This window comes from Lagenorhynchus albirostris, chromosome 17 (genome assembly GCF_949774975.1).
Source record: "Lagenorhynchus albirostris chromosome 17, mLagAlb1.1, whole genome shotgun sequence".
NCBI classification, from domain to species: Eukaryota; Metazoa; Chordata; class Mammalia; order Artiodactyla; family Delphinidae; genus Lagenorhynchus; species Lagenorhynchus albirostris.
Window position 1 is genome coordinate 24,260,944 of NC_083111.1, and position 72,089 is coordinate 24,333,032.

Here is a 72,089-nt window from a genome sequence, read left to right on the forward strand (position 1 = left end):
TTCACTTACAAGGTGAGAGTTAAGAGATGGCGAGGGGCTGATCAAAAGTAATGGCAATGAGATAGTGGAAAAACAGTGGAAGAAATTGAGAAATGATATAAGAGGGGTATAGGAAGCTCCTTCCTTCTGGAAGAGCCTGGTTCCCATAGACAAAGCACGTGGGAGAAAATTTGCCTTTGTTTAGGAAAGGAACTCCCACAGACAGGACTATGCTTTTCTTCATGAATATTCAAATACAGCATTAAAATGCACATACGAAGCCAAACTCTTTCCCCTGAGCTGTGGGAAGGGGTCTTCAAGCAACAGAGTCTCACTTTGCTTTGGAAATGTGGACATGGGGACTGTGGCCCCAGACCCTCAGTGCTGACTTGGGGGGCCAGACTCTAGTTCAGACCAGCTGCTTTGCACTTTGCTCTATGATGGACAACTTCCATGGAATGTATCCCTATGACCTTTGCCTGTGTTTATTTCTTTTGGAGGAAATGAGGGTATTTTTTCTGACAATTTTTAAGTTGAAGAGGAAACATACACAATCACTGGATAATAAGGAGTAGAGACAAAGCCACAATGAGAGGGAGTGTTTTCACGGCATGTGTGTGGTAGGTTAAGGAAGAGTTCATGGCAAGGCTCTCCTTTTATTGAAGCAAATTTCCTATATTAATGCATTGCCATTACCAATGTTTTAAGGTTTGTCAGAGTTTTAAGATGAAATTCTAGCAAAAAAATTCAGCATATTTCACTTGATTCTCTCTCCCCACAGACTGATGGGAACGCTTAATATGAGAATCATTCTACATTTCCTAGATTTAAGAGGCAATATAAAGGTCACCCTGTATTAGTTTGTGTACCATTCATTGAACATATGTTCACAGTGACTAATCATTGACTTTTTGACTTCAAAACAGTGATGGTTTTGAAAAGAGTGAGTAAGCCAGTAGGCTACGAGTCAGTTAAGAAGGTAGTGGCTAATTATAGAGTTGTACTGTGGCTTCAAGTGTGTTGCATAACTTCTTCAATTGCCCTTTTTCTCATAAAAGGGATGCTTCCTCCAAAGTGTAGTAGGTACAAGTAGGAACCAACTAAAGAGCTGGCAAAGCACTTTCTGAATGTAGAGTGTGCCCTACTTTTTCTTTATGTAATAAAGCAAGCATCATTATGAAGAATTGACTGTAGGCAAAAGTGAAAATATTCACTAGGAAAACCAGAAAGGAATGTACAAATGAACCAGAAGACATCACCAAGAAAATATCCAGAGAGAGACAGAAACACACATACACATACCTAAGTTTGTTCTCCTCTGGCTGTGAGCTCTTTGGAGGTAGGGATTGTATCTTATTCATCCTTGGATACCCAGGCTTAGCACTCTGTATGACTTGGTAGTTCTATAGAGTTCAGTGTTGAATTAGGAGGAAATCAATCAGATTGCTTTTGATCATGTTAAGGTATAAAAGACCGATAATATCTTTTTTTTTTTTAACATCTTTATTGGAGTATAATTGCTTTACAATGGTATGTTAGTTTCAGCTTCACAACAAAATGAATCAGTTATATATATACATATATTCCCATATCTCTTCCCGCTTGCGTCTCCCTCCCTCCCACCCTCCCTATCCCACCCCTCCAGGCGGTCACAAAGCACCGAGCTGATCTCCCTGTGCTATGCGGCCCGATAATATCTTAACATTACTAAAAGTGTTCACATCTTTTAAAATGATCCTGATTAACTCCCCAAAATTGTTTGCGACAGAGTCAAGGGGAAATTTTCAGGTGTAGGGGATAAACCATGGAGCAAAAGAACTGGTTTGGCTCCCTGAAGTTATAGTATCATGTAAACTAACTTGTGCTTGTAGGAACTCTTTTCAATCCACAAGTAAAGAGCACACCTTGTCTCTTCCAAACTTCTGTTCATATCCTCGCTTTTACCAATCGCTCAGCCCAGTTACATTCTACATGCTTTTTAAATTGTACACATATTGTGTTTTAAATTACATAAATAGAGCTAAAGGCAAAGAAGACATTCAGCTATGTATTCACTAAATGTCTAATAAGTACCAGTCTCTGTGCTTGATGCTGTGGCACAAGAATGAATAAAACAAGCAGAGAAGGCACGTGAGGATTGTGAGCTTCCTGAAGAGGAGGGATGTGCATCCAGAGTGTTTCTGGCTGACAGTAGGCATAGTTTTTGGTTCATAATAGGCACTAGGGAAATAATGTTTAGGAGAGAGAAGAAGGAAAAAGAGGTCAGGGAGGAGGAATAGAAAAAGAAGAAAAGAATAAAGAAATGAAGGAGAAGAGAGGAAGGGAAAGTGAGAGAGCATGCTTGAGATGAATACGTGGGTACCCTGAGGTTGTAGACAAAATGAGGATCACGTACTAGAATGAAAATATCACATAGTGGCAGATGCCACAATAGGTGCTAACTGTGACTTGATGCCGATACAGAGACAAAACAGGAGCAATCCATCCAAGAACGATTTTCATTACAAGGAAACACTGAGTATTCTTTCTGGGAGGCACTTTTCCTCTGGGACTTCATTCCAGTGAACTCTGATCGAGTAAAAGAACACAAATGTCAGGAATCTGTGAACTATATTTGCCATCTGGGTGTTAACTTCCTTCTTGACAAAAATCCTCTCTCACTGGGTGAAATGTGCGTTCCTGCACTTATTCAGTGGTTTGCCAAGATTTTCCAAATCTAGATATTATTATCCCTGCTACAAGACTCTTGATAATGATTTTTATGTTATAAAGGTATGATCATTCTTTAAAATGTTGTCATTATGTTACATTTTTTATTCACTTTTGAACACTAACATACTTGTGACATTTTTTTCTGGTTGCCTTATAAACAGTGCTATATAAAAGAAAGATTCATGAGCTCTGGAGTTAAGACATGTTGAAATTCTGTTTCTACTATTCACTAGCTTGTGACCTTTGGTAAGCTAGCTAATTTCTCTGACACTTAGCTTTCTCATCTGTAAAACTGGGAAGCTATATTTGATGGTATTGTTTAAGTTAACAATCTTAAATTTCAGATATTTTATATGTTGCCTAGCTAACTCGACATGAGTCAGTTAGTACTGAAAGTAGTAGTAATAATAATAAAGTACCAGAAGACAAACCACGTACTTGGGATATGAGTTCTGGGGTGGGAAGAATTAGGAAATTTTCTCTAATGAAGAATAGTCTTATTTTCAGTCATCTTTGGTTTAGAAGTCTCAAAAGTTTGAGCTTTCTCCAAGCAATGATTCTGGAGTGAAAGTTCAGTCGTGAGAGCACAGAAATTCATGGAATTCAAAAGGAGTTTTCTTGAGGATTGACTGAATCAATCAATCAATTGACTGAGGATTGACTGATTGAGTTTTGAATCTATGGTTCAGAACAAGACATTTTTTTTCTCAAGAACATGATACCATTAGCATGATACCATGTTAATCCTCCTTTCCTCTCACTGGGATAAATTTTCCTCCCCAAATGGAAATATTTTAATGTTTCTTAAAAAAATTAATATATGCTTGATATAAAAATTCAAACAATATAGATATAGAGGAGAAAGGAATTGTTCCACTCTCCAGATAATTTCTTTTAGTGATTCAGTGAATATTCTTTTAATCTAGGCACATGCAAACAAACACATGGAACCTGAGTATGAATTTTTACTAAAGACACTGGATGATACGTCAAGACTTTGTACATACATGCTTTCCCATAACTGTCATCTTCACTTAGTAATGTACCATGGTCATCTCTTCATGTCAATGAATATAAATCCATCTCATTTTTAAAAATTTGCTGCCAAGTATGCCATTTACATATGTGCCATGTTTTAACCAATAATTCCACTTTTCATAGTTAAAAAAACTTTAGTAAACATTTTTGTACATATGTATCTTTGTCTATTTGTGTTACTATTTCTGTAGAATAAATGTCTAGAGATAGAGTTGAAGGGTCAATGGGTATACACATTTTAAATGATGATACATATTATTGAATTGCCCCCAAAAGAGGTTATGCCCTTTAACCTCCCACCAATAGTGAATGATATTACCTATTTCTTCTCAATGGAATTGGCTCAAAATGGGGCTTGTTTTCAATGGGACTTATCATTTGAAATAGTCAACATGGGCACAAGGTGAGTAGACAACAGAACACAAACTTGAGTATGAGGCTGTCTACCCATGATCATCAAGGGCCTGGCTTAGGAAAGGTAAATGAATTGGATGGAGAAATAAGTAATATTATGTACAGAGTTCATGGTCTTCTGCTTTAAAAAAAAAAAGTGTAAAGGACATTAAAGCAACTTCTCTTGAGAAGGCTTAGGGGAGATGGTGAGACCTTTTCAAGTTCCAGTCAGAGAGAAATGGAGTATCCAAACTTTAGTCATGTATTTTCACCTGCTTTCCAAATATTGAGACAGGAAAATTACAGTGATTATTCTTTGGTCATAACTATTCTCTCAGTACCAATCAAGAGCTCACAAAGTGTGGTTTTTCCATTTGTGCCTTCTGGGGAGTTGAAAATTTGCTCTTATAGCTCCCAATGGAGATAATTTATTAGTTAGTATAGGAAGCAAGTTTGAAATATTGTATTTTTCTGGGATTAAAAAACTTACTATGATTCTAATCCTCTTGGAATGCTTATTCCCTTTAGTGTATAAATATTAGAGATTGCCTTACACAGATTAAGAGACTGGGTTGCATGAGTGCGTTTATCAGTCAGGGAACTAAGTACCTTAATCAAATTAAGTGTAAATCTGCAATGAATATATAATAATCAAAAGTGCATTTTGATTATTGCGTTGGAGTTCCTTTAACATAGAAGCAGAGAGAAAAATCTAGCATAAAATCTGATTTCAAATTCAGGAAACTGTGGATTGTGTTTCCTAACATTATGATCTCCATGCCCAAGAGTGACCATTGGGACCATGTGCCCTTTCGTTACCCTCCCATGGTTGTGTACACCACGAAGCTGCAAGGATTCTACCAAGAATAATTGTTTCGCTTACATAAAGGCATCAGTCATTCTTCAAAGACGTATCAATGAATACAAATGCTGAAAACTTCCTTCGAACAACTCTATTAAAAACTGCTACTAGGGTTCGATATTGGTAAATGAAAAACTCCAGGTAGCAACAGTTTCATCTAATACAAATAAAATCAACCCCTTGATTACTTCTGAGTGGATTAACCATTAGTATGTGTGTAAAGAACCATGAATTACTTTGACATGAGTTGATTTTTTTTTCAATGATTTCTTTTGTCTCCCTTTTTCCCCTGGAGAAATCTTTTAATCTTATAATCTTTTCGTTATAAGTTTTGGAGGTTGTAAATTTATTTATGCACTGAAGCCTGTCCTTTTTCAAATGATCATTGAAGCTTATATTTTTAATATGTGTTATTTTCCCAAGATATTCCCTGGAACATATTTACTTCTGCTCCTTAGAATGTTCCTAATTATTTATTTCTTAAATCATCAAAGAAAGGAGTTCTGGCTTAGGGAAAATATCTAATATGAAGTACTCCTTTAAAAAAAAATTTTACTTTGCCATAATGTGTCTGAGTTTTACTATAAAATGTGTTTCTTTTCCCTTTCCTGCTTTAGCCAAAGAAAGAGATTTTTCAATAATATTAACAGGCAAGACTATACACTTAAGCATTCCCAGGGATGCCAAAGTGGAATTTCCCTTCATCCAAATTTCTTCAGGGTTTTGATTGCCAACTGCCCTAAAACTTGGAAACAGCTATTCCAGTTCTTGCTCTTTACCCTAGTTATCTTGCCAAATTCTGCAAATGTCATTCTTGCTTCTTTCCAAATCACACTCAGGGACATTGTCCTCACTTTTTTCTAGATGGCTTTTTTCCTTGTCCTTTGACATACTTCTCAGTTCCTCAGGGCTACAGAGCATAGACTATTTTAAATCGAGTCAATGACACATTCTCAGTCCCTAATATTCATGAATTTTAAAAATTCTGATATATGTATTGTCTTTATTCAAAAATAGCATTCTATTAAAAAGAATCACTGAAGAGTAGTCCAAAGTTCAACCCACTATTTCATAGCTGCAAAGATATTTGGAACATAAAACCTTAATGAACAGATCTTCTTAAAAGTACATTATTCCTTCTAATTGATGGATATTTGCCTAATATCATGATTTGGAACTGCAAACAAAAAAAAAATCTAACTACATAAAAGAAGGCATATGATAATTTTACGTCTTATGTAGACTCAACTTTTTGATGTTTTTAAGTTAATTTTTACAAAAATGTGCTTTTATCCTTTATGGACTATAAAATATACTATTCTTAAAATGTTTACTGTTCTTAATTTTCCTCCTAGGTTCCTTTAATTCCTGCAATTTTTAATAACACCAAGAAAATAATAAGAAAAATCATAGAATTATGCTGCTGTCCCAGTTCTAGTACATTTTCTTTGTTTTACAGATGAGAAAATAGATCCCCAATATGTTGTATGGCTTGTCCTAATTCACACAGATACTAACTCAACCAGCATCAAAACACAATTCTTTTCATTTTCTCTGTATGCTGTCTGCCATATTGAAATTTTATTTTCCCAGTGTTATTCTATTTTCCATAAATTATTGTCCAATGTATATCATGCTAGAAGTTACAATACTCACCATATATATTGAACACATTGAAATATCTCCTTAAATTTTCTTGATGATGTTGTCTCTTGGGTCCTCTGCCCCAGCTTCCACAGCAACCAAGACAGTAAAACATAAATAACACTGCATTCCTAGAAGGATTGTGGATGTTAACATCAGCATCAGTGCAGGGATTGGGGTCCCCATCATATCTCTATTCAGTTTACCTACCTGTCTAGCCCCTGTGAAAACTAGATGGATCATGGAAGTCGATGATGGACTAACCATCAACTTAACAAGAAGGTATCTCCAAACAAAGCTGATGTGTCAGCTCTGGTATTTTTACTGCATCAGACTAGCACATTCAGAGATCTAAACAAGCAGGCATGGTCAGGTGGGGCTCCCACACAGGTAGCAGGATCACAGGGCACTACTTGGGTCTCCACCAGGAGGCTGATTAACAATAACTAGGCCCAGCTGCTTGAGTAAGGCAGAGAGTTCCGTGTAGTCTGCAAAGTAGGCACTGGGTCCCATAAATAAGAAGGAAGCCCGATTACCAGAATCTAGACACTGATGCTCTGGAGGCTAGGCTGGGAGTTTGGAGGGTATGAAATCACTGTCTTCAGTGAGGACTGGGATGTAGCTTGTGCTTCCAGGGGACAGCAAAGCTGAGTCTCCAGGAAAGGATGAAGTGGCCTCAAGCACTGGGAGGGATATAATGAGTGACCAGGGCCTAAACGGGTCATAATAACCATGAACAATTCCCACCCTCCCTCCCCTAACTGGGCTTTTAAGGTCTTTTTTTTTCTGTGTATTTCTCACATATGTATTTTATTTTAATGTCTATCTACTACCAGCTACTATTATTACTTTTACTTTTATTAATATTAATGATAATAACATTAAAACATGGTTAAGTCTATTGGGGAGACTAGACTTTAAAATAAATAAATATAATATAGAGTAATAGGTGCTATGGTACAGGCATGTACAAGATTCAGAGGGAAGAATAATTCTACTTGGAATAGTCATAGAAGACTTGACAGGTTGGCTCACATTTTAACTTAAGGTCCACCAAACAGTCACGAAAAGGATGTTGCAGGCAAAGGCGTTTCTTTACACTCTGTGAATCGAGATGGTAGGCGGGGGTGGAAACGTACAAAGAGGCGACATGAAAAACAGCATTAGATCCTTTGCTGAAGAGTCTGGATTTGGTATGGGTAAATTACTGAGAAGAGTTTGAAGCTACAGAGATTTGAGGATTGTTAAGCCACTGAGAAAAACACAATTTACCTTTTATAAAATTCATTCTAACAGCACTATGGGAGTTGGGGCTGGAATCAAATTGGGAAAAGGGAGACAGACAAGCCAGGGAGACCCTGAAGGCAAGAAGACTAAGGAAGAGCTGTTGAAATATATCAGGAGGGAGGGGATGAGCATCTGTATAGCCTGTGTTTTTGTTTGTTTTTTTTTTTTAGGTACACTGGCCTCTCACTGTTGTGGCCTCTCCCGTTGCGGAGCACAGGCTCCGGACGCGCAGGTTCGGCGTCCATGGCTCACAGGCCCAGCTGCTCCGCGGCATGGGGGATCCTCCCGGACTGGGGCATGAAGCCGTGTCCCCTGCATCGGCAGGCGGACTCTCAACCACTGCGCCACCAGGGAAGCCCTAGCCTGTGTTTTTTAACTGAGATTCTCCCATCTTAATCCTGAGCAAGATACACCCGGAAACCCACCCTATCCCTGACAGGCACCCTCTCCACTCTCACTCTCTCTCTGGCACTGGGGCTGTCCAGACACAGGTTGGTATGGCATTTGGAAGACTTTTGGAACTGACCCTGGACCAGAAACCGCTGAGCCTCTCAAATCTTTGCCCTTCTGCTTCCTTTTTGCTAAACCTTGAATGGAACAGCATATCTTAAAATGAGGCACACTGGCCACCTGCTTCAGAAGCACCCTGGGGGCTTATTAAAATGCCTATTTCTGGACCCCTCACAGCAATCAGAATCCCTTGGGGTTGGACATCAAATCTACTTTTTACAGTCTCCCCAGGGGAGAGTGACTTTGAGAAGCCTTGCAAGAGACGACAAGATAAGGGGTCCTTAAACATAACTAATCATCTAACTGGCTTGGCGAACTTTCAAAAAGTAGCCTTTGAGGCCCCATCCCTCCAGAGATCTGAGAGCCTAGGGTCGAGCGTGGAGTCCTCACACAGCAAGATCCCTGCTGGAGCTGGGATGCTATCAGGTTTGAGAACCATTGCCTAATATTGCCTTCTTGGTAAATTACCCTTATGCTGCTTGAATAAAGGAAATAATTAGTCACAAACCTTTCCTTGTGTAATTACAAAGGGATGGCTGAGTTGCCATTTTACTGAATTACCACAGAAAGATTTTGAAAAACAAAGAGACTAAGATGAAAGAGGAAGGTCCTTCTCACAACTTATTGCTATTAAGAGATCGCCTTGAGAAGGAATACTTCCCAATGACCACAGCACTTCTTCATTTATGCCTGACAAGATGCACATCAGGCAGAAAACCACCTGACATGGGACAAAGAATTGCCTTTCATCTAATCACTTGTATCAGAGCCCTTCCTTCTCCAGCTCTTCCCTCATTTGCCTCAGAAATCTAGAGGAACTCCCTTTAACTATGTAATGCTTGTGCTTCCAGTTCAGAAAGCAAGGGTCATCACTTTTCCACTTGCTCACCTGCCATGCTGTGTGAAGATTTTAGGGCCTAAACATGATCTAATCTAATAATGGACCTGTTTGGGATGAGAGAAGAATTGGGGTAGGGTAAGAACTTTGGATGAATTCAATAACAACTAATAATTGTAAACAAGAAGACAGCAATGAAAAAAATACCTTCCTGAGTTTGTTCACCATATCAGAATCAAGTCTAAGGATGGCAGTCTAAGACTGCAGTTTATGTGAGTTACAATGAGATTAAAGAGTTGAAAAGGAAAGTCCTACAGAAACAGAACATTATGCTGTGAGTTATCACTTAAACTGGATCTGGCTCCACGACTTATTTTTTCCTGATTTAATGAAACCCTCATGGGATTGACTATTAAATTTCTTTGCTCCGTCAGACACACTTGTGAATACAAGGAGGGAGATTTTACTGGTTTCAAAATGATGAAAAGATGCTCTTGGAAGATTGAAGTTCCAAGCTTTAATTTACCATGGTTAAATTAAAGCCTACTTAGACAGATTTCCAGCAAGAGACATTTTGAGAACTTGCAAGTACAAAAGAGGGTGAGCTTTTGTCTCAGATAAAATGTGAGCCTTCTCCTAATTTCTGTCGTTTAAACATTCATGAAAAGAGAATAACCCAAGAACACACATAACCATCCTTTCTAACACCAGGGAGACCAAGAAGGTAATTTCTTTTGAAGCATACCCTGCCAATAAAAAGGCTGCTCATCCATTTGGCCTGGACATTCCAGAAAAGTCTTGGAAAGAAAAATCCTCCTGCGATCTAGAAATATTTAATTCATTATTATTAGGGAAGGATAAGAAAGATTTTACTGAAGAAGTACCACTTGAGCTGAATACTGTTGGATAATACAAGTTTGCCAGATGGAGGAGGAGGGGAAGGGCATTCTAGGAGTGTGACGTGTGGTGATTAAAAAAAAAAGTTCATGTTTTAGTGTCCAAAAGTATGTGGGGTGGTGAGGGTGAAGAGGAGAGCATAAGGTGTCTGTGTTTGGGGCCGGGCCATCCTAGCCGGTGGATCTGGAGCTGTAGCCAGGGTGTTTTTTCCATACTCCACCCCCTTTACTATTGTATCGTCGTTTGCTGTCATTTGCTTTTTTCAAAACTCTGTCCTCTTATCTCCTACTCCCACATGGCTGATTGCAGTCTCCCTTCTCTGAAATACCATTTCACTAATCACATCCTGACTTGCATCATTTGTACACTTGTTTGAAATAGGATTTTCTTCCTGCTTTGAACCCAGCTTTGAATGTTACCGCTTATCACTCCACTTAGGATCCAAACAAGTATATTAAGAGAAGCCCAAATACATTCTTCCCATCCACCACCATGACTTCTGCCTTAATGAGATAAACTATGAAATGCAGAAACTTCACAAAGACCCTTTACTTTTCCAAAAGAGCCTGATCCCAAGTGAAATACACAAGCAACTCCTAATTTCCTTCTCAGGCCCCCACTATGGCCTTTTTAAAACTTTCCCAAAGTGTAGTATTTCCCAAGAAAGAACACAAGTCCCCAGAACTCTTCAGCCTTTAGAGGAAAAGAAAAAAGAGAGAGCAACAGGAATAAAATGTTTACAATTCCTTTCTACCTTCCTGTTAATTATTTCATGCCTTAGACTTGGTGAAGGGGACAGTCAGGTCATTGCTTTTTGGTGGCCCTACTCTCTGATCAATGTCAGGGACCAAAAGATGATAAGAATGAGGATGGGATTTTCACCTTGAGAGCAGGGCTGAGGCTCCTACTATACTGTAACTGCTACGGTGGCTTACTTATCGTGGATATTTAATTACAATTAAATAAAGTGTGTTGAATTGAATCCTCATTATAATTTTTGAAAATTTGCGTTGGTCTTCATAGTTTTAGAGAATTCCTACACTATCTCCTTCTGTCCTGTCCATAATCTTGTAACATAATCAGTCAAAACCTTACTGGTCTCATTACATAAATGATCATTTAAAATGTGGGTTAAAGTAACTTAAACAAGACCAGTAGGCAGTTAAGTGGCAAGCCAGAACTCAAACTCAGGGTTTTTGACTCAGTATTCTCGTCTCTCCATCATTCCTAGGTTTTCTCTGGGATTCTTATTATGATGCTTGCATTGAGGAGCCTGGATCCAGATATATGCATATAGTTTCAAATTTGTGGGCAGTGATGTCAGGCCTCCACTTTCTGCCTGTGAAGGAATTTTTGAAAACTAGGAAAATGGGAAAAGAATAGTAGTGATGGGACAATCCAAATATTTGTCCATCTGCCCTGAGTTGATGAAAACTTAGGATTAGACTTCAGATAAGAATATAGGGCTTCCCTGGTGGCGCAGTGCTTGAGAGTCCGTCTGCCGATGCAGGGGACACGGGTTCGTGCCCCGGTCCGGGAAGATCCCACATGCCGCGGAGCGGCTAGGCCCGTGAGCCATGGCCGCTAAGCCTGCGCGTCCAGAGCCTGTGCTCCGCAATGGGAGAGGCCACCACAATGAGAGGCCCGCATAACGCAAGAAAAAAAAAAAAAAGAATATAGCACAAGATGTTCCCTGGTTACCTACTATAACAAAGCATCATCCCCCAAATCCTGCATTTGGGGACCATCTGAGGATCTTGTGAAAAATGGAGAACCCAGGTCCCACCCCCACGTACTGAGTTAGACTCCCTAGGATTTGAACCCAGAAATCTATATGTTTAAAAATCTCTTTTTTTTTTTTAACATCTTTATTGGAGTATAATTGCTTTACAATGGTATGTTAGTTTCAGCTTCACAACAAAATGAATCAGTTATATATATACATATATTCCCATATCTCTTCCCGCTTGCGTCTCCCTCCCTCCCACCCTCCCTATCCCACCCCTCCAGGCGGTCACAAAGCACCGAGCTGATCTCCCTGTGCTATGCGGCTGCTTCCCACTAGCTAGCTACCTTACTTTTGGTAGTGTATATATGTCCATGCCTCTTTATCGCTTTGTCACCGCTTACCCTTCCCCCTCCCCATAGCCTCAAGTCCATTCTCTAGTAAGTCTGTGTCTTTATTCCTGTTTCACCCCTAGGTTTTTCATGACATTTTTTTTTTAAATTCCATATATATGTGTTAGCATACGGTATTTGTCTCTCTCTTTCTGACTTACTTCACTCTGTATGACAGACTCTAGGTCTATCCACCTCATTACAAATAGCTCAATTTCGTCTCTTTTTATGGCTGAGTAATATTCCATTGTATATATGTGCCACATCTTCTTTATCCATTCATCCGATGATGGACACTTAGGTTGTTTCCATCTCTGGGCTTTTGTAAATAGAGCTGCAATGAACATTTTGGTACATGACTCTTTTGAATTATGGTTTTCTCAGGGTATATGCCCAGTAGTGGGATTGCTAGGTCATATGGTAGTTTTATTTGTAGTTTTTTAAGGAACCTCCATACTGTTCTCCACAGTGGCTGTATCAATTTACATTCCCACCAATAGTGCAAGAGGGTTCCCTTTTCTCCACATACTCTCCAGCATTTATTGTTTCTAGATTTTTTGATGATGGCCATTCTGACTGTGTGAGATGATATCTCATTGTAGTTTTGATTTGCATTTCTCTAATGATTAATGAAGTTGAGCATTCTTTCATGTGTTTGTTGGCAGTCTGTATATCTTCTTTGGAGAAATGTCTATTTAGGTCTTCTGCCCATTTTTGGATTGGGTTGTTTGTTTTTTTGTTATTGAGCTGCATGAGCTTCTTATAAATTTTAGAGATTAATCCTTTGTCAGTTGCTTCATTTGCAAATATTTTCTCCCATTCTGAGGGTTGTCTTTTGGTCTTGTTTATGGTTTCCTTTGCTGTGCAAAAGCTTTGAAGTTTCATCAGGTCCCATTTGTTTATTTTTGTTTTTATTTCCATTTCTCTAGGAGGTGGGTCAGAAAGGATCTTGCTGTGATTTATGTCATAGAGTGTTCTGCCTATGTTTTCCTCTAAGAGTTTGATAGTTTCTGGCCTGACATTTAGGTCTTTAATCCATTTTGAGCTTATTTTTGTGTATGGTGTTAAGGAGTGATCTAATCTCATACTTTTACATGTATCTGTCCAGTTTTCCCAGCACCACTTATTGAAGAGGCTGTCCTTTCTCCACTGTACATTCCTGCCTCCTTTATCAAAGATAAGGTGACCATATGTGCGTGAGTTTACCTCTGGGCTTTCTATCCTGTTCCATTGATCTATCTTTCTGTTTTTGTGCCAGTACCATACTGTCTTGATTACTGTAGCTTTGTAGTATAGTCTGAAGTCAGGGAGCCTGAATCCTCTAGCTCCATTTTTCATTCTCAAGATTGCTTTGGCTATTTGGGGTCTTTTGTGTTTCTATACAAATTGTGAAATTTTTTTGAAATCAAAAGCATTTGTGGTCCCAGTGCTGATTTGGCCTGAGGAAGCCATTGCCTTGTGGTGACAACCTTTCTTAAGTCTTTACCCTCAGAGTAAAGACTGTTCTTGTGGATGACAGTGATGTTGACCAACACTATGTAAACTACCATTTCAGTTTGTAATAAATTGAAAGTATACAAGTTTTATAATCACTTTGTTATATATGTTCAAGCATCATTAAATAGATCCTCTGAAAAGTCTACTAATCACAGACTTTAAGCCAGTCTCTTATAGATTTGGACTCATAGGAATCTGCCTTTCATTAGCTAAATGCAGTTAATTCTCCAGTGTCTAGTTCTCTAGATTCTTCAATTCAGAAAGAGTATAAAGTATTTTCTAAAGCAAGGAGATTATAATTAAACTACATAAAGATGCTAAGTTGAAATTACCAGTCTATGGCTTATGAGGGAAGTAAATATGTTTGAAAAATAATATGTAAAAAGGGTTGTATTCAGCAAGTCAGCTCTTCCCAAGGTGCCCCCAAAATGGATAAGAAAGCAGTAAGCTATATTTTTGACATTGAAACGGGTGGTATTCAACTTCCCCCCAAAAAACAGCACCTCTATTTAAACCTCTATTTAAATATCTGCTAAATTTTCCAAAGTCCCTAGTCAAGAGCTCTCTTAATGCAGGACTGCAATAAACAATTGCAATTTTTTTATTGTACCCTAGTCTTAAAGTTTGTAAAAGACAATGCTTATATATTATCTGATTGTCAGCTTTAAGATTTCTGTTTTATTTTAAAATTATCTGTTTAAAATAAGAATAAGAATACTTTTGGACTTCCATGGTGGCACAGTGGTTAAGAATCCGCCTCCCAATGCAGGGAACATGGGTTCGATCCCTGGTCTGGGAAGTTCTCACATGCCGCTGAGTAACTAAGCCTGTGTGCCACAACTACTGAGCCTGCACTCTAGAGCTCACAAGCCACAACTACTGAAGCCCGCGTGCTCTAGGGCCTGTGCTCTGCAACAAAGAGCAACCACCACAATGAGAGGCCTGCGCACCGCAACAAAGAGTAGCCCCCGCTCACCACAACTAGAGAAAGCCTGTGCACAGCAACGAAGACCCAAGGCAGCCAAAAAAACACACAAAAGTATAAGAATACTTTTATTTTAAATTCTAAATTTTGAACTTCATGACATTCAGGTTTGAAATTAGAAAGAGAAAATTAATGTCCTGAATAAGCAATTGCATAGAGAAATCCATTGGATATTAGTGACGTCAAGGGGGAGCCAATATTCAAGCATCAACAGTTTCAGAAAGAACCCTGGTGTCTCTCCGGCAGTTCTCTACACTTTGCTATATTCCTCATTCAAAAGCAGCAAAGACAGTTATAAGAGATATGTTTATAGCAACACAAGCTTACCTCAGGAAACAAGAAAAACCTCAAATGAACAACTTAACTATACACCTAAAAGAGCTAGAAAAAGAAGAACAAACAAAACCCAAAGTGAATAGAAGGAAAGAAATCACAAAGATAAGAGCAGAATAAATAAAATAGAGACTAAAAAAAAATATTTAGAAGATCAATGAAAGTAAGAGCTGGTTCTTTGAAAAGATACACAAAATTGATTAAACCTTTAGTCAAATTCATCCAAAAAAAGTGAGAGAAATATAAGTGAGAGAGGGTCCAAATAATTAAAATTAGAAATGAAAAAGAAGTTACAACTGACACCACAAAAATACAAAAGATCATAAGAGATTACTATGAACAACTATATCTCAATAAAATGGATAACCTAGAAGAAATGGACAAATTCCTAGAAATGTACAAACTTCCAAGACTGAACCAAGAAGAATAGAAAGTATGAACAGACCACTTACCAGTCATGAAACTGAATCTATAACTGGAAAACTCCCAAAAAGCAAAAGTCAGGACCAGATGGTTTCACAGGTGAATTCTACTAAACATTTGAGGAAGAGTTAACATCTATCCTTCTCAAACTATTCCAAAAAAACTGCAGAGGAAGGAATGCTTCTGAACTCATTCTATGAGACCAGCATCACCCTGATATCAGAACCAGACAAAGGTATCACAAAAAAGAAAATTACTGGTGAATATCACTGATGAACATAGATACAAAAATCCTCAACAAAATATTAGCAAACCAAATCCAGGGCTTCCCTGGTGGCGCAGTGGTTGAGAGTCCGCCTGCCGATGCAGGGGACGCAGGTTTGTGCCCCAGTCCAGGAAGATCCCACATGCTGCAGAGCAGCTGGGCCTGTGAGCCATGGCCGCTGAGCCTGCATGTCCAGAGCAACTGGAGAGGCCACAACAGTGAGAGGCCCGCGTACCGCAAAAAAAAAAAAAAAAAAAAAAAAAATTAGCAAACCAAATCCAATGATACATTAAAAGAATCAAGGAGGATTTATCCTAGAGATGCAAGGATTTTTCAACATCCTCAAATTTATCAATGTGATACACCACATTAACAAATTGAAAGAAAAAAAATATGATCACCTCAATAGATACAGAAAAGCTTTTGGCAAAATTCAACATCCATTTATGACAAAAACTCTCCAGACAGTGGGCAGAGAAGGAACATACCTCAACAAAATAAAGGCCATATATGACAAACCTACAGCCAACATTGTACTCAATGGTGAAATGCTGAAAGCATTTCCTTTAAGATCAGAAACAAGACAAGGATGCCCACTGTCACCACTTTCATTCAGCAGAGTATTGGAAGTTCTAGCCACAGCAATTACACAACAACAAAAAATCCAAATTGGAAATAAAATTGTCACTCTTTGCTGATGACATAATTCTATACCTAGACTATCATAAAGACACCATTAAAAAACTCCTAGAACTAATCAATGAATTTGGTAAAGTTGCAGGATAAAATTAATATACAGAAATCTGTTGCATTCTATACACTAAAAATTAACTATCATAAAGAGAAATTAAGAAAGAAATCCCATTTACAATTACATCAAAAGGAATAAAATACTTGGGAATAAGTCTAACTAAGGAGATAAAAGACCTGTACTCAGAAAATTTTAAGACACTGATGAAAGTAATTGAAGACAACACAAACAGATGGAAAGATATACTGTGCCCATGAACTGGAAGAATTAATATTATTAAAATGACCATACTCTCCAAGGCAATCTACAGATTCAATGCAATTCCTATCAAAATACCAATGGCATTTTTCAGAGACTAGAGCAAATAATTCTAAAATTTACATGGAGATTCAAAAGACTCTAATAGCCAAACTGTCTTAAGAAAGAAGAACAAAGCTGGAGGTATCACACTCCCTGATTTCAAACTACACTATAAAACTACAGTAATCTAAACAGCATGATACTGGCACAAAAACAGATACATAGATCAATGGAACAAAACAGAGAGCCCAGAAATGACTCACACTTATATGGGCAATTAATCTACAACAAAGGATGTAAGAATATACAGTAGGGAATAGACAGTCTTTTCAATAAATGGTTTTGGGAAAACTGGACAGCTACATGCAAAAAAATCAAACTGAACTGCTTTCTCACACCATTTACAAAAATAAACTCAAAATGTATTAAAGAAAGATTTAAATGTAAGATCTGAAACCATAAAACTGCTAGAAGAAAACATAGGCAGTATGCTCTTTGACATCAGTCTTCGCAATATTTTTTTGGATGTCTCCTCAGGCAAGAGAACCAAAAGCAAAAATAAACAAATGGGACTACATCAAACTAAAAAGTTTTTGCATAGCAAAGAAAACTATCAACCAAACAAAAAGGCAGCCTGCTGAATGGGAGAAGATATTTGCAAACAATATATCCAATAAGGAGTTTATATCCAAAATATACAGAGAACTCATACAACTCAACATCAGAAAAACAAACAATCCAATTAAAATGGAAGCAGAGGATCTGAATAGACATTTTCCAAAGAAGACATGCAGATGACCAACAGGCACATGAAAAGATTCTCAACATCACTAGTCATCAGGGAAATGCAAATCAAAACCACAATGAGATATCACCTTAAACCTGTCAGAATGGCTATTATCAAAAAGACAGCTGTGTCTGTGAGTCTCTTTCTGTTTTGAAAATAAATTCATTGTTTTTTTAGATTCCACATATAAGCAGTATCATATGATATTTGTCTTTCTTTGTCTGGCTTACTCCCCTTAGTATGATAATCTCTAGATCCATCCATGAGATAATGTTGCAAATGGCATTATTTCATTTTTTATGGCTGAGTAATGTTCCATTGTATAAATATACCACATCTTCTTTATACATTCATCTGTTGATGGGCATTTCGGTTGTTTCCATCGCTTTTCTATTGTAAATAGTGCTACAATGAACATTGGTGTACATTTCTTTTTGAATTATGGTTTTCTCTGGATATATGCTCAGGGGCAGGATTGCAGGATCATATGGTAGCTCTATCTTTAGTTTTCCAAGGAACATATTGTTCTCCATAGTGGCTGTACTAATTTACATTCCCACTAACAGTGTAGGAGGGTTCCTTTTTCTCCACACCATTTCCAGGATTTATTATTTGTAGACTTTTTGATGATGGCCATTCTGACCAGTGTGAGGCTTATGATTACCAAAGGGGAAAGGGGGGTGGGGGAGGAATAAACTAGGAGGTTGGGATTAACATATACACACTATTATATACAAAATAGATAACCAACAAGGACCTACTGTATAGCAAAGGGAACTATACTCCATATTTTATAATAACCTATAATGGAAAAGATTCTGAAAAAAATTATAAAACTGAATCACTGTGCTGTACACCTGAAACTGACATGATATTGTAAATCAACAATACTTCAATTTAAAAAGAGGAAGAAGAGAGGAAAGCAAAAGAGAAAACAAATAAAAAGACAGCGAAAATCGATCTATATATCTCCATCTCTATATCTATCTATCTATCTAGATATAGATCACATCTTATTCCTCCATTCATCTATAGATGGGCACTTAGGTTGCTTCCATATCTATCTATCTATCTATCTATTTATATAATGGAATATAACTCAGCCATAAAAATGAATGGAATCTTGCCATTTTTGACAATATGGATGGACCTGGAGATTATTATGCTAAGTGAAATAAGTCAGACAGAAAAAGACAATTGCCATAAGATTTTACTCATATGTGGAATGTTAAAAACAAAACAAATGAACAAACATAACCAAACAGAAACAGAGTCATAGATACAGAGAACAAACAGATGGTTGCCAGAAGGGAGGGGTTGGGGAAGGAGAGAAATAGATGAGGAGATTAACAGGTACAAACTTTCAGTTATAAAATAATGTCATGGGTATGAAATGTACAGTGCTGGGAATATAGTCAACAAATATGTAATATCTTTGTATGGTGAAAAAATAGTAACTAGACATCATGGTGATCTTTTTGAAATGTATAGAAATATTGATTCTCTATGTTGTGTACCAGTGACTAACATAGTGTTTTAGGTCAATTATACTTCAAAAACAAACAAACTTGTAGAAAACGATATGAGATCTGTGGTTACCAGAGGCAGGAGTTGGGAGGAATGGGGAACTGGATGAAGGCAGTCAAAAGGTACAAACTTCTAGTTATAAGATAAGTGAGTACTGGGGATGTAATATGTAACATGCTAAGTATAATTACCACTGTTGTATGTTAAATATGAAAGTTTCAAAAGAGTAAATCCTAAGAGTTATCATCGCAAGGGAAAAGAGTTTTTTCAATTTCTATAGTGTATCTATATGAGATAATGGAAGTTCACTAAACTTATAGTGGTAATCGCTTTATTTTGTATGTTGTCCGATCATTATGCTATACACCTTAAACTTATACAATGTTGTATGTCAATTATATCTCAGTGAAACTGGAAGAAAAAAAGAAAGCAAGTCAATGGATCAGTGCAGGGCAACATTATGACCTTCATGGTCTCTCATACTTTTTGCCTTCATAGGTCCTTCCCACAAAATAATAACAACATTAAAAATTATTTTTATATAACTTTAAATATTTTATTATTTTAGGCAAATTTAATAAATTGTAAAGTCCCTAAAAACGTTATTCTTTTCTGATGTGAGAAAAAATTTAAAACACTTTTATAACCCTAAAACTTCATTCTTTTTCTTATGATTTAACAAAATTTAAAAATTTTAATGGGTCTCTAACAGTATTGTGAGCCATTTGATCTGTGCCACTATGACTAATAGATAAGTTGGCCCTGAATCAATGAAGTAAAGATCATAATTGAAGTGAAATAGATCTTTTCCACTCTGAACCTTCATTTCTCAGATTTTACCTGGTACTAAAACCCCCTCCATAGTAGATACTCAGTGGTATAGCTCTAATCAAGAGAAATCTGAGAGAGTATCTTCAAAATACCTTCACTCTTACACCTGCCTCTCTTATAGGATTAGTCCTTCTAACTACTATATAGTCTCAGATTTTTGCTGAATGTTAAGTAATTGCCTGGACTGGGAAATTGCATTTATGGGACTAGGTTAAAACCGTTTTCCAGTGTCCTCTGACTCAACTAGTTTGCTTGATATTATTTTGACATTTGATCAGCAATTATATTTCTCACAGGTCTTAGAAAACTCTTAAAGTTTTCAAAGATTGAGATTAATTAAGTCAATTTAGTGACTTAACCAAGAATTGATGATAATGATGATGATGATAACTATATTCTGATGTTTCCTTATACATGTTTATTCATTCAAAAAAGGAATACAAATATGTGAATTTCAGTTCAGTTTCTTCCTTATAGTCAATATGTTTAATTAACTCTGCTTCTTACTTAACAGTGTTATTCCTGTTCCCAAAAGAGTGAAAAATAATAAATTAAAAATATTAACTTTTCCCAAAATACATTGATTTAACAATAATGAACCTGACCTCAAAATTACATTCAAATGGTAAGGAGAATATGATATATTGTAAAGAGCACTGGGAATCAAGCTACTTTAGCCTCACTTCTGACCTTTACACTGTGAGAATTTGGGAAATTTAGATGCCTTCTCTATATTAAAAAAATTTAGAAGGGGTAGAAAATTTCCAAGCCCTCTTCCAATGTTAGAATTCTGTGAAAGCAGCAAAAATGTCATAATCCTAATTAATAAAAATTATTTCGTTCAACACCGTGCTTACACATATCTATCTATACTGCAAACTCTTTTGAAAATGCAGCTTCTGGGCCCCAGTTTACGCCCTCACCCACTGCAGAGGTTCTAATTTCTAACAGACACCCCAGAATTGAGAAACATTAACTTAGATAATAGAAGATTTATAAATGTTTCCATTTTACAAGAGTTTTAGCCTATTTGTGTCCTAATTAACAAAGATCTATGTTGAAGGAATTAATTGCATTAAGAGGTTGGGAGGAAAGCAAGGTATCTAACTATAGTAACATTGCAAAGGGCTAAGGGCATAGATCAAGTTCAATAATAAAGTCACAATACATAAGCAGAAGACTGCTCTTAGGAAATAGGTTATAAATGCTAATGGGAATTGTAGATCAATAGAGTCAAAAATAGGAATATTATTGAAAAGTTATTAAAATCTTTCCTGTCTCAAAATTAACACTAATCGTGATTAAAATTAATTTTGAGACAGGGAAGATTTTAATTTCATCAGTGGTTTGAGTCTGGAATGTCCATTTATCTATTCCTTTGTCTTGTATTTTCTTTAGTTTTGAGAAACAATATTTTTGGAATCTACTTCCTTAACTATATCTAATACTTACTTAGTGTTTACTATGTACCAAGCAATGTTCTAAGAGCTTTCTGTAGAATAAATTATTTAACCACCACAAAACTCTATGATTTGGGTACAATCATTTTACAGATGAAGGCATAGAAATGTTTGATAACTTGATCAAGGTGACCCAGTTGGCATGGCAGCCATTACTAAACCCTATCAAATTATTGGTTCTCATCTTATTAACTTCAAAACACTATGTGGTGCATTTTAAATGATTTTATATTTAATGTCCCCCTCCCACCCCCCCACCCATGCACACCACATGCCAGGCATTGAGAGGGGAGAATGAGAGGAGGAGGGAAAAATGATAAATTAGGATATTCTCTGTGCTCATGTAGCTTACAAATACTGGCTTACATTTGTTATGTTTAATTGAAATGTTTTATGTTTGCATTTATATAAATGTATGCTTGGAATATACATTTTGCATGAATACTGTGAAAGAAGTCACAGTATCTTTGCTAAGCCAGCGTATATTCAGAGGTGGAGTGGGCATAGCGCACTTTTGTGCTTCCCAGAGCTCAGTCTGGAATTTGCACTCTTGAGTATGCTGAATCTTTACAGTTTTGTAGAGGGCAAAGAGAAGAGAGACTCCCCTGAGGGTGGGAGTTAGATCAGTAGCCTGCAGCCCCCAGATATCTCAGTCCCTATCTGACCCATCTGCATTCCTTCCTCATAAGAGCTCTTAAGATGTGAACTCATCCAGTGTTAGGAGACAAGTGACCTTAAAGTAGCCATTTCCCCAGCCATACTTGGTTTTAAAAGACAGAAAAACTTTGAAGAGCCAAAGGGAATAAATGGTGTCATTTGAGGACTCCTGAGAGAAGGAGATATCAAAGAGGTAGAGGAGAATGAGGAAATGGTGTCATGATATCTCTCAAGTTATTCCTCCTACACCTATGCTAGTCCCTCCTATATTAGAGGCTAATGATACATGGATCTTATTGTATCTAGAGTCAATCTTTTTTTTTTTGCGGTACGCGGGCCTCTCACTGTTGCGGCCTCTCCTGTTGCGGAGCACAGGCTCCGGACGCGCAGGCCCAGCGGCTATGGCTCACGGGCCCAGGCACTCCGCGGCATGTGAGATCTTCCCGGACCGGGGCACGAACCCGTATCCCCTGCATCGGCAGGCGGACTCTCAGCCACTGCGCCACCAGGGAAGCCCTAGAGTCAATCTTTTTAAGAATAACTAACCACACTCCTTCCATTTTTAAAAGCCATATTTTTCTTCATTCATATATCATTTTCCTTTATGTCTAATGATAATGTCAGTATATATAAAATTTTATGGAATTCATAAAAAACTGAAAATGTATCTAAACATAAGAAATTGGTCTTAAAAAGTGATCAGTCATCATTATACACATATCAGAATAGCTAAATTAAAAAGACTGATTATACCAAGTGTTGGCAAGGATGTGAGAAAACTGAAACACTCATACACTGCTGGTAGGAATATTAAATAGTACATCCACTTTGGAAAATAATTTGACAGTTTCTTTAAAAGTTAAGCATTCTTTTACCATATGATTTAGTAATTCCACTCCTAGATATTTACTCAAGAGAAATGAAAGCATCCATGCAAAAGTCTATGGCACAAATGTTTACAGCAGCTTTATTTGTAATAGCCAAAAGCTCAAAAGGGCCCCAGAGTACATAAAAAATGAATGAATAAACCAATTGTGATATATCCATATAATGAAATACTACACAATAATAAAAACAAGTGAATGACTGATACACATATTTATGATGAGTGAAAGAAGCCAGAAGAAAAAGAATAAATGGTGTATGATTCCATTTACTTAAAACTCTAGAAAATAAAAACTAAATTATAGTGACAGAAAGCAGATCAGAGGTTGCCTTCTGATTGTGGGATGAGTTGGGAGGGAGAGAGTGGGGAGGGATTACTAACGGAAGCAAGGAGACTTAAGAGCAAAGGCTATGCTCATTATCTTGATTGTGGTGATGGTTTCACAGGTGTATGTATATTTTAAAACATATCAAATTACATAATATATGTGCAGTTATTCTATGCCTATTATATCTCAATAAAACCATTACTTTATAAAGGAGGAGTTAGCTTAAAGTTGAAGCAGAAAAAAAAAATACTGGACAATAAACAGCTAGAAAAAAACAATGGACTGAGAAATGGAAAACTTAGCATTGACTGTATCAAAGATTTTCAGATAAATCCTTCTATGATAAATGATAGACATAGTAGGTAGAAATGAAACAGTATATGTAATATCTTTCAAGAAGGGTTCAAAGGGAGATTTGCTTGTACAGTTTGGTAGAGATAAATGGTGGGAGGAAAAACCAAGAAAGCCAACACCTCTGACAATCTTGTAAAGCCTCTTCCAGGGAAGAAAATAAATTTAAAAGATTAAGAGTTTGGAAAAATGAGAAGATTTTTAAAAAACAAAAAGGACACACAATAAAAGGAAATTGATCAGATATCAAGGCAATATTAGAAAAAAAATGATATTGCTTAAGTGACCATTTATACTGTACACAGCACCACCTTGAGGAAAAAAATAGGAAATTCTATTTCATATGTAATAGAACCCAATTCATTTATTGATTTATTCAGCCTTCATTCAGCATTTACCTAGCAATTCTAAGTATACCCAGCATCATTCTAGATACTTGGAGTACAAAAATAAACCAAAATAACAATAACAAAAAAATCCCTGTTCTCTTACAGCTTATTTATCAAGAAAAGCAGATTTGTTTTAAATAATTTATGGTCATGTGTAAATTCATTTTACAAACTTTAAGACTGATATACACACACTACCAAATATAAAATAGATAACTAATAAGAACCTTCTGGGAGATTAGTTCAAGATGGCAGAGTAGAAGGACGTGTGCTCACTCCCTCTTGCGAGAGCACCAGAATCACAACTAACTGTTGAACAATCATCGACAGGAAGACACTGGAACTCATCAAAAAAGATACCCCACATCCAAAGACAAAGGAGAAGCCACAATTAGATGGTAGGAGGGGCGCAATCATAATAAAATCAAATCCCAGAAACACTGGGTGGGTGACTCACAAACTGGAGAACAATTATACCACAGAAGTCCACCCACTGTAATGAAGGTTCAGAGACCCACATCAGGCTTCCCAACCTGGGGCTCCAGCAACGGGAGGAGGAATTCCCAGCGAATCAGACTTTGAAGGCTAGTGGGATTTAATTGCAGGATTTTGACAGGACTGGGGGAAACAGAGACTCCACTCTTAGATGGCACACACAAAGTAGTGTGTGCATCAGGACTCAGGGGGAAGGAGCAGTAACCCCACAGGAGACTGAACCAGACCTACCTGCTAGTGTTGGAGGGTCTCCTGCAGAGATGGGGGGCAGCTGTGGCTCACTGTGGGGACAATGGCACAAGCAGCAGAAGTTCTGGGAAGTACTCCTTGACGTGAGCCCTCCTAGAGTTCACCATTAGCCTCACCGAAGAGCCTGTAGTCTCCAGTGCTGGAGAGAACGTACCTCAACATAATAAAGGCCATATATGACAAACCCACAGCAAACATCATTCTCAATGGTGAAAAACTAAAAGAATTTCCTCTAAGCCATGGCAAACAGAGAGGGAAAAGAAATGAAAGGAATACAAATTGGAAAAGAAAAACTGTCACTGTTTGCAGATGATGTGATACTATACATAGATAATCCTAAAGATGCCATGAGAAAACTACTAGAGCTATCAATGAATCTGGTAAAGTTGCACAATACAAAATTAATGCACAGAAATCTCTTGTATTCCTGTACACTAACAATGAAACATCAGAAAGAGAAATTAAGGAGACAATCCCATTCATCATTGCAACATAAAGAATAAAATATCTAGGAATAAACCTACCTAAGGAGGTAAAAGAACTGTACTCAGAAAAGTATAAGACACTGATGAAAGAAATCAAAGATGACACAAACAGGTGGAGAGATATACCATGTTCTTGGATTGGAAGAATCAATATTGTGAAAATGACTATACTACCCAAAGCAATCTACAGATTCAATGCAATCCCTATCAAATTACCAAACACATTTTTTACAGAACTAGAACAAAAAGTCTTAAAATTTGTATGGAGACACAAAAGACCCTGAATAGCCAAAGCAATCTTGAGGGAAAAAAATGGAGCTGGAGGAATTAGACTCTCTGACTTCAGACTATACTTCAAAGCTACAGTAATCAAGACACTATGGGGCTTCCCTGGTGGTGCAGTGGCTGAGAGTCCGCCTGCCAATGCAGGGGCCACAGGTTTGTGCCCCGGTCCAGGAGGATCCCACATGCCACGGAGCAGCTGGCCCGTGAGCCACAGCCACTGAGCCTGAGCATCCGGAGTCTGTGCTCCACAATGGGAGAGGCCACAACGGTGAGAGGCCTGTGTACTGAAAAAAAAAAAAAAAAAAAAGACAATATGGTACCGGCACAAAAAGAGAAATATAGACCAATGGAACAGGATAGAAACCCAGAGACAAACCCATGCACCTATGGTCAACTAACCTATGACAAAAGAGGCAAGGATATACAATGGAGAAAAGACAGTCTCTTCAATAAGTGGTGCTGGGAAAACTGGGCAGCTACATGTAAAAGAATGAAATTAGAACACTCTCTAACACCATACACAAAAATAAACTCAAAATAGATTAAAGACCTAAATGTAAGACCAGACACTATAAAACTCTTAGAGGAAAACGTAGGAAGAACACTCTTTGACATAAATCACACCAAGATCTTTTTTGACCCACCTCCTAGAGTAATGGAATAAACAAATGGAACCTAATGAAATTTAAAAGCTTTTGCACAGCAAAGGAAACTATAAACAAGACGAAAAGACAACCCTCAGAATGGGAGAAAATATTTGCAAATGAATCAACAAAGGATTAATCTCCAAAATATATAAACAGCTCATGCAGCTCAATATTTAAAATGGAAACAACCCAATTAAAATATGGGCAGAAGGCCTAAATAGACATTTCTCCAAAGAAGACATACAGTTGGCCAAGAGGCACATGAAAAGCTGCTCAACATCACTAATTATTAGAGAAATGCAAATCAAAACTACAATGAGGTATCACCTCACACCAGTTAGAATGGGCATCATCAGAAAATCTACAAACAACAAATGCTGGAGAGGGTGTGGAGAAAAGGGAACACTTTTGCACTGTTAGTGGGAATGTAAATTGATACAGCCACTATGGAGAACAGTATGGAGGTTCCTTAAAAAACTAAAAATAGAACTACCATATGACCCAGCAATCCCACTGCTGGACGTATACCAAGAAAACCATTATTCAGAAAGACACATGCACCTCAATGTTCATTGCAGCACTATTTACAATAGTCAGGTCATGGAAGCAGCCTGAATGTCCATTGACAGACAAATAAATAAAGAAGATGTGGTACATACATACAATGGAATATTATTCAGCCATAAAAAGGGATGAAATTGGGTCATCTGTAGAGACGTGGATGGACCTAGAGACTGTCATACAGAGTGAAGTAAGTTAGAAAGAGAAAAACAAATATTGTATATTAACACTTATATGTGGAATCTAGAAAAGTGGTACAGATGAACTGGTTTGCAAGGCAGAAATGGAGACACAGATGTAGAGAACAAACATACGGACACCAAAGGGGGAAAGCTGGAGTGGGGCGTGATGGTGGTGGGATAAAGTGGGAGATTGAAATTGACATATATACACTAATAGGTATAAAATAGGTAACTAATAAGAACCTGCTGTATAAAAAATAAACAAAGACAAAGAAACCTTCCATATAGCACAGAGAGCTCTACTCTGTAATGACCTATATGGGAATAGAATCTAAAAAAGTGGATGTATGTATATGTATAACTGATTCACTTTGCTGTACAGCAGAAACTAACACAGCATTTTAAATCAACTATACTCCAATAAAAATCAATTTTAAAAATATTTTGAGAATTCAGAGGAAGCCTTTGTGTGGAAAATAAGCAAAGAAGTCTATTGTGTATTTTTACATGGTTTTTCACATAAGGGATTTGCATAAATCAGAGGTTTTTTGTACCCCTCCATAGTCAATTCTAAGATTGTTTAAAATAAAAGGTATGCTTTATCCCCCTTTTAGGACTGAGGCACACATCCATCCCAGCTTCAGGGGTGTAGGCTTCTAAAGACTCACAGCTGTGATCCCATCCTGGAATGACTGTACCCTTATAGCAAACAGTCATTGGATTGTGCCTGCCCCTCCTTCCTGAAAGGTGTTTAAACTTGGGAGCTCTCTGTAGCCAAAAGCTGTTTCCAGTCTTCATTTCTCTCCATGCTTCAATCTGGATAGATTCTATTGCTATGTCTTCAAGTTCACTCATCTTTTCTTCTGCAGTTTCTAAACTGTTCTTAAACTATCCTGCAAATGTTAATTTCAGGTGGTGTACTTTTCATTGCCAGAACCTTTATTTTCCATTTATCTCCTCATTATGCTCAGGTTTTCATTAAATCATTTAGCATTTCAGCATATAGGCATACCTCATTTTATTGTGCTTTTCTTTATTGCACTTTGCAGATACTGTATTTTTCATTTTTACAAATTAAAGTTTTATGGCAATCCTTCATTAAGAAAATCTATTAGAGCCTTTTTTTCAATGGCAGTATTTTTTAATTAAGGTATGTACATTGTTTTCTTAGGCATATGCTATTGCACACTTAATAGACCACTGTCTATTAAATTTACAATAGTGTAAATTTAACTTTTATATGCATTAGGAAATGAAAAAAGTGTGTGACTCACTTTATTGAGATATTTTCTTTATTGTGGTGGTCTGGAAGCAAACCCACAATATCTCCAAGGTATGTCAGTATTAATATATTTTGAAGCAATCTTAAATTCTTTGTCTGCTAGTTGCCTCATCTCTGTTATCTCTGGGTCTGTTACTACTGACGAATTTTTTTTCCTCACTATAGATCTCATTTTCCATCCCTTTTTCTTGTTGTGTTTAATAATTTTTGACTGGATGCATGGACATAGTGAATGTAACACTGTTGAGTACCTGAATGTTGTTTTCCTTCAAAGTGTATTGATCTTTGTTCTCACAGAAATTTGAGTTACTGGCAGATCAGCTTAATCCTTCCAAGGATTTTTTTAACCTTTGTTAAGGTGGGTCTAACCTCACCTTTATTCTGGGGATAGTTTAGCTCTAGTACCAACAGAAGACCTTTCTGGGGTCTCTCTGACCCATAACTGAATACCAAAGATCTCCATTCTGGCAAGAGCTTAAACAACTCCCTGCCCTGTATGAACTCTCTGAGTTGTCAGTTTACAGCCCTCTGGTAATTCTTTCCCTGGCCTCTGAAGTTTTATTCTATGCATGAGCAGCTGAGGATTTTGCCAAGAATGTAGAAGAATTTTAAAGCAGATTTCTAGAGCCTTTTTTTCTGTAAATCTTTTCTCACCAGAACCCTGCCCCACATCTTCCAGCTGCCTCAAACTCCCTACCTTCCCATCTCTGTCTTCTCAACTCAGTGAGACCACTGTACTCTTTTTGTGATTCCCCTCCATGCACTCCCATTGGGGAAGTGTCCCCAGGCAGAAAACTGGGACAATGGTGGGATCTCCCCTCAAGTGTTTACCTCCTCTAAAACATCATGGCCCTGTATGTCCTGTAAATTCAATATATAAAAATAGCTGCTTCATGTACTTTGTCCAGTATTCTAGCCATTTATGGTGCAAAGGTAAACCCAGATCCTTGTCACTACACCATGGCTAGAAGTAAAGTCTCAAACTTTCTTTTTATCTAATCTGCACATGTAGTATAGTATGAATACAAGTTCATTTAGATAATTCATATCTCCATCTTTATAACATTGTTCTTTAAGAACATGTATTTGAGGTCCTAAGGTAGGAGAGGGCATAGCTTTTTCTCTTTGCCAATCCTTAAGTAGTGGGAATGGAGGTGGGTGCTGGGAATAGAGACTTGAGATGCTGATAGCCCTCAGTACAACATGCTGCCTCTCCGTATTCCTACATTTGTGCAGGAAATGGTAACCCTCTAAGAAACAAACAAATGAAGAAAAAATGAAGGGTAGTACTGCAAGGGAAGAAAGGAGCTGGAATCTAGACTGAAAATTATGCTGACCTGAACTGTTCTATTGCAAGCTGGGGACTTACCAGGACTTTACTATTTTGAAACACATTTTAGACTCTCCTCAAGGGAAGAGACAAAATAAAGATTGCCAAACACAAGATATTACATCTTGCATGTAAGAGCTCCTATGTTTCACATTTGATAAATTTGTGCTTGGTATCCAAGGGTTACCATTGCCAAAAAATAAACAGAAAGTCCCAATACTTTACTATAGGCATTGAAATAATAGTTATAGAATTCTTGAGATTAAATTATTCTTCCATTCCTTCTCTATCCTTTTCTAGCCTTCAACATCTTTTGAAGTAAAAAGTAACACATAATTAGAAATAATCCTGGCTTAGGCACAATCTCAGAAGTAATGCCGAAAGCCTTACTTTACTTTCAAAGCTTTTTATCCAGCTGCAGTGTTACTTAGTGATTTAGAACAAAGCCTTTACAATGAGGTAGACTTGAATCTTGGATGTGCCATTAGCACCTCCAAAATCTTGGGGAAATTATTTAACTTCTGTAAGACTTAAGTATAAATGACCTAGTATATCGCTTGACACATAGTAGGCATTCTATCCCAGTCAGAACAAGTAGAAATCACACAGCAGAGAGATTTCAATATAAGGAATTGTTGAAGCTGGTAGTCGAGGACTAAAAAAGTCACACAGAGATAGTCAACAGCAGGATTTAGTTACTACCCCTATAGCTGCCGGAGCAAAGGAAGAAGACTGGGGTTTTACCATTTTAAAGGTTTGAGGAGGTGTCCCATGAAGCTGGGATTCAGACTTCTGAGTAGAGGGCATATGCTGCTGAGCTGGTGTTGGTACCCCCTGAGTATATGAAGAGACTGGGGCAGTGAATGAGTTCACCTTATTGTTTCCCTTCTCTTAGGGATTACTGTTTGATTTTTCTGAAGTCCTGTGTCTTAAAAAACCACTGTTTCATATCTTGTGTGTGGTTTTCTATTGTTTCAGGTGGGAAGTAAATCTGACCCCTGCTACTCCATCTTGGCCAAGAAGAAAGTCTCTAATGTTTTCTAAATAAATAAATGAACCAGTTTAGTTGATTTTCATACCCTGTTCAGTTTTCCAGTGAATTTATAAAATCAGACAATTGTATGGCATAGCTTAGATGTAATGTCACTTAGTAACATGTATCTCTCTAAAATCTAAGACCAAAATGTTTTAAATCACCCTTAGCTCTCTCCTTCTTTCAAATTCAACCCATCAGTAAATTCTGTTAACTCTAGAACTAAATCCCAAATCCCACAACTTCTTGTCGCCCCCACTGCCATCTCCATTGCAAGTCACATCATCACATGCTTAGAATATGGTTTCAACTTCCTAATTGATCGGCTTAAATGACTGGCTCATTCCTTAACTTCCTCATAGCTTTACTCAAATGTCATGTTTTTTGTTCCTATCAGCACGACCCCAGCAATATTCCTTCAGACTGCCAGCAGCAGTAGGTTCCAGTAGCTGCAACTGTTTTCAGTTCAGTTTTCCAACCCTCTCAGAACCAACCTCATTTCACCACATCAGAGAAGCCAGCCCCAGCCATCTGGAGTCTCCTCCTCAGAAATCTGGGTCCCAACCCCACGGGTCTCTCATGAATGTTGCTATCAGCAGACAGGAAGTGAGTTAAAGGTGTCCTCTAGAGCCTTCCTGGAACATGGGAAAGGCAGATGGAATCATGCATGGGATTCTGGGACAGCCTGCACAAGCAGAAGGGTTTGGCATTGATCTGTTGTATACATTAGGGCTCTGCACAGAATTTATTTGGCAAAAGTGTCTATTAATTTAAAAAAGTGTTTGAAAACTGCCCATGACTAAATTAGATCAATAAGTTTTGCAGGGTATGCAAAGAAGTGCTCATATCACAAAAAATGGAAGGTATAATTCTTTGCCATAAGGCTTAAGTGAGTCTCTTTCTGTCAGCAAGAGTCATGTTTGCATCTGGTGCTGGACTGGATTCAGTATATTCATTTTATTAAATGTCAAATCTCATCAACAATTCAGCTCAGAGCAGGTTTAGACTAGTAACTTTAGTTTTCCTTTCATTTTGTCTATAAGATTCCCAATGGTCTATAGCCATTGCTAAGAGCAAATCCACACCACACATCAGAGGGCAGTCAGATCTGGGACAACCACAGACAAGATCTGGTCACCTCTGTTGTCAAGGGCACCTCTGTTGTCAAGTTCACCAGTCTCTTAAATGACAAATTCTATTTTATGAGCCTCAGAGCCCTGCTTAGTGCTAGAAGCATCTTTCCATGACTTCTCCACACTGTCAATGTGAAAATTTCCCAAATTCATAACATGTAACAATATTCTCCACTGATACTTAAACATACTTCTCATCTACAAATGCTAAGCTAAAACTTACTAGACCTCCATTTCTCTTAGTCAGCTCCTCTGGTCTCAGAATCTTAGATTTTATTCCTTTTCTTTAGTACATTGAGCAAGAATTTTCTGACAAATCTGTCTCTCATACAGGTGATAGATTAGTCATGGTTTGGCTGTTTTGCTTCTTAAATCTTCAGCTCCAAAAGGTCATCTTTTTTTTTTTTTTTTTTTTTTGCTGTACGCGGGCCTCTCACTGTTGCGGCCTCTCCGGTTGCGGAGCACAGGCTCCAGACGCGCAGGCTCAGCGGCCATGGCTCACAGGCCCAGCCGCTCCGCGGCATGTGGGATCTTCCCGGACCGGGGCACAAACCCGTGTACCCTGCATCGGCAGGCGGACTCTCAACCACTGCGCCACCAGGGAAGCCCTAAAAGGTAATCTTTTTAAAACATTGAGGGCATTAGAGTTTAGGTAGGGTAGGTTTCTCAGGCTTTACAAGTTCAGGTTAATGGTTTTAACTATGCATTTATTTATCTTACTTTTACGTAGAAAGACTCTAAAACTAATAATTTCGTCTTGATTTCTGGGAGAGGCATTCTGGCATCATGGTTAAAGAACATAGACTTGGAGTCACAGACACCTAGCTTTGAACTTTGACCATGGTATTGATGAGCTGAGGAACTTCAGGCAAAATATTTAACCTCCCTGAGTTTTAGTTTATACTTTTGTTAAGACTTCACAGAAGAGAAAGAAGATGAGGTTTGCACAGAAAGTGCTAAACACGGTGTCTGGCAATTAATAACTACTGAAAAAACAGTCTGCTATTATTATTGTTATTCTATTTTCCATCTCAGATTATTGTCAACTGAATTATTCAAATGGAACATAATTTTCCCAAACATATTTACCAGATAGAAAATATTCAACATTTGTTAATTCCACTGTTTAAATAAGACCTAAATATCCTCCTTTTCTGTAGTCAGTGGTTTTCTGATTTCTATTCTGGTAATATTTTGGCCAAATCTGAATCAAAGAGTATGATTTTTTTTAATCCATTTTTTAAAAAAACTTAAAAATTTTTTTTAAGTTTTGATTTTTTAAAAACCTTTCCCAGCTTAGGAAGTACAGGTCAGATTATACCTCTCTAGGAATAACTTCACATTCCCTAAATATCCTGAATAATGATCATTGACTTGAACTGAATTGGTGCAAACTGCTCTGAGGCCGCAGCACAGAAGGCTGCACTCTAGGACAGAAGTAAAGTAGGACACAGGGTCCACCTGTTCTTCTCCCACCAAGACTGTCCTCATCCTTTCTGCTCCTGCCATCCTATTGTTAATATTCGTTCCCTCTGAGCAAGAAAGTTATTCACCAAGAAAGTGGTATTAGATCTTCCTTTTTCTAGGTGGAAACATTTGTTTTACAATCTGTTACAGACCTTCCTTGACTTATGATAGAGTTACATGCTGATAAACTCATCATAAGTCAAAACATCATGTCAAAAATGGACTGAATGCATCTACCTTACCAAACATCATAGCTTAGCCTAGCCTACTTTAAATGTGCTCAGAGCACTTACATTAGCTTATAGTTGGGCAAATTCATCTAACATAAAGCCCATTTTATAATAAAGTATGGAATATCTCATGTAATTTATTGAATACTGTATTGAAAGTGAAAAACAGAATGGTGGTGTGGGTACAGAGGGTTGTAAATATATTGGTTGTTTCCTCTCCCGATCCCGTGGCTGACAGATGAGGCTCACTGCTCTGCCTAGCATCATGAGAGAGTATCAAAATGCATATGACTAGCCTGGGGAAAAGATCAAAATTCAAAATTTGAAGTACAGTTTCTACTGAATGTGTATCTCTTTCACACCACTGAAAGGTGAAAAATCATGAACCATCTGTATTTATATTGATAAATTCCCTGAGATTAGCGTGCTGATATGATACTTTCCAACAGATCCCTTTTCTTCCGAGTCAGTCAAGGACAGTGAACACGACTTAGCTCTCCTTCCATAACCAGTTCTCACGCAATGCCTGGAGTGTGCAATAAATCCTGAATTACAACATCACCTTAGAGCAGTGGTAGACTTGATGGATTTGGTTTTGGATGGATTGCCCAACCATACCTGAGGGATATTCCATGTCCATTAGCCACTGTGAGTGACCTTCTATTTTAATGATTTTCAGTCAGGTGAAGAGGTGAGAAGAAGGTGGGCTGTCAACCTCCCCTGAAAACTTTTGCTTGCTTCAGTTGTATTTGTGTGTGTGTGTGTGTGTGTGTGTGTGTGTGTATTTGGAGTACCCTAAAGTCTGTAGACTTCATCAGATTGTTGACAAATAAAATCATATTAACATCCATATCCAAATGCCTGGGAGTCATCAGGGTGTCCTGTGTTCTGCTTGTACCTGATACCTATCACTTCACCTCAAGGCTTCCTGCATGGGCTCCTACTACCTGTGAGACTACCCCTTGCTAATGCAGACAAGGAACCCTCATACCAAAGACAGAAGCACTGTTTGTGAAGGTCCCATAGCCACTGACCCTTGAGGTGTCAGAGCGGTGCTGGATTCCTCTCCAATGGGGAGAAGGCTCTTTCCCATGTCTGTGCAGCAACTGTTACCTGGGCCCTGCCACAGAGCTGCCCACATTTACAACCTACTGGGTCCCAGGGAAACCACTCTCTCAGCCTCTGTCTGGACTCCTTCCTCTGTCCAGTCCAGGAAGCTCAGAGAATGTTTTTCTATGCCTTGCATTGTCTTCTGCATCGTTTCAGTACACCCACAATAAGCAAGCACTTTTCTCACTTCTCCGGAGTGTCACCACGTATAGATCAATGCAGGCAAAGAAGTAGTGACAGGCCACGAGTTCAAATGGTCAGAACCCACGTCTTCACCTGGACTTAGCTGTGGCATCCTGCCACACATTTTAAGGTGAAGGGAAGCTTGTGTATTCCTTAGTTTGATGTAGTGTTGTATTTGATTCATAACTCTGCACTGTGAACCTGTTTCTACCTAAATTCCTTTTATTATGACTGTGAGGTAATTAATTAGGAAACATGGATTCTTATTTCCAGTTCTTCCTGAAACCGTTGGGGTGATATTGACATGTATACTTTATCAATTTGGGCCTGTTTCTCCATCTACAAGATAAAGGATCAGTCCACATGGTTTCTAAAATGTCTCTCTGGTCTAAAATCTCTCTCTGGCCTCTTTTATTTGGTGCTAATAAAATAGAATAGTTTCCTTCATGTTGGTTTTCAGTGATGGAGGTAGTGACTATCGTGTTCTCTGTAAAAATAGTTTGGTATTATATTAGATTATCAGTTATTTCTCTGGTTCCAAACCTGTTTATTACCCTTCCACATACAGCTGAGATATAACCCGTGAGTTAAACTATGTCCCAACTAGTTTATTAAAAAATTAGTATTATTTTCGCAATATAGTTCAGATCATGTTGAATTTAAAAGATTAACACATGTCCAATGAGAAAAAAAAATCAGCATGAAGTGTCTGCCCAAATATATTATAGCAGCCCTGAAATAAATAGGATGTATCATCCTGGTTTCTCATAGCTGCCAATGCCAAGGTACTATTAGACACAGACATATTCGACAGGGCAAACAAAATTGTTGATGTTTGTACAAAGTTTCTCTCATATTAGCAGTCATAATATTTTTATTTAAACAACCTCGGCAGTTTGGATCACAGTTTGAGAGTGCCTAAGAGTTTGAGACTGAGTTTGTTTGCACTCTCTCATATGTTCAAATGCAGACAACATTGTTCACAGCACTTTCCTAGAAGGCAAACAAAGGATAGGACATTTCAGTACTCTTGGTGAAATTGGCATTTAGAAAAATACAAACTACTATCCATCCATACATTCCTTAAAAATCTGGAAAAGAGATCTTTATAGACAACCATAAATCGTAACTATTGGCTGAGTGATTTTGCCATATATACATATATGAGATTTGGCACTAATGAAACAGAATATTTTACTTGTGATAAAGTAACATTCTACTTAGAGTGTATATATATATATATATATATATATATATACATGGCAAATCATATATATGTTACACATGACATATGGTATATAAATGTGTGTGTGTATATATATATATTTGTATATTATATATATACATAAAAGCATATTTATAGGAATTTGAAATCTCCATTAAAACATTTTTAAATGCCTACACTGAGGCATTTTTGTAGAGTTTTACATACTCTATATTTTTCACATAATAATTTACATCAATACAATATTTCATGGTTTTCAGAACACTGATATGTACATGATGGTATTTAATTCTCTCCAAAAGAAAAAAAAAGAAAACATTTTCTACATTTTGAAAGCTGAATCTTGGAAAGGATAAATGACTTTTCCAAGGTCACATAAGTACTGAAGGCAGATGTGGAAATCCATGTCTTCAGATTCTGAATCTAGTATTTTTTCTAATGAGCTATAAAACCTATCTGTTTAATGATTACTGTCATCAATAAAATCAATTAGCCTTAGTCTTCCACTTCTTACTTTATAATGAAATGTGCTCTCCATTGTTGAAAGAAAAATATTCCTATGTTAAGAAATGAGGATAGATTTTTTGTTTTAACTTCACACAATTCTTGCATATTCCCTTAGAAAGAACTATTTTATATTATGTCCAAAATTATTTTTATTCATTTTGGTGGAGGTGGGGTTTGGGAAGAGAAGAATCATGGACATATTTCCCTCCACTTTGTACAAGTGAGAAAGATGACCTGGGAAGCCGTCCTGAGAGGGAGCAGGATAGACTCAAAAAAGTATAGACTTTGGAATTAAGCCAACCTGGATTTTAATCCCAGCACTACCACATTTTCCTAGCCAAATATCCTTAGGTAAGTCAGTGTCTGACTCTTAATTTTCTCACCTGTTAAATGGACTAAATAATCTTATTTGACAGAACTATTATGAAAATTGGGTAAGTAATACATGAAAACATGGCGACATCATAGCCACATAAATGTTAGTTTTTATTTGTATCCATTGATCCAGACATCAAACAGACAACACTTAAGCTTTGCTTCCCTAGTTAAAATTTCCTTTTCATGCTTTTGGTTGGTGTTGATCTGGAAAACGCTAAGAAATTCATCCTGGTGTGGAGCAGAGGATCAGCAACAACTCTCAGTCCCTGTTGAAATCTTTCTTGCACAAATACATGCTTGTTTTCACTTCCACGCCAATCAAAGAATTAGGCAAGACAATTTTTAAAATTCTAGTTTTTTACTTTCTCAATCCTTGCACATTTTATAATCTTTATGATCATACATTTATCTGCCAATATTCCTCCTCTCCCATTCTTATAGAGCAAGAGGAAAAGAAAAATTACATTCACTACCACTATTTTAGAGCAAGCTATCTGAGTGATTTTATATATAGGTGTTGGAGTAGGTGAAAAAAATAATGAGAAACAGCTCACTCACCCTTACCATTTTCCCATCCACTAGCTCCCTCCTGATGGTGGTTTCTTTCCCATCCCAGTCCTGAACCTGAATCAAAGAATGGTTGAGAGTCCGCCTGCTGATGCAGAGGACACGGGTTCGTACCCCGGTCCGGGAAGATCCCACATGCGCGGAGCGGCTGGGCCCGTGAGCCATGGCCACTGAGCCTGCGCGTCCGGAGCCTGTTCTCTGCAACGGGAGAGGCCACAACAGTGAGAGGTCCGCGTACTGCAAAAAAAAAAACAAAAGAAACAGGGAAGACCAAATTCAGCTCAGACTGTCATATTTGAACTCTAAAATTTTATCAGGTGCCAAATTCTTTTCAACTCTTGTGATACTCTCAGGTAACTTTAGAATGGTGTTTACAATTCCATTTATTTTAAGACTCTGTCAACAATAATTTTGTTGGCTGATTCTTCTGGGGATAGAAAAAGTTTTATGAGTGAAAACAAAATATCTTGAGTAAGTAAAGATTTTTTAAAATATTTTATTGTATAGGCCAAGTATTATCTTTCTGCATAAAGAATCACAGGTAAGTTTCAACCTTAAAAATGCACATGAAGCTAATTCAAACCCCTACTGTAAGATCACATTTCCTCTTCTTACCTCAACAATATATTCTGTAACAGCTTATGGAAAAACCCAAGTGAACTTTTTGGCCAACACAATAAAAATAATGATAATAATAATCACAACAACAATAGTAACTACCACTTACGTAGCACTATTTATTGTGTGAGGCACTCTTCAAGAGTATTAATAGATTAACCCATGTAATCCGCACAACAGTTTTATGACATAAGTACTATAATAATCCCCTTCTGCAAATGAAAAGACTTGAGTCAGCAAAAGTCTGTGACTTGCCCAAAGTCACATGGTTGATTGGTGGCAGAGGTGGGATTCACACTCAAGCAGTTCTGAGCCAGAGTCTGTATCTTGCTCCACAAAGTTTAGAGATATCTCTGGTTAAACTCTACTCTAGTGCAATACCATAATATATAATCATTGGGAAGCATTCATCTCAGAGTTTACACATCTACCAAGTTGGGCCTTCTACCAAAATTATTTACAGTCTGTCCCGTGACAGAGATAATGATGGTCACCAAATTTTCCTTTTGTTCTCCTATAATTTTCAGCCTTTTTATTCTAGTAGATTTTTAATTTACTATAGGCATCTTTATTAAATACTTTTGGTCAAAATTCTTCTTCCATTTGATATTATACAGGAATTTGAAGTCTCATATTATTTAAGAACTATCTGATAATGTGGTATTCAGTTCCTTTTGTTAGACCCTTACCCTCCATATTGTTTAACAATCCTCTATTGAGTGTATTCGTTCAAATGATAAATATTTATTGAGCAAACATTATGTAACAAACACTGGGTTCTGTAAAACAGAAGAGGCAAGAAATCCTTTCTTTGAAGATCTTACATTCTAGTTTGGGGGAACAGACAATAAACAAAAAATATATAAATAAATTGTGTATTCAATTTGGAGCCCGTAAGACGAGTGACACTGTGTGTGTCACTTCCAGGCTGAGGCAATAAAAAGCCCAGTGTGTCTTTCTCTATCTTGCTGACTGAGAACACAAACTTCAGATGGCCCAACTATAAGATAGTTGAACCTCCTTTGGCCTGGGCCCTGGAGAAATTAAGAGGGGCAGATACCTTATGCCCCCATTTCTTGCCCCCTTCTCCCCCCACACAGAAACTTCCCCAACTCCGCCACAACACTGAATATGTACTATGAGTTAGAACTGCAAATATGTAAGCCACTGAGAGCTTGTGGATAATGTGTTACTGTGATTGATATGACCTCACCTATACTGGCTAATACAAGTTTTATTCATTGTAATTCTATGTGTGGAAAACTGCTGCAAAATAGAAAGGTAGACGTTTTGTTTCTGAGAGAACAAGCTAAAGAAATAATTCTCAAAATGTGTTCTGCTAAGCATCTGCATCAGAATTGTTAAAAATACAGTTTTCAGGTACTGGCCCCAGATATCAGAACCTCTGGGATGAGACCTAGAGGTAGGTATTTTTTACAAACATTCCGAGAGATTTATGTGTGTATTAAAATTTGAGATCCTCAGACTTAGGCTTAAGCCCAAAATTAATCTAACACAGATTTTAGATATGTTTGCTATAACTGCTTACTTACTTGGGATGATTTCAAAATTAACATTCTTATGAAATTTATCTGAAAGAGTGTTGACGGTCTCACCTTAGTTTTATGGCCACCTGGTGGGATTTCCTCAAACTCTTCTCCCAGTTTAAAGGATTCTTCCAGATCTTTATTTCTTCCCTTACATTCTTACATGTTCACATGTATAGGGTTTGTTTTTTCTATTATGTATTTTTACTGTGGTAAAATACATATAACATAAAATTGACCATTTTAACCATTTTAAAGTGTACAATTAAGTACATTCACAATGTTATACAACCATTGTCACTATTAAAAATTCTATACATACTAATACTAATATTTATTTATCTGTCCCCTTATTGATGGACATTTTGTTGTTTCCTTTTTTGTTGGTATTACAGATAATGCTGTAGTGAACATCATTGCACACACAACTTTGTGCAGTACATGTAGGAGTATATTCTATGGAAATAGTATTACATATACTTCAATACCTAAGTTAAATTTCTAAGAGAAGATACATTGGGGAGACATTGTAACATGGTTCATGGAATTCATATTGTGAAACATGATGGCAAGATATGACAGGTTGGAAAATTGTTCCCAAAGATACTCACGTCCTAGTCCCTGGAACCTGTGAATGTTACTTTATATGCCAAAGGGAACTCTGCAAATATGGCTAATTTAAGGATGTTGAAATAGGGAGATTACCCTGGATTATCCAGGTGGACCCTAAATATAGTCACAAATTTCTGTATAAGAAGAAATTTTCCTTGTAAGAAGAGGAAGAGGGATATTAAACTACAGAAGAGGAGAAAATGTGACAATAGGAGCAAAGATTGAAGTGTTGTGGCCACATGCCAAGGAATGCCAGCAGTCATCAGAAACTGGAACACAAGATCTATCTGAAAATCCTCAGAAAATTTAGAGCAAATGTTTGCAAAATGATCATTTTTTAAAATAATTGTGACTTTTTGTTTAAAATCATTTATTGAAATCATTTGCCATTTAGTATATGGCACATGCATGTTTTACCTATGTAAATCCATGGTCAATTACATGAGAGGAGGGGTTATGTCAATTTCAACCAGTTTTGCACAGAACTGTATCTAGGTGCTAAATTAGTGTTTATCGTTTCTGTGTGAAAAACTGAAGGGAGGGGTTCATACAGAGTAAGTTCTGTGCTATCAAAGCTCCATTTTTTTTTTTTTTTTTGCGGTACGCGGGCCTCTCACTGTTGTGACCTCTCCTGTTGTGGAGCACAGGCTCCGGACGCGCAGGCTCAGCGGCTATGGCTCACGGGCCCAGCCGCTCCGCGGCATGTGGGATCTTCCAGGAAAGGGGCACCAACCCGTGTCCTCTGCATCAGCAGGCGGACTCTCAACTACTGCACCACCAGGGAAGCCCAAAAGCTCCCATTTTTACTTGCTATGATATGCAAGTAAATATGGCTCACCCAGTTCTTTCATATGGTCAAAATTTTCTCAAGGAATGGATTTCCATGTTCCCTGGAACTGATCAACCATTCTGCCTAAGCTGACTTTAAAGAAAAATAACATCATATGAATGAGTATGTTCCCTGAAATAGTGTTGGAACCTGTTTTTAATACAATTCTGGTAGATAGTGCAGAAAAGTCAGGGAAAAAAATAAGACACTCTAATCTCTGTCATCTTCCCATCAAACCATCCAAAGCTGGAAAGCTCTCTCAAATGTAACTCAGGATGAAAATGGAACATGGTACAGATTTTAGCAGAACTAGATATAACTTTTCCATCTCTAATTTAGGATCAAAACTGGATGTTACAAATTCTCTCTAGTTCCTTCCCTAAGAACTGCTGCACACACAGAGCAATGTGTAAGGGGTAAACCTAGGCAGCTGTGTTTATGCCATAGGACCCCTAAGCTCCAGCTCTTTCTCTGAGCAAGGATGATCTAGAAAAAAAAGCCAACTTATCAGCTGTTTAGCAAGCTTATCGTATTCTCAGTTTTGATACTTTGAACTAAAAACCAGAGAGACTTCAGAGATGACATTTGGCATTTGAACCAAAAAGCTAAGTTTAGTCAGGGCTAGAACAATCATTTTAAGTCATGTACATATTGAGCAAAAGAATGAAGCAGAGAAAAAAGAAGGAAATACAGCAACTATACTTCAATTAAAAATAAAATAAAAAGAAGCAAAGAGATTGTGTTATATACACAAACACACAAAGACTTGTTATTGATGCTTTTCCATATGCCAGCTCAGTTTCGCATAAGCTTAGATAGTCATCATTGCTATGGGAACACCAAATATCTTCTTAGTAAATCCCCCTTAATCTAGGCTGAATTCTGCTCCTTTCAACCTTGACTTTAACACTTTGATGTCCATGGATATCTGTAAGGAATCAGAACAGAGGAAATGAAATATAATAGTAAATACACCAACTAGAGAAAAGGAGTCTCTAAAGGATAACTTACAAGACAAGCACAGCCTTACCCATACCATCAGTCCCAAGGACATCATTGTTAATTCCAGGCAGTCCTTGATGTCCATGTTCTGACACAGAGTTATTAAGAAAAAGTGAAATTAATTAAAATCTTTTTAAGACAGGAAAGGAAATACAACATTCTCTAACAATTCCCATTAAAATGTTAAATTTCCACTATCTAAATATCCACAAAGACACTTATCCAGGCCAATGGTCTTACCGAAAATTATTCAACAAACATTTATGGAACAACTAGGATTATACACCTAATATGAGGCTAAGCAATTTTGCAGACAACGTTGATTTAATGTCCTAACTAGAATTGGAAAGGTTACTATAGTTTGTTTCTGTTTTTCTTCCTTTCCTGTGTTAGGCAGTTCAACGTTATGATGTGGTTTTTTTTTTACATTAATGTGTACAATTTGTAAAGTTATGCCCACTCAATTGAATAGGCTTGAGGCTGACTCCAGGAAATGACTCATCTATGAAGGTACTAATGAGATTAAAATTAGGCACCAAAGATGTTAAAATTCCTTGGATTTTTCAAGAAAATGTCCACTGTGTTGCCTCATATGTTGGATGCACATTGATCCCCCAACATAAGGAAAATCACCTATAGAAAATCATCTCCTCGAAGAAGTCACTTTGGGAGCTCAGCGTTTGTGTCCATTGCTGGCAGGTTAGGTGTTCAGAGATGTCGATGGACTAGAGCCCGGGCACAGCCTCTAACTCTGCCCTCCGTGGTCCCTCCGTTCCTGTGATCACTGTGTCAGTTCAAAGACCGGCCAATGTACACTGGCCTAGTCATGCATCTGATTGGTTGTTCCTGTCTTTTCTGTGATGAAGGCTTTCTGGTGTCCATTAATATGTGTATTAAAGATCTTTACACATTATCCAGCACCCCTGGATAATTTACACATTATCCCCTTTCCTGTAAGTACATCCATATTCTTTTATGCCAAACTTCTTTGTCTCCAATTTTTTAGTTATCCTAAAAAATTTACACATTATCCCCTTTCCTGTAAGTACATCCATATTCTTTTATGCCAAACTTCTTTGTCTCCAATTTTTTAGTCCTTTTCCTTCAAACCCCTGACCAGCCTATCAGACTGTATTCCCTCTACCCACAAGGATGTGTATATTCTCATCTCAGGCCACTGCTCCCTCCACACAAAATGAGTAAAAGGATCACCACTCTGAGCTTTGTCCATTGGGACGATTTTTCTCACCACTGGTTTTCAAGTACCCTCCCAACCTGAGTATAAGCAAACCACTGCTCACTTTCAGCCTGCATCCACACGCTGAGGTGACCTATCCATAACAGACGTCCAGGCTTCTCCTACTGCTTCAGCGGGTCACACGAGACACCCCTCCCCCTCTACCCCCCTCACCACCCCCGTTCTAGGAATGATCTGAGGGGGTGGGTGCTGGTACTCCTGTGGTGGGTGACATGGTCTGGGCTACCTGCTCATGCAGTTACCTCATGTCTTCTGGTCTTGCTTAGCCTCGAACCCAGTTGCACAATTTCTGTCTCATGTAGGATTGCTGCTGGGTCTGCCTGAGTTTATGACTCTGTGGGTCTGACATAACCCAGATCATAATGGACAGTACCAGACCCATGGTTACTTAGTGTCCTATAATCAAGAATTCTCAGCCCCCTTAACACACCAGGGACTCTTTTTCAAAAAACATATAAATTTCCGTTGCAGATGGCATGGCCTTGTTCCCAAATGCCAGAGGTCTGTGTTGTGCTACTCCCACCCAGGCTTCACCTATGTGCCACACTGGATATTTTCCCATCACTAACACCTCCAGCAACATAGGGTTTGCTAGATCATCTGGCCCAAGCAGCAGGGTTGCTTGCATTGCAGCCCTGACTTCCTGTTCCAGGCCTCACTCACAGCAAGGAGATTTACTTGTCACCCAGTATATGGGCTGGAACACATTCCTAGATGTAGGGTATGTCGGCATCATAGGCCAAAGCATCCTACCAGGAATTATTTTTCCTTCTTTCTGGTAGAAAGGTAAGATGCAGCAATTTGTCTATGGAAGAGATGTCTTCACCTGCCCTTGACCCACCTGGATCACTAAACACTTTACAACAGTGGAGGTTCCCTCAGTTGTCACCAACTTCAACTCCCATACTTTGCAATCCCTGTGTCTTACCAACACCTCCAGTATGCTAGCTACTTCTTGCGCACCCTCCTAATCAACACAAGGTTGCACAGGATGTCCAGACAGCCTGTATATTATCTGATTATATTATGACAGAGAGCAGGAGGTAATGTAGCCCCAGACAAACCTGTAAATGTATATTGCTATCAGTTCTATGTAATTGCAAACAGTCTCTGATCTTTCCTGATCGGGACAGAAAAAAATGCCAAATCCCTGTGTACATGCCATGTACCTGAGGCCATATTAATCTGCTCTTGCAAAGGTAACACATCTAGCACAGTAGCCACAATTGGGGCTATTATTTGAGCTTGCTGTGGTCTACAGTCAGTCGCCAAGATTCATTTGGTTTGTACAGTGGTGAGACTGGTGAATTAAATGGAGCTGTGATATGGACCACTATCCCTTGCATTCTTAAGATCCTTTAGAGTAGCATTAATTTCTACCATTCCTCTTCATCACCACCTCCAAATGCAATATTTTTGGATTCACCATCTTATCCAGGACTGACAAGGGGATGGGGATAGAAGGGATTCGAGAGTACGGGTGCAGTTTCAAAAGATTCTACGTCACCTTCTCACTATGATAGCTCATTTGGTTTGAATGAGAAGAATTCAAGATGGAGGCTACTCCAACAGCCACCTACATCAATCCCAATTCTACATTCAGGGATTGGGGAGGTGACCACTGGCTGGGTCCACGGACCTACTGGAGCTACTGAGAACCAGACTCTGACCAGGATATTGTTTATTACTTGGCCCCGGTATGCCTCCTCTCTAATAGGATGTTTTGGAACTCTGTGAATCAATGTTAATTCAGATCCAATACCCTCAAAATATTTTTATATTCCTCTTTCCCCAGTGTGTATTTTCTCAGCTGAATTACTGTAGGTCTTTTTTGAGGAAAAGGGGGAAATTAACATACTATATTTTTCCCGTGGTATTTCAAGATACTTCTTCCTATGGACTTGGTCACCTCTTCAGCCGATGGTTTCTGGGTCTGAAAACTGCCTGAGATCTGGGCAAAGGATCATGAATTTCTATGGGGGTGACCACCCTCAGCCTGCTGCTCATCTATCCTTGCCTTCTTTTGATTGTATGGATTAAGCAGTACCCCTATTGGTTATTCATCTATTTTGCCTTTAGGGGCGCCATGTTCTATTAATCATCTCCACAATGCCCTCCAAGTCAAGCCCCCTTAGCTGCAACGCCCTGGCTTTGGCAGTCAAGTGCTGCCACCCGGTCCCTATTTTGCTTCAGAGTCTCATCATCCCCATTTCCCCATTGCTATCAATGAGCCAACTGATTGATTGACATAGATATAATACAGATAAGATACAGATATAAATATTGGTTCTCTTTTTACAGAAAGGTATTGTAACTATATTGATCCATTACAGAAGTACAGAGCTTATCATATTCCTGCAGAGAAGGAGGGGGGAGAACCCCACCATACAAGAGTTTCCAGTGTTTTGGAATATTGAACTTGAGTTATTTCAGCTAAGCAATTTGTTTTTGTTTTTTTTTTAACATCTTTATTGGAGGATAATTACTTTACAATGGTGTGTTAGTTTCTGCTTTATAACAAAGTGAATCAGCTATACATATACATATATCCTCATATCTCCTCCCTCTTGCGTATCCCTCCCACCCTCCCTATCCCACCCCGCTAGGTGGTCACAAAGCACGGATCTGATCTCCATGTGCTATGAGGCTGCTTCCCACTAGGTATTTATTTTACATTTGGTAGTGTATATAAGTCCATGCCACTCTCTCACTTCATCCCAGGTTACCCTTCTCCCTCTCTGTGTCCTCAAGTCCATTCTCAACGTCTGCGTCTTTATTCCTATCCTCCCCCTAGGTTCTTCATAACCATTTTTTTTTTAGATTACATATATATGTGACTTGAATTGCATTGGAGCTGGACAAGGCATAGTGCACACTCTGCAGAGACTGGCATGCTAGAAAAACTCAGGCTTCACTCATTTGCTATTCATTCAGTAAACTTTTGAGTGCCTGCTAAATGAAAGACCCCCATGCTAGGCACTGGATGTATAATGGTGAATGAAAGAGATGTGCAAAATGTTTCCAGAATTATGAAAGAGAATCTGAAATTATGCTAAATTCCCCAATGTTTCCACATGGAGATCTCTCTGTATGGTAAAAGTATAGAGGACCGTTTGCTATTTTAGAGCAGGGTTGGCAAGCTATGACCTATGTACTAAATCCAGCCACCACCTATAGGTGAAGATTTATTGGAACACAGCCCCACTTATTTTTTTGTTTTGTTTTTGTTTGTTTGTTTGTTTTGTGGTACGCGGGCCTCTCACTGTTGTGGCCTCTCCCGTTGCGGAGCACAGGCTCCGACGTGCAGGCTCAGCAACCATGGCTCACTGGCCCAGCCGCTCTGCGGCATGTGGGGATCTTCCCGGACCGGGGCACGAACCCGTGTCCCCTGCATCGGCAGGCGGACCCTCAACCACTGCACCACTAGGGAAGCCCAGCCCCACTTATCTATGGCTGCTTTCAGGCTACAACAGCAGAGTGGAGTAGTTGTGACCGACACCACATGGTTCGCAAAGCCTCAAGTATTTACTGTCTGGCCCTTTATAGAAAAATGTTTGCTAACCCCCATTTTAGAGTCTCAAGTGGGACTATTTAAAACTCAGGATCATAACAACTATTGTGTTTGTAGGCTTTCTTTGCTTGGGATGCAAGAGTGGTGGATAACATTTGGCCTACCACAGCTTTTTCCATCAAGAAAACACATTTTCATAACTATTTCACAGATAATGCCAACAGAAAATTTAATATAAAAAGCCAAGCTCATTTTACAAAAGTCATGTGAGACAGATAGTTATCACTAAATACAAATGAAATATTTTAAAAATTGCTTTGAATGCTACAAGGCAGAGGACACAAGAGTTTAAAATTCATTGATTAGTAAAGAAACAGGATAAAAAAGCTGTCCTGCCATCTGCCTCTTCATGAGTCTAACCTCAAATGACTAAGGGTTGTGTGAAATTCAAAAGCTTTCTGCAGAAATAACCCTGAGTATCCCACCCTTTTAGTGACCTTAGTGGTGTTGAGCCTTCTGATTTTTCATGCACCTCTAATGCACTTAGATTAAAACTATATTGTAAGAGAAATATCTTTAATCATTTTTTAAAGGAAAATGTATCGACAATAGGAAAAGTCTACTACAAACAGTTTAGGTGTTGTAGCAAACAGAAGGTAGTGATCTAAAGAGTTACATGGTTCTCTTCTTCTATTAGTTGGGGTTTGCAGGGTGTTTATGGAACGCAGGAAGGCAGCCCTCTTTGATCACCACCTCAGTGTGTGCTGCTCAAGGACAATGGAAAAAGACTGGTGACTTGACCATTTGGGAGACTCAGGGTGTTTCTGCATTGCCCCTACTGTTCAAAAGAGTAGGTGGAGGTAAACAGAAGACAGAACTGAATGGAATAAGGCACACGGACACACAAGCAAGCAGTAACACGGCACCCTTCTTCACACACTTGTTCAATATTTTTTAGTAGGGTTAGGAACTGTAGTGAGTTGAATTATGACCCCCCCCCAAAAAAAAGATGTGTCCAAGTCCTAACCCCCAGTACTTGTGAATGTGAACTTGTTTAAAAATAGGGTCTTTGCAGATGTAATTAAACTAAGGATTTCAAGATGAGATCATCCTGGATTTACGGTGTACCCTAAATCCAATGATACATGTCTTTATAAGAGAAGGAGAGACAGATCTGAGACCCAGAGACAGAGGAAAAGGCCTTGTGAAGATCAAGTGAGGCAGAAATTGGAGGGTGGCCTTGAGCCAAGTACTACCAGCAGCCACAGCAAGCTAGGAGAGAGGCATGGCATGGATTCTTCCTCAGAGCCTCCAGAAGGCTGTCAACACCTTAATTTCATACTTCTGGACTTCAAAACCGTAAGAGAATAAATTTCTCTCATTTTAAGCTACCAGCTTGTGAGGATTTATTATTGTAGCCCTAGGAAACTAGTAAAGGGAGAAACAAATTTTTAAAGATCTTGGACAGTTTATGTTTAAAATAAGGAGCTTATTTAATTATCCAAAATGACATCTAAACTTATTGTTTTTATTTTACTGGATTTTGGTTTTGGTCAGTTAAAAGTTATCATCATATTTACCAAGGATAGATGTAACTTTATATAGATAATAATAATAATATAGTAATTTTGATAATAGAATAAAAGGCTAAATATAAGTAGTAAATAATAGTACAATTATATAATAAAATTATATAAATTAATTTTTCTTCTTATGTTCAAGTAAGAAAAGCATTTTTCTTATTTCTCTAGTTTTTTAATCTTCCCCTGCCGCCCCCCGCCAGTTTTCCCTTGAAATATTCAGGATCATATAACTTCTTTTGGGTGAACATTGAAGGATATAAGATATAGACAATAAAATAAATTACTTGATACTAGAAAACAGTACTATGTTGTGCTTTATTCCGTTTCAGAATTTCAGCAGATTACTAACTTTAGTCTGGTCTTGGGGTTGAGTGCTGTCCACTTCTAAGCAGTCATGTGATTTGGACAAATCAAAATAATAGAGAGCCTTCCTGGGGGGATTAATAAAGACAGCAAGGTCAGAGCCACGCAGGCAGAAGGCTGATGATTCAGACCCTGCTGGGTTCCCAGGCTCTCCTGCCCATTTCTTCCCACAGTTGGAGCTGATTGAAACTCATCTGCTGCCTTAGCATTGTCCTGAGGCCACAGTTACACATTCACCAGTAAAGTAGCATGAACCTCAGTGGTTCCCAAGCTTCACTAGCATTTGTAAAAATGCCAACTCATGTGAGCCACCCTAGATTTTCTCAATCCAAATTGCCAGGGACCAGACCTGACAATATGAATTTAGAATTGCTCCCAGGTGAATCTGGTTAAGCGTATGGCTCAGAAATGAAGGGCAAACGTGCCAGACCAGTGGTTCTCCAAGTCTCTGAAGTGTGGTCTCTGGATGAGCAGCGTCACCATCCCCTGGGAACTTTTAGAAATGCAGATTCCTGGGCCTCACCCCAGGCTTGCTGAATCAGAAATGGGAAAGAGGCCTAGTCATCTATTGTTTAACAAGTCTTCCAGGTGATACTTGTGAGTACTCAAATTTGAGAACCATTGCCCACATTTAGACTCACTTCCAAAGAACAGAGTCTGGAAAGGGGAAATGTAATTTTAAAAACCTGGTGGGTGTCACTTTAACCATGTAATCAAGTTTAACAACCTCTTTGTTAAATCTTGCTAATGTCACGTGCCCCCGATACGATGAAGCTCTTTACCTCTGTGGTCTTCTTCCTAGAGACCCATAACCCAAGTCTAATCATTAAGAAGTGTCAGACATGTGAAGAGAAACTGAGGGATATTCTACAAAATACTCTTCAAGACTGTCAAGGTCTTGAATAGCAAGGAAAAACTGAGAAACTGTCACAGATTGGAGGAAAATAAGGAGACATGACAACTGAACACAATGTGGGATCCTGAATTGGATCCTGGAACAGAAAATGACATTAGTGGAAAAACTGGAGAAAATCTGAATAAAGTCTATAGTTTAGTTACTAGTATTGTACCAATGTCCATTTCTTAGTTTTGACAAATGTACCCCATGATGTAAGATATTGACGTTAGGGAAGTGGGATGAACAGTATATAGGAACACTTTGTACTATATTTGCAACTTCTCTGTAAATATAAAAGTATTCCAAGAATTTTTAAAAATCAACAGAAACAAAAAATAAGGCAAAAAAAGTTTGGTCCACAGATCAGCAGCATGTACATCACCTGAAAGCTTGTTAGTAATGATGATCAGAACCCATTCCAGATCTGCTGAATCGGAATCTGCATTTTTCAAAAGATCCTCAGGTTAATCATTGAGTGTACAATAACAGTTGAAAAACCCTGCTCTTTACCACAGCCTGGGATATAGCATCAGCTCAACATTTTCTGGGCCTGAAACACGCACCAGTTTTTTGTTTGTTTTTTCTGTACTGTTTTTTGTTTTGTTTTGTTTTTTTAACATCTTTATTGGAGTATAATTGCTTTACAATGGTGTGTTAGTTTCTGCTGCATAACAAAGTGAATCAGCTATATATATATATATATATATATATATATATGTATACACATATATACATATCCCTATATCTCCTCCCTCTTGCGTCTCCCTCCCACCCTCCCTATCCCACCCCTCTAGGTGGTCACAAAGCACCAAACTGATCTCCCTGTGCTACATGGATGCTTCCCACTAGCTATCTATTTTACATTTGGTAGTGTATATATGTCAATATTACTCTCTCACTTCGTCCCAGCTTACCCTACACCCACCCCATGACCTCAAGTCCATTCTCTACGCCTGCATTTTTATTCCTGTCCTGCCCCTGGGCTCGTTAGAACCTTTTTTTTTTTTTTTAGATTCCATATATATGTGTTAGCATACCATATTTGTTTTTCTCTTTGTGACTTACTTCACTCTGTATGACAGACTCTAGGTCCATCCACCTCACTACAAATAACTCAATTTCGTTTCTTTGTATGGCTGAGTAATATTTCATTGTATATTTGTGTCACATCTTCTTTATCCAACCATCTGTCAATGGGCACTTAAGTTGTTTCCATGTCCTGGTTATTGTAAATAGTGCTGCAGTGAACACTGGGGTGCATGTGTCTTTTTGAATTATGGTTTTCTCCAGGTATGCTCGGTAGTGGGATTGCTGGGTCATATGGTAGTTCTATTTTTAGCTTTTTAAGGACCCTCCATACTGTTCTCCATAGTAGCTGTATCAATTTATATTCCCACCAACAGCACACACCAGTTTTGATTATTGAGCAACTGCCTATTTCTTAAAACCCAAGCTCAGTTTTTCAACCTGATTGAGATGCTAGGCTCTGTGCCACTCCCTGGGGCTCATTCCTTACATTTTAACACCCCCCAGAGGCTCAGACCCAAGATTTTGTTTGTGAGACATTTCTTCCCTTAAAAGACAGGAGTCTTGCCTTTGATCCTTAACACTGCCTGGGGCCTGCTACCTGCCACAGACTTTCCTCTTGCTGACATGCCTGGTATTTTAAGTGCTGCCTCCTAGAAGCCCTCTGTCACATTGTTCCATGCACCTCCCATGCTGATTCGTGCTGGGATTTCCACCTATTGTCACTATAAACTCAGATGTTGTACTCTATTTGCAGATTCAACCAGGCCTGGAAATATCTAGAGATAGGATGACATTGCTTCTCCATCAAATAGCTTAGCAAAAAGACAGGATTTCTAGAGGTCCCAATGTTTACCAAAAAGTGGGTTCAACAGGATCCGGGATTCGAGATAATGGCTAAGAGCCACTAGAGGCTTAGGAATGGAACTAGAAAGATAAACAATTTCCTTTGTGCCCAGACTTTTTCCTTTTGTGTCATTGCAGTCTCAGAAACAAGGACCTACTGATGTTATAAAGATAATTTGCTGATGGGATGTTATAAAATCCAGCTAGAATGGTGAACATGGATACTTCCCCTGGACCCGTTGGCATTAACCTTCTTCTCTTGGGGGGAAAGTGCTGCAGTGAATTTCTGAAGGTTGGAAGTCAAGAGAAATTACTCCTGGAACATATGCCTGTCCCAGTCTGCCAAAAGGGAGACCAGGCTTCTTGCTTTTGTAGGGAAACACTGGGCCCTCTCCTTGGGGCATCTTAGCAAGTGTCATCCTCAGGAAACATTGTGTGAATCAGACCACGACACGTGGATTTTTCAGGGAAGAGTTGCACCAGCACCCAAATGATTTGAGAGCATCTGAGGCAACCATGCAATGACGTGAAAGTTAGAACCAACCTGTTGAGTGGGGAATGGGGAGAAGTTAAAGGGATTCCACATCTCTCTGAGCCATGAAAGTTCTGGATGGGGCTGGATGTGCCCACATGTCTGCAGGTGGTAGGTAGGTCCTGGATAACCAGTAGTAGGTCATGGATAACCAGTATGCAACTTTCTAGGGTTGTCATAGGAGACAGAGCATTTACACTTTGGCTTTGTGATCCTAAGCTGCATTATGAAACTAATTAGCTGCAGGCTAGGCAGTATGTGAGTCATTTATTCTTCTCATATTAACATCAACTGTGAAATCTAAAGTGAATGATGACATTTCAGGAACAGTTGCATATGATCCTTCTTCAGCATGTTTGGGCAACGTGGAGTAGCTGTCATAAGGGAATAAGTCATCTCACGCTATTTTAATGATGATGTCTTCACTGGGAAGGAACATAAGGGGGAAAATGAGTTTAGTGTCTGGGCTGTGTTTGAAGTCAAAGTGAAGATGAAAAGCAATACTATTTTGAAATGAATTTACTATTTTGAAATGGATTGTTGATAACAGGTGAGAAATTATATTATGTCTAAAAACAAACATCAATAATTTTGAAAAGTGATGAGTTTTTTTCATTCATTCATCTGTGGGTATACAAAATTATTTACATTCTGATCAAAAATATGAAAAAAAATAGTAAAATGACTGGAATGAAATGCACTAAGAGTGAGTGTCTTAGATGACAGGACAATGGCAAGTAAATTATTTCTTCCCACTTCTCAATAATTTCAGTTTGTCTGAAATTGTTCTATAATTAAAAGAATAAATTCCTTTCAAAAAATAAAGCACAAAAGAACAAATACTATATGATTCTACTTATATGAAGTATCTAAAGTAGTCAAATCATAGAAACAGGAAGTAGGAAGGTAGTTGCCAGGGGCTAGAGGGAGGGGGAGGGAGTTTCAATGTCACAAGATGAAACATGGAAAGATCTAGAGATCTGTGCACAACAATGTGAATGTAGTGAACACTACTGACCTATACACTTAAACATGGTTAAAATGGTAAATGTAATTTTATGTAAAAAGAACAGTACAATACAGGACCACATGTAAAATAACAATAATAAAAAGACTAAAATGATTAAATAAAGTATATTCAACAAGGACTTGTGACACTGTCAAGATGTGGGAGTTAAGGTCAGAAATTAAAGTGCCCTCCTGATGCTGGTACTATGCAAGAAATAGGACGTACAGAAAGGGAAGCAGTTTTGTAGAAGAAAGGGAGATATGAGTTCAATTTAAATAGCCAGTGTCTGTAGGATAGCCAGTCTAAAGTGTGCATTAGGAAGTTGGATACACAGATCTGGGGCACAGGAAGTAAAGATCTGGATCAGAAAAAAGAGAAAAAAAGACATAGCGATCTGAAGTGGGTGGGGTCACCCCAGATTAGAGTGGAAAATACAAGCAACACATGCAGAGCTGTATGAAAACTAACATGTTAACAACAACCAGTGGTGTGAGGAGAAAAAGGGAGTGTGTTAGTTTCTTAGGGCTGCTATATCAAATTACCATAAACTGGGCAGCTTATAACAAAAGAAATTTCTCTCACAGTTCTGAAGGCCTGAAATCTGAAATCAAGGTGTCGTTGGAACATGCTCCCTCCAAAGGTTCTAGCAAAGACTCTTCCCTTGCTTCTTCAAACTTCTGATGTCTCTATGCATTCCTTGTCTTGTGGCTGCATCACTCCAATCTCTCTGTTTTCACACGGGCTTTTCCTCTGTGTGTGTGTCTTTTCCTCTTCTATCTCTTATAAGGAAATTTGTCATTCAATTTAGAGCCCACCTTGATAATCTAGGCTGATCTCGTCTCCAAATCCCTAGCTATATCTGCAAAATCACTTTTTCCATATAATATGACATTCCCAGGTTCCAGGGATTAGGATATGGACATCTTTTGGGGGGGTCACCATTCAACCCATGATAAGAATAAGGTCAGGAAATTATAAGAACTATGGGGGTGGGGAGGGATGGATTGGGAGTTTGGGATTAGTAGATGCAAACTATTATATATATTCTAGAATGGATAAACAACAAGATCCTACTGTATAGCACAGTAACTATATTCAATATCCTGTGATGATAAACCATAATGGAAAAGAATATGAAAAAGAATATATGTCTATGTATAACTGAATCACTTTGCTGTACAGCAGAAATTAACACAACATTGCAATTCAACCGTACTTCAATAAAATAAATTAAAAAAATAAATAACTATAGGGAAAAGTGTCTCTTTGTATGGGTTAGGCAATGAGAAGTCATACACTTAAAAAAAAAGACCTGCTTCATTTTGTGTAGCATATCTTTCCCCAAATGCATTTGGCACTCTCTTCTCCCAGTGTAAATACAAAGATGAATAAGACCCAATCCCAGCCTTCATGAAGGCCAGTGGGAAAGAAACAAAATAATTGGATTGCACTGTTTATGTGCTGCAATAGAAAAATGTTCAAAGTATTTATGATGGAGGCTCAGTGAGAGATAAAAGTAATTTTCTGTGGAATCAAAGAAGAGTCTAAGTGGAAACTGGAAAAAAAAAAAGTGGGGAAGGAGGGTTAATTCCAGGAAGAGGCTTCACGACCAGTGGCTTGGGGGCTGGGAAGCTTATGGAGTGTTTAGGGAAGAGGGAAAGGTTGGGTAACCCTAGAGGGTAAAGCCTGGGGTGGAAGTGAACAAGAGCTTGTGGTAATGGCTGGGACTGTGCACAGAAGATCTTTATCCTTACCTTTGCGTCCCATTCTAATCAAGATCTGGAACATTAAAGGGAGTCCTGCGTGAGGAAAGAAAGAAGACTGCTAGTCACCATAGAATTTAAAGAATCATTTGGGGCTCTATGAGCTTAGACCAATCCACTTTGAGCATAGGCTTTCCAAAGTTATAGGATAGAAGGATAGTTAAGAGCAGGGTAGCCATGTAAATGGACAACACGTGGGATACAGGAAAGCGGGCTCTAGCAGAGGCCAGGAGCAAAGATGATTTCTGGGCTTGTCAGCTTGGGAAAATGGACGAAGAGGGACACAGCTGAGAGGAAGTGACAGCTGAGAAGGGACATGGGGAAAGAGAGTTCACAGTCCGTTACCCAAGGTTTCAAATCTCAACAGCTTTGAAAAGCTAACATTTAAAAATAAATCTGGTGCGACTCACTTGGTGGTGAACCTGACCTAACATGAGGCCATTTGTAGTCTTCATGTACCCGCTTTAGATTGAATAAACATCTTTTGTTGAAGAAATACTGTATTTGACTATGGGGTGTTGCCCCATAATATATGGCACATGCCTCATGTTACCTTTCTCAGGTCTGATAAACGTCTGAACCAGCTCTTTCTGATTTCAAGGCCAAGGGTTAAGGATAAATAATTTTGCACCTGTAATGAGTCCAGTGTGAAAGTTGCATTTGAGGAATTCAAAATCAACTTGCTCTCCTGTGGAAAGAAGGTTTACACAGAGTACAGGTATAGGAAAAAAACATTTTCCAGCAAACTAGAATCATTTCTATATATAGTGGAAATTTTAAATAAAATGCCAAAATAATCCAGAAAAAAAATTCTCCTCACAGGAAGAGTTCTTAAATTATCTTTGTCATATTGAAACAAATTCCACAGTAGGACTAAAATTTAAGGCCTGATGTACGTAGTGGCACTGCATACAAATTTTCCTGTATCATTTTTCATCCAAGGAGACTCCTGTGAGAAAATTTCAACAAGTAAACTTTACATATTTTGTTATCTGTTCTTTATGTTTCCACTTCTTAGCTCTTACTGAGCTGGATCAGTCTAACACGGACAGCTGCCTGTCTTCAACCGCCCTCCCTGACTCTCAGAATACTCGGGTTTCTTTTGAAGCGAGGCCCTTGGAATACAGCCATTTTCCGGAGGCTATTTTTACTTGTTCAGACAGATTTATAAGAGTGATTTGCAGAAACTCACTTGTTCCCTTTACGTGTACTTTCTGAGAAATGTGAAGAAGAAAGGAGAAAAGAATCAGGATTCCCACGTTTTATATCTAGAGAGGAAAAAAAGCAGACGCTGAACAATTAGAAAACTTAGGAATAGAAGTCATCCTTTGCCAGCTCACAAAGTCCTGACCTCTGGGACAGGTTTAATTTAACTTGGTGAATGGGGAAGAGGATGTTACCAAAACGTGTGTGTGTGTGTGTGTGTGTACACACGTACATGCACATACACACATACACAAAGATACACACACCATAGACAACTGAAGAGACAATTTAAGAAGCACAGACTACTATGTATACAATGGATAAGCTACAAGAATATATTTTACAGCACAGGGAAATATAGCCAATATTTTATAATAACTATAATATGGAGTATATGGAGTATAATCTTTAAAAATTGTGAATCACTGTGTTGTATACCTAAAACATATAAATTTGTAAATCACTCCATATACTATGGAGTATAATCTTTAAAAATTGTGAATCACTGTGTTGTATACCTGAAACATATAAATTTGTAAATCAACCATATCACTTACATGTGGAATGTAAAAAAATGATACAAATGAAATTATTTACAAAACAGAAACAGACTCACAGACTTAGAAAACAAACTTATGATTACCAAAGGGGAAATGTGGTGGAGAGAGATAAATTAGGAGTTTGGGATTAACATATGCACACTACTATATATAAAATAGATAGTCAACAAGGATCTCTATATAGCACAGGGAACTCTACTCAATACTCTATAATAACCTATATAAGAAAAGAATCTGAAAAAGAATAGATATATGTATATATATGTACAACTAAATCACTTTGCTGTACACCTGAAACTAACACAACATTGCAAATCTATACTCCAATATAAAATTAAAAAATCAAAAAACCCATGTCCACCAGAAAAAAAAATGTGTTTCTCTCTCCCTCCCTCCTTTCTTCCCTCCCCTACCAGTCTTCACACTACACAATAACCTCAAAGGCCGTTGGGATTCCCTGAAAATCAAACATATTATTGCAAGTAAGGTTTGGGGACAGATGAGTTCATTTGATCACATTCCAGTTTCTTAATTACTACACATTAATTTTAAGGAGAGAAAATACACATAAATTATAACTGCTTTTCTTTTCCATTCACCAGAAATATTATAGTATTACTGGCAAAAATGTTACAGTGTAAATAATTGCAACACATCCTGCGATTAACACTTACTGTCTTATCTCTGCCAGAGTGGGACAGTGGGATCCACAGAGCCAACAATTAAAATGAGACATTGTGACTGACTTTCTAGGCCCAGTTTAAATCACTCAGTCCTGTAACTATCGTTTAGTTTTTCATATCTCATTCATTCACTCAATACACATTTCACACGTACTTTTCCTTGTGCTCACAGCATTTCTGTCAGTGTCAGAAACAAGGTGAGAACACAAACTCTTGAAGGGAAGGTAGTTAAAGGTTGACAAGCATCTACTCTGGGCCAAATAACTTATTTTGTCATCTAATTTATTCTCCAAAACCATAGTTATTGTTATCCCCATTTTAAAAAGATGGGAAACAGATTTAGGGAAATAAAAGCTTTCACAGAGCTCACGTGGCTAAAAAATGGTGAAAACCAGATTCATTTTTTCCATCCTTTGATTTACCACTTACCAAGTGTCTGGCACTGCCCTGGGATACACCATGATACAAAACAAACAAAGGTGTTTCCTCCCACTTCTTTCCACTGTAGCAGTGGCCGTCAACTCTGGTTGAGAACACACTAGAATAACCTGGAGACCTTCTAAAACACACCAGTACCAATGTCCATTTCTGGTAATTAAGTCAGAATCTCTGGAAGTGAAGCCTGAGTTTAAAGATTTTTAAAATTCACCAAATGTTTCCAAAAGGCATCCAGGATTGAGAATATTTCAATTTTTAGATTAAGCTGAATACAAGGCCATCACCCTCAAAAGGCTTACACTGTACGGAAGTTACAGATAAATACATAAAAATATAACTCACTTGGAAAACAATTTTGAGGTAATGCATCAGGATATTTGAAATTGTGTGGTACATATTTAAAGTAAAGGAATTCATGAAAGGCAAAATTACTTTTGGAATTGGGATGGTGTTATGCATGGAACTGTGCTCCCCCCACCCAAATTCACATGTTGAAACTCTAACCCCAGTATCTCAAAATGTGACTGTATTTGGAGATAGGGCTTTGATGAGGTAATTAAGTTAAAATGAGGTCTTTAGGATGGACCCTAATCCAATCTAACTGGTGTCCTTTTAAAAAGAGAAAATGTGGGCACACAAAGAGACACCAGAGGTACACACACACACAGGGGAGAGACCATGCAAAGACACAGCAAGAAGGCAGCTATCTACAAGGCAAGAAGAGAGGCCTCAGGAGAAACCAACGCTGCAGACACCTTGGCCTTGAGCTCTTGGCCTCCAGAACCGTGGAGAAAATTAATTTCTGTTGTTTGAGACACGTAGCCTGTGGAATTTTTTATGGAAGCCCTAGCAAACTAATATGGATGGGTTCATGGAAGTATAATTTCACAAATGAAGGGAATATAGGGAAAGCACTTGAGGACAGGGTATACTTTTGACTACAGTCAAAAGTCTAGTTCAGTTCGGAAACTTGGGTGTGTATCAGAGCCATCTATGGAATTTGGTAAAATGAAGATACCCAGGTCTTATGTTACTTCCACAAGTTGGGGCCACTCTATTCTTTGCTTGCTTCTGGTGATTCTGATACATAACATTGTTTGAGAATCATTAGACTAGGGGGTGGGAATTTGGAGGACATTATTGGCAGGTGAAGAGTGGTTGTTACTGGGGGAAAGAGGCTAGAATGAGTATAATATGTACTGAGGGGACTGATGATGTTAAGGAAATATACATACTTAGGAGAGAAAGAGTGATGGTTAATTTTATGTGTCAATGTGGCTGTGCCATGGTGCCTAGATAATTGGTCAAGCATAATTCTAGATGAGTCTGTGAAGGTATTTTTTGGTTGACGTGAACATTTAAATGGGTGAACTTTGAGTTAAGTAGATAAAACAATTGGGTCTCATCCAATTGTTTGATGGCCTGAATGGAACAAAAACTGACCTCCACCAAGCAAGAAGGAGTTCTGCCAACAGAAGGCCTTTGAGATAGGTGTAGATAGATAAACGATAGAGAGAGAGAGAGAGAGAGAGAGAGAGAGAGGGAGAAGATAGATATAGATAGATATACATGAACACATACACACATGCTCACACACACACACACACACACACACACACACACACTGTTAGTTTTGTTTCTTTGGAAAACCCTGACTAATTAGAGAGGAGAGGTTAGAAAGATGACAGAATACATTAAAGGAAGGCTTTCATGAACAAGCTAAAGAGCTTGGACTTTATCTGATGGGACTATAGAAGTTTTCAGATAAACCAGATGAGTCTTCAGAGTACAGGTTTTGCCTTTGGCACTCAGCTTAAACAAAAATAGCAGTATAGAGTATGGATTAATCCCTTTTCTCTGACACCACAGAAAGAGGATAAGCTATTCAAAAATACGTAATTTATCAGAGCAGGATTAAGAAGTTTGCTACAGTCAATTTCCTTCATTGTTATGCCACAGAATCACCAATACATCACAGGGATAAAGTGGAAGAAGAGGTGAAACAGGGTAGTGAAAAATGAGGCTTTGGGTTTCAAATCCTTCATGCAGGTATCAAGCCCATGTTCTGCTGTCATTTGCTGAGACATTCAATCTGTACTCTTTTGATGTAGTCGCCATGAAAACTATCCCAGCGTTTTAAGAACTAAAACAAATCAAGTTAGACTTCAAAGGTTGTATAGTGAAGAACACTAGGAATTTTATAACCTACCATTCTAACTTGGTTTTCAAAGACTCTGCTCACACACATCTGTGTCTCTAATGCCATTGGAAGGATGGGAAAAGATGCTGCATGTATTTGCTTAAAAAATGTTGTTGAAATCATCTGTGCTTATCATACCCTTGTTGTAGCTTTGTAGTTAAATTTTCTTAGTTCTAGACCAGTCTAGATGTTCTCCTTAATTTGTCTAAAATCTGTCAGTTCCCTCTCCAGTGTTTTATTAGTAATGTGTGCTGAGATGCCACTTCATTCCTTCATAGATTTCTTCACTCCATTCAGAATTTATGAAATAAATATTATTAAGTACCTACTCTAATCTCCACACTGTGATAGGCGCTGGGAATACAGTACAGTCTTCAACAAGACAAAAGACACAATCTTGTTCTCATTATAATCTCTTGATAGCTTATAAAATTACGTCTTAAAATGCAAGAAATAAGGAGGGATGTTATAAAAGATACTGACTCAGACACATGATGGGATCCCATTAGCTTAGCAAACGTGTTGGGGGTTTTCTTGGCATGTGCTGGATTGCTAGAAAGTTTATGGAGCAGAACTTTTGTGAGTGGAGATTCCAATAGGCATAAAATACTTCTCCAGGAGACAGGCCCTCCTCCCTCACCACCCCCCCCTCTTTCATTTAGCAAGTATGTTTAAATCCATACTAAGGACAAAGCTGGGTGAGGATACAATGAGTAAAAACACAGTCTTTGCATACCTAGAGCTTACAATAAAGTAGGGATTAAACAGAAAATGTTTCAAAAATCATACGGATCAATGTAAACTCTAGAAACAAGTGCAATGAGTGAAAGGCTCACATAGAAATGACAGGAGAGCTCACTTAGTCTGAAGAATCAGTCAGCACCAAACCTAAGTACCTGTGCTCTTATTTACAGAAAATTCTATCAGGTTTTAGTCAAGCAGTTGCTCAGTTCAACTGAGTCTCAATCAATTCTTAGGAACAACCATGATTTTTTTCCTCTAAAATGCTCCATAAAATATCTGATATTTAATATCCCCAAAAGAGGACTTCCCTGGTGGCGCAGTGGTTGAGAGTCCGTCTGCCGATGCAGGGGACACGGGTTCGTGCCCTGGTCCGGGAAGATCCCACATGCCGCGGAGCGGCTGGGCCGGTGAGCCATGACCGCTGAGCCTGCGCGTCCGGAGCCTGTGCTCCGCAACGGAAAAGGCCACAACAGTGAGAGGCCTGTGTACCGCAAAATAAATAAATAAAAATAAATAAATAAATAAATAAAAATAGAGTTACCATGTGATCCAGCAATCCCACTCCTGGGCATATATCTGGAAAAGATAAAAACTCTAATTCAAAAAGATACACGTGCCTCATGTTCATAGCAGCACTATTTACAACAGCCAAGACATGGAAGCAACCTAAATGTCCATTGTCAGATGAATGGATAAAGAAGATGTGGTATATTTATAGAATGGAATACTACTCAGACATAAAAAAAGAATGAAATAATGCCATTTGCAGCAACATGGATGGACCTAGAGATTATCATATTGAGTGAAGAAAGTCAGATAGAGGAAGACAAACATCATATGATATCACTTATACATGGAATCTAAAGTATGATACAAATGAACTTATTTACAAAACAGAAATAAACTCATAGACATTGAAAACAAACTTATGGTTACCAAAGGGGAAAGGCTGAGGGAGGGATAAATTAGGAGTTTGAAATTAACAGATAGAAACCACTATACATAAAATACATAAACAACAAAGACTTATGGTACGGCACAAGAACTATATTCAATATCTTGTAATAACCTATAATGAAAAAGGATCTGCAAAAGAATAGATAGATATGTTTATAATTGGATCACTTTGTTGTACACCTGAAACTAACACATTGCAAATCAACTATACTTCAGTTTGTTTTTTTTTTAAACTCTCCAGTTGATTCTAATGTGAAGCTAAGATTAAGAACCACCAGGAAACTGTGATCTCTATCCACGGATCAGTGTTATTCCCAAAACGACCTACATTCTCTGATCTTTGGAATGGGCTTGACTGTATTCTCAAATTTGTCCACTCTATAAGTATTTGACTCAAGGAAGAAAGGTGCCAACATTTTCAGAAGGCAATCACGTATTATTGATCATGGTTGCTTAATTCACTTCAGAGACCAAAAACTTGTTTTATGAAAGGTCTTGAGGCAGAGGATATTTGGGGTACCTGTGAAACACTGTGTCTGGGTTTGAAATTTATCTGAAGACTGGATATTCTGACACAAATTCTAGTGGGGATGTATATTGGAGCTTACTGTATTTTGCTCAACAGACACTTAGAGCAAAACAAAAATTTGCAACTATGGTGACTATAAATTTTAAACTTAAATCCTGAGACCTTAAATGAGCAATTTAAATTATGCAAGCCATGGAAACTGATCTGAGAGAGACATGAATGCGATGATCAGGAAAGCTTCCTGGAGATGGAGGTCAGGTAGGCCTTAGCAGGTGCAAAATTTTTTCAAGTAGAGAGGACAGGGAGCAGGAAGTGTGGGAAATATTACATGAAGAGGGAAGATCATGGAGAAATGGTGCAGCATTGGAAATAAGCAGCAGATATTCAAGAAATGGTGAGGAAACTGTCCATCATGCTGAAATGTAGATGTGCTGCTATGTAATCCTGGGAAAGAAGCCTGCGTTAATACAGTGGGACCAGACTGGGGAGTCCTTTTAGTTACAGGTGCAAACATTTATGCTTTAATTTCTAACCAAGAGGACACCCTGAAGCTCCTCAGCTGCACGCTGATAAGATGGCATTTAATTACAGCATGTGTGTGTGAAAAAAAAAAAAAAAGAAGAAAAAAGAGGGTTAGGAATACATATAATTGGATTTTTTTGCAATATTATTGATATTAAAATTTTGTGAATAAATTAATCCCCCATCCATTAAAAAAAAAAGGAAGTATCATGAAAGTAATTTTGACCTGAGAGACCCCCTCAAATGGTCTTGGGGATCCCCCCACCTGAGGCCCGCAAACCACACTTTGAGAACCATTACTGAAGCTTATTTTTTCAGAAAAGTCAATGACAGAAAGAAAGAGACATGAAAAGACCACAAAAAGAGCTTTATTTTCATTTTTGTTTGTCTTTTAAGATGAGAAAAACAAACAGGTTGATATGCTGAATAGATATAGTAAGTAATAAGGAACAAGTAGAAAACAGAAGAAAAATCAGATAACTAATGGAGGAAAAAAAAGGAGGGAAAAGATAATCAGGGGGTATAGTCTCTAAAGTTGGAAGTAAAGGAGAGACAGATATTAGAGGTAGATGGGGGGTGGGAGGGGTTATACTTTGCCTTATAAAAAAGCTCTAAGTCCTGGGGATATAATGTGACTATAGTTAATAATACTGTATGTATATTTGAAAGTTGCCAAGAGAGTAGATCTTGGAAGTTCTCATCATAAGAAAAAAATTCTGTAACTATGTGTAGTGATGTTAACTAGACTTATTGTGGTGATCATTTCACAATATATACAAATATGGACTTATTATGTTGTATACCTGAAACTAATATAATGTTATATGTCAATTATATCTCAATTTTTTTTGGCGGTACGTGGGCCTCTCACTGTCGTGGCCTCTCCCATTGCAGAGCACAGGCTCCGGACGCGCAGGCTCAGCGGCCATGGCTCACGGGCCCAGCCGCTCTGTGGCATGTGGGATCTTCCCGGACTGGGGCACGAACCCGTGTCCCCTGCATGGGCAGGCAAACTCTCACCACTGCGCCACCAGGGAAGCCCCAGTATCTCAATTTTTTAAAAAAAAAACTCTCTACTTAGAAAAATACAGACACTAAATAAGTGCTTCTTGATAGTGAAAAAAAAAAAAAAGATGGCATTTAATGAATATCAACCTGTCGGTAGCTGCAGAATGGAAGCGGAAGATTAGAGAAAGATAGCTAAGTAGGAGGACTTGGCAATAACTTATCTGTAAAGTCATGAGAGTCTGGGTGTTCCTGATGACTGTGTGAAGAAAAACAATGTGATGTATGAAAGAGGCATTTTGAAATAAGAATCAAATAGAATTGGTCACTGACCATACCTATGTGGTAAAGAAAAAAAAAAGATGAGTCAAAATTATTCACAGGTTTTAAGCCTGAGTGGTTTTGAAAACATGAAATCTTAGGAAACTTCATGAAGATACTGGGATCTTTGGGCCGATGTTGTAACATGAAAAGAATAACCAGTTGTGGCCATTGTCTGGGGAGGCATAAACACACAGTGTATTCTACCCATCTCAGAGTGAGCTTTTCTACACTTTCTTAGAACTAACACTGCAAATATTTTTTTTCAGGCAAAATAACTCAAGAAAAGAATAAAGCGATACACCAATCCTTTAGTCAATTTGGAGAATTCCAACTTATGGAGTGGGTTTCCCCTATTATAAATTAAGAGGTCACTGTATTAGTTTGCAAGGGCAGCCATAAAAAAAAATACAATGGAGTGAGCAGCTTAAACAACAAAAATTTATTTACTTGAAGTTCTGGAAGCTGAAAGTCCAAGTGATCTTGGGTGGCCTCAGCCGGCAGTGTCTTGAAGCAGGATCTTAGGTCCCCAACTAGAGACTGAAGCCAGGCTGTGGCAGTGAGAGCACTGAATCCTAGCCCCTAGACCATGAGGGCCAGTGGCTAGTGACAAGGCCCTGGCATGTCCGCTTTATATAAATAAATTGCAACAAAGGGACGAAAAGTAGTGCAACAAGTATAGTGTTTACTAGGAGGAAAAAAAAAGAGTACATGTGAATAGACACACACAGGCAGGCTCAGAGAGAGAGTCGCACCTTCATGGTAGTTTAAATCACTTATATGGGGCATTTCTTCTGGGCTTCCTCCGGCCAATCATCTTGCTTTGCCTGACTCTGAGTCCATATTTGGTTTAATTCAGGGTCCTCCCCTGTGTGTGTGCACATCTCTTAGCCAAGACGGACTCCAGTGCAGAGGCCTGTGGGAAGGTTGACATCACATATTATGGGGTGACGTCCCCTCCCTTTATGGCCCCTGAGGAACCTTTCTGGGCATGTGTAGTTGGGAATGTCTCCTTGACCTCAAGAATGAGAAATATGTGGTCTGTTTATCTGTTATCTGGGCAGGGCTCAGCTCCTCTCTGCCCCTGCCATTATCTTTATCTTGGAGTTTCTATACACAGGGGACAGACTTCAGCTGCTAAGCCTGGGGCCCATCTATCTCCTGCCTCACAAGATCAAGATGTCAGCATATTTGGTTTTTCCTAAGAGCTCTTTTCTTGGCTTGCAGATTGTGTTCTTCCTGCTATGTCTTCATGTGGCCTCTTCTCTTTGTGTAAGCAGCCTTGGTGCCTGTCCCTCTTCTTATAAGGATACCAGTCATATTTGATTAAGACCCACCCATATGACTTCATTTAACTTTAATTACCTCTTTAAAGGCCCTATCTCCAAATACAGCCACATTCTGAAGTTACTGATGGTTAGGACTTCAACACATAAATGTTGAGGGAGGCGGTGTTTTACACAATTCAATCTACAAGAGTCAGCATGTCCTCTATTATTCTTTTGGAGATACCTGTATTTAGGAACCAGAAAGTTAAGCTGAAGTATTTCTGAGAAGTATATTCAAAGTTAATGGAACTTCTTTCCTCTTCCAAAAAGCAGATTAAATTAATATATCATTTAAGTCCTAGGAATTATACAAAATAAAAATGCATTATGTAACTAAATTATTCTTTTTTTTCTCCCTGTGATTATTCTAAATATTTTGAAGAGGGGGGAAAAATTCCCTATTTCACCAAATCATTTCTATGTCCATAACATTTTCTACTTGCCTATCTCTTTATGGTCTCAGCTAATGTGTGGAGACTGCCCTTCCAAATATTCATTTTATTCCTTTATATATGTATTTATTCATTTATGCATGTAACAAATATTTGAGTATCTACCTTGGGCCTTTCACTTACCAGGTCCTAGGATACAGTAGGGAAAAAGGCAATAAAGGGTCCTGTGATCCATCCTGTAAAACACAGTATGAAGCACACACAGGCAAACAAGCACTAGTGGTAGGATTCAGGAAAGACTTCCCTGAGAAAATAACATGTAAGCAGTACTCAGATGTTGCCCATTCTCACCAGTATTATTCAACATAGTTTTGGAAGTTTTAGCAACAGCAATCAGAGAAGAAAAATAAATAAAAGGAATCCAAATTAGAAAAGAAGAAGTAAAGCTGTCACTGTTTGCAGATGACATGATACTATACATAGAGAATCCTAAAGATGCCACCAGAAAACTGCTAGAGCTAATCAATGAATTTGGTAAAGTAGCAGAATACAAAATTAATGCACAGAAATCTATTGCATTCCTATACACTAATGATGAAAAATCTGAAAGAGAAATTAAGGAAACACTCCCATTTATCATTGCAACAAAAATAATAAAATACCTAGGAATAAACCTACCTAAGGAGACAAAAGACCTGTATGCAGAAAACTATAAGACACTGATGAAAGAAATTAAAGGTGATACAAACAGATGGAGAGATATACCATGTTCTTGGATTGGAAGAATCAACATTGTGAAAATGACTATACTGCCCAAAGCAATCTACAGATTCAATGCAACCCCTATCAAACTACCAATAGCATTTTTCACAGAACTACAATAAGAAATTTCACAATTTGTATGGAAACACAAAACACCCTGAATAGCCAAAGCAATCTTGAGAAAGAAAAATGGAACTGGAGGAATCAGGCTCCCAGACTTCAGACTATACTACAAAGCTACAGTAATCAAGACAGTATGGTACTGGCACAAAAACAGAAATATAGATCAATGGATATAGATCAACAGAAATATAGATCAACAGGATAGAAACCCATGCACATATGGTCACCTTATCTTTGATAAAGGAGGCAAGAACATACAGTGGATAAAACACAGCCTCTTCAATAAGTGGTGCTGGGAAAACTGGACAGCTACATGTAAAAGAATGAAATTAGTACACTCCCTAACACCATACACAAAATTAAACTCAAAATGGATTAAAGACTTAAATGTAAGTCCAGACACTATAAAACTCTTAGAGGAAAACATAGGCAGAACACTCTATGACATAAATCACAGCAAGATCCTTTTTGATCCACCTCCTAGAGTAATGGAAATAAAAACAAAAATAAACAAATGAGACCTAATGAAACTTCAAAGCTTTTGTACAGCAAAGGAAACCATAAACAAGATGAAAAGACAACCCTCAGAATGGGAGGAAATATTTGCAAATGAAACAACTGACAAAGGATTAATCTCCAAAATTTACATGCAGCTCAATATCAAAAAAACAAACAACCCAATCCAAAAATGGGCAGAAGACCTAAATAGACATTTCTCCAAGGAAGATATACAGATTGCCAACAAACACATGGAAGAATGCTCAACATCACTAATCATTAGAGAAATGCAAATCAAAACTACAATGAGGTATCATCTCACACCAGTCAGAATGGCCATCATCAAAAAATCTACAAACAATAAATGCTGGAGAGGGTTGGAGAAAAGGGAACCCTCTTGCACTGTTGGTGGTAATGTAAATTAATACAGCCACTATGGAGAACAGCATGGACATTCCTTAAAATCTAAAAATAGAACTACCATACGACCCAGCAATCCCACTACTGGGCATATACCCTGAGAAAACCATAATTCAAAAAGAGTCATGTACCACAATGTTCATTGCAGCTCTATTTACAATAGCCAGGACATGGAAGCAACTTAAGTGTCCATCAACAGAAGAATGGATAAAGAAGATGTAGCACATATATACAATGGAATATTACTCAGCCATAAAAAGAAATGAAATTGAGTTATTTGTAGTGAGGTGGATGGACCTAGAGTCTGTCATACAGAGTGAAGTAAGTCAGAAAGAGAAAAACAAATACTGTATGCTAACACATAGATTTGGAATCTAAAAAACAAAAAAAGTGCTTATGAAGAACCTAGTGGTAGGACAGGAATAAAGACACAGACATGGAGAATGGACTTGAGGACACAGGGAGGGGGAAGGGTATGCTGGGATGAAGTGAGAGAGTGGCAGGGACTAATATATACCACCAAATGTAAAATAGATAGCTAGTGGGAAGCAGCTGCATCACACAGGGAGATCAGCTTGGTGCTTTGTGTCCACCTAGAGGGATGGGATAGGGAGGGTGGGAGGGAGATGCAAGAGGGAGGAGATATGGGGATATATGTATATGTATATCTGACTCACTTTGTTATACAGCAGAAACTAACACACCATTGTAAAGCAATTATACTGCAATAAAGATGTTAAAAAAAAGAACACAGCCAGTACACATAGTAGGAAACCATTTTGATTTAAAAAAAAAAAAGGAATGAATGAATAGAAATAGCAGGAACAAAAGACAGTGGGGAGACAGATTCCAGGCAGTGAGACGAACAGTTACAAATGGTCTGGTGTAAGGAAGAGCACAAGGTCCCTTAAGGCAGTTGGAGGAAGTTCAGAACATAGGACCAGGTGGTGGCAAGGTGGGAGTGTTGCAACACTGTGCCAGAAAGGAAGCCGGGGTCCGGTCACAAGTTGTGGACCTAAGGAGATTAGGTGCTGTCCTCGTGCAATTGGAAGCTGTTAAAAATATTTCAATGGAGGAGTGATTTGATCAGATTAGGATTTTAATAAATTCACTCAGGCTACTCTGTGGAGAGGAACTGGGGACCAAATGAAAGGAGACGCGTTAGAAAGTTGTGGAAGGAATTAAGAGTGCATCATGCTTGGGACTAGGGTAATGACAGTGAGGTAAAGAAAAGTGTGATTTGTGAAAAATTTAAGGAGAATCGCGGAGACTAAGGCTCCAGTTAAGTACCATAGAGGACAGTGATTTTCGTTTTTATCTGTTTTGTTCACTGCTGTATCCCAAATGCCATCCTCTAAGCTTATTGAGGACGGCAAAGAGAACGGCAAGGGGGTGTTGGATTATCCACACACCACTGACTGCCTCCTCTGACTGGATAGTAAGAACAATGGAATCCATTTTTGAAGCCCTACTGTGTACAAAACACTGTACTAGATGGCTTGCATATACAATCTTATGTCAATCTTCACGTAGAGAAACCAAGAATCAGAGATTTGGGGTAATTTTCCCAAAGGCACACAGAACTGAATGACAGAGGCAGGATTTGAACTCAAAGCCCATGCTCTTCCCATGACGATATGCTGACATCACTGAAATCCAGCCGGCTCTATGCTCATCTCTCAGTAATAAGATGGAACATGATTTTCTTCCAGGGGACCACTTTCTACTTGTTCAGGAGCTGATAAAGTAACTGACTTTCCTTGCCTCCTTCACCATTTACCATCCAGGTGCTAAAGCCCAGCCAAATCCCCAGGGCTGAGGGGAAGAACCAGTCTTGAGCCACGATCTCAGATAAAGTGGTCCTGGCTGACAGCCTGAACTCCTCCACAGAGTTTGAGGTGGAGTGAGGTCAGGGCACATACTTTTATATTTTTCTTTCTATGAATTTTATTGGATGACAATTTCCACTCTTAAAATGTTAAAAAATAGTAATGAGGAAAGCTCGTACTTCATGCTCAATTCTGACTGAGGGAAGATTGTGGGCTAAAGAGGGAGTCACGTGTTCCTTGGGAAACAGCTACCACATTGTCTTAATTTTTTCAATAGTCAGAGAATATAACTGTGAGTCAGTTAGGTAGTCAAAATATTTTTATTTGTCCCCTATTCTGTGTCAGGTATTGTTCTAGGCTGTGGCTGCACAGGACAAGTCATACAAAGTCCCATCTCTCAGAAAGCTGACATTCTAATCGGTGGGAACGAGATTGTAAACATAAAAGTTGGACAATTAGCCCAGAATTTGGAAAACTTAATTTTAACAATTTGAGGAAATTTTAAAAATGCAAAGTCCTAATGCCAGACAAATGGTCCCAGTTTTTCTTTTTCTTTTTTTTTAATTAGCAGTAAAATACTCGAAAATGGAAGCCCGGTTTTAAAGTGAAAATTTATTCAGTGACTGATAAAACTTCCATGGGAATGATGGAAAGAATATAGTGGCATAGGCTAGTTCTCCATCTTTTAAGGATTTTTTTTTTAAAGTCTTGAATACATTTAGGAGATTTCTCAAATTTTATTTTTTATGTGTATAAGTATTCTTTATTAGTATCAATTCAATTAAAGCAGCATCCTATACTATAGTTAAAATATACCTATTCTGTTAAATTCTGGCTTGGAATAAATTTTAAAGTATATTCTTAATAGAAATGTTTAATGGAAAAGAGGACATGGAACAACATCAAAAGTATTCAGGATAATAATTTCACCCCTAAAGACACTAGAGGAGAAAGTTAGCTTGAGTGACCAAAGATTTTAGAAGTTCTAATTAAAAAAAAAAAAAAAAAAGGAAATTTGGATTGTGGAAAATTGCTAAAATAAATTCTTGAATATAGTTTGTGAGTATGTAGGCAATGAAATGGTGATTCTAGGAGATCATGGTATTTTAATAACAAATCATAGTTTTTAATGAGTAGAACAGAACGTGCTAAAACACAGTGCCTTCATATTTTTTTAAGTCATTTCTCAAAATCTTTCACAATATCTGTGTTAACAAAATTTTTTCAATTGTGTATGTAGTACTACAGTTAGCAAGTTTCATTTCTGCTTACACAATAACATGGATTAGTGGTTTGATGAAAGCTAGCTGGAACACTTTGTTCTGTTCTGAATGAGGACACCAAAGGCATGTTATCCAATGTACTGATTCGCAAAGTTTAGAATCAAAGCTAATATGTTTGAAAGGAAAGGTTGGACTAAAAATGTCTTGATTGACTTCAACAATTGTAAAAGGGCAGACTTGTCCGGCTACTGAGATAGGAAACTCATTACTGTTGCTACCTTTCCCTTGGGTTTGCTAGGATCAGAATCCAGAACTAATTAAGCACCTATTCTTATACAATATGCAGCTCTGGGGAAAAATAATAAGACAATAATCATAATCCAGAAAGGACTAATTCTAAGGGTAAATGATAAATAGGATTTTGTTATCATTGTTTTCTTCAAATGAATAAAAGTATAAACTTTTAGAGTAAGAAAAAAACCCATGGAAATAACATAACTTAACTTTCCTCTTCAGATACAAAAACTTCCTATAACATTCTACATTGTGGCTATCAGCCTTCTCTTGAATTTATTCCTGGCTATATCTCTGTACTTAAAACAATGCCTGGATCAGCATTGTGACCACCTAGAGGGGTGGGATAGGGAGGGTGGGAGGGAGATGCAAGAGGGAGGAGATATGGGGATATATGTATATGTATAGCTGATTCACTTTGTCATAAAGCAGAAACTAACACACCATTGTAAAGCAATTATACTCCAAAAAAGATGTTAAAAAAAAAAACAACAATGCCTGGAATATAGTCACTCAGAAAATACTTGCTTGTTGACTGAATGATTTTAAGGAAGGGAAACTCACTCCTTTCTTAGGCATTGCATTTTGTTTCTAGAGGATACCAATTGCTGGAATGATCTTCCTTACACTGAGTCAAACTCATTTTCCTATAACTCCCTGTTTATTAGATATAATTATGTTTTCCTGATATGGACAAAATAAATCTAGTTGTCTTCCAAATATTTTAAGACAGTTAACGTTTGCCCCTGAAGTAATTTTTTTTTTGGGAAGAAGGTAACTAATTCCTGAACCTTCTTTAACATGGTTTCCTATCCCTTGATCATTTTCATCATCTCCTCTGAATATGCCTCAAATTTTCCAAGATTTTCTGAAAATGTGGTGCCCCAAATTAAACATATATCCAGATGGAAGTTGATCTGAAAACCATACCACATGACTGTAAGATTAGATTAGCTGTCTGAAAGAAAGCTATGTAAGTAGCAATTATTTCAGTACAGCCTGAAATCAATTAAAACCTTTAAATGTTTTCTCAAACTACAGGGAGGTCCTAGCTGACATCTGGGTTAAACATGTTAACTTTTATTTTCAAAATAAGATTATATTTTCCATTTTGTTTTCTACAGGAAATATTTCTACAAACAAAATTTTCTGTCTTGTTTTCTTTTATTAGTCAAAGAATAAAATAAGACATTTGTTATAAGAAAAACTGTTGGGGAATTCCCTGGAGATTCAGTGGTTAGGACTTGGTGCTTTCACTGCC

General features: G+C 38.1%; 1 pseudogene; it reads right to left on the bottom strand.

Moving 5' to 3' along the window:
• Positions 1-35,638: 35,638 nt before the first annotated feature.
• LOC132507941 (fatty acid-binding protein 12-like) lies at positions 35,639-41,082 on the bottom strand (annotated as a pseudogene).
• Between the last annotated feature and the right edge of the window lie 31,007 nt (positions 41,083-72,089).